The sequence below is a fragment of the Perna viridis genome, chromosome 1 (assembly GCF_037379345.1).
Source record: "Perna viridis isolate PV_CMFRI_1.1 ecotype Kerala chromosome 1, ASM3737934v1, whole genome shotgun sequence".
Classification (NCBI taxonomy): Eukaryota; Metazoa; Mollusca; class Bivalvia; order Mytilida; family Mytilidae; genus Perna; species Perna viridis.
In genome coordinates, this window is record NC_142445.1 from 67,399,046 (window position 1) to 67,452,699 (window position 53,654).

General features: G+C 30.9%; 1 protein-coding gene across 9 annotated transcripts; it reads left to right on the forward strand.

Annotated features, from left to right (window-relative positions):
- The first annotated feature begins 7,511 nt into the window (after window positions 1-7,511).
- LOC148630067 (voltage-dependent calcium channel subunit alpha-2/delta-2-like) lies at window positions 7,512-50,406 on the forward strand. Of its 9 annotated transcripts, none has more exons than XM_088560411.1 (39): window positions 7,512-7,668; window positions 13,959-14,040; window positions 14,481-14,600; window positions 16,093-16,152; window positions 16,577-16,712; window positions 17,307-17,438; window positions 17,751-17,811; window positions 19,047-19,097; window positions 19,825-19,924; window positions 20,821-20,889; window positions 21,321-21,410; window positions 21,752-21,868; window positions 22,426-22,510; window positions 22,921-22,970; window positions 23,656-23,742; window positions 25,816-25,890; window positions 28,543-28,608; window positions 29,038-29,115; window positions 29,665-29,739; window positions 30,194-30,262; window positions 31,090-31,110; window positions 33,055-33,126; window positions 33,501-33,562; window positions 34,719-34,786; window positions 35,353-35,410; window positions 35,905-35,999; window positions 37,509-37,596; window positions 37,935-37,991; window positions 38,369-38,478; window positions 38,935-39,170; window positions 40,364-40,437; window positions 40,603-40,678; window positions 41,046-41,107; window positions 41,447-41,473; window positions 41,963-41,991; window positions 42,980-43,091; window positions 44,507-44,634; window positions 44,885-44,961; window positions 45,876-50,406. In XM_088560411.1, exons 1-39 carry the CDS (start codon window positions 7,559-7,561, stop codon window positions 45,972-45,974), a joined length of 3,264 nt encoding a protein of 1,087 aa, XP_088416537.1. In that variant the 5' UTR covers window positions 7,512-7,558; the 3' UTR covers window positions 45,975-50,406. The 9 variants fall into 9 exon arrangements, with proteins under 9 accessions (XP_088416537.1, XP_088416546.1, XP_088416573.1 ...); XM_088560420.1 differs by lacking the exon at window positions 31,090-31,110 and adding an exon at window positions 31,933-31,950; XM_088560447.1 differs by lacking the exon at window positions 25,816-25,890.
- The last annotated feature ends 3,248 nt before the right edge of the window (window positions 50,407-53,654 follow it).

Genomic DNA, 53,654 nt, shown 5'->3' on the forward strand with positions numbered 1-53,654 from the left:
AGAACTTACTAAAATGTGATAATCTGTAATTCTGATTCAAGTCTGGTGCATACTTCGTTGACGGCAGTAAATTTTGATTTTATTCCATTCTTATCGAAGTTGCTACTTGACTATGATTTTACGAAAGTAAACTTGTTAATCAATATAATCATACATACTAGTAAGTATTATGTAGGCAGATTTGATGTAAGCCAGTGGATCACTTTTCAAGACACATGTGTTGGATTTGTGTACTACAATAGTCCATGGGCTGGGAGTGTTCACCGTGCAGCCATCCCCATTTATCAACTTCATGGTGATTTTTAAGTACCTTTATACCTCCCATTACCGAATCAATGTGTCGCCAAAGAATATTCTCGGATTCTTTTTCAGTATAAGCCTATATTTGTACCCCACTGGGTCAAAAAGCCAAGATTTTCGTGACTCAATTGTTTGAGCGTCTTAGCCTTTCTGGGATAGCATGTATAAACAAACTAAACAAATTTAGCAATAATCGTATAGCCCAATGTCTCAGCTTTACAATGGTACTAAGAAAATTGCAGTAACACTTACGGTTTTGTGGTAAAAAAGAAAAAATATACTCCTACCCCGCCGAAAAATCGCTTAAATTGACATATTTTTCAATGTCAAAACCCCTAGTGTATTAATGCTTCAATAAAAATGGCTCTTTTGCTAGTTTCTGCTTAGTATTATCACAATTTATACTTCTGGTGTTCTTTTGATGAATTTTGGCGATTTTCGTGGTCAAAATTAATTTAAAAAAATGTGAAAAATTGGATTTTCGATTTTTCGGTCAAAAGTCACATAAATTCAACTCTACAAGTTATTACTCAACTAAAACGTCTAAAATTTGGTATCATTCAATAATTAATTTAATTTTCTACATAAATGAACCACGAAAAACTAATTTTTAAGAAAGGATTTTCAAAAAGTGTTAAAAATAATACGCCTACCCCTAGAAAACTGGTCTCAGTATCAAACAGAATTCTCATTCACAGCATACTGATATTGTAGGCATATTTTAGGCATTCATGATTAAGGTAATGATGTACCTAGCTTATCTGGTCAATTTAGGCGCTTAGATTATCCTTTTGGAGTGACATTACTTTAAGGTCTGAAAAATGGGAATTTTCAGAACTTTCGAATTTTGTACTATATCACCCGATATTGTCTTTTTTTTCTTCAGAATACTGTAGTTTAAACAAGCTTTTGTGTAATACGGTTCATTAATATAGTGTCTCAACAAGGGGGGCCCAAATAATAAATATTTGAACTTTTCCAAGTTAAGCTAGGTGGGAAATTACCACCATAATCTATGATAAAAAATGCCTCAATATGAACTAAAATGTTGGTTTTTGGCACATAAACGGTACGCAATAGACATGTTTGGTACTATTGTTTTAATCATCGATGTATTCCACACATATCTTCTTATTTCAGGTGCATATTTTTTTCAGTTTCGGTGTGACAATTAGTTTTTCATAAAAGAGGAATTTTCAGAATTTCACATTTTCAATAATTCATCAATAATTGCCAACTTACAACAGAAGTTTTATTTTCAAGTCAAATTGGGACACACATATATTCACAAGTGACGGATCTAGACACATTTTAAGGTAGGGGTTATAGTGATTGCTTAGTGCCACCTTTAGGTCCCAGGGATGGCTTTAAGTTTATTTCAACAGTTCATTTAAAACTGATTTTTTTTAAATATACATCTGTTGACACTTGAGCAGGGACTAAAATAAGATGCAGCTTTTCGGTCAGTTGTGTTCGTCGTTCTCGAATATCCTTGTTTTTGAAGTTGACAGATTTCTTCAACTACAGTCTTGGATATAAAACAATATACAAAGAAGAGACTTTCCAGTACCTTGTAGGGTCAAGCTCACACCCATATGTTGTATTCAAAGGCTTTATAAAAGGCGAGACTATAGTTCGCCACGTTCAGAAACAGAACAAAAACAAGTATTAATTGTGTTGGACACCAACACAGATTCCTATTGTCACAGGAGATAATAAAATCACCTTTTTACGTCTCCAGGAATTCGTTAATTTGTTTTTTTTATATCAAGTCTCTACAATTTTTTTCTATCCATTTTTTATTATTCTTCACGTCTTTAAACGGTTTGAAATTCCAAAATGTTTGGGAATATTTATATATGGCCCCTATTTCTGTGCCAAGTTTGGTTTCAATTCATTCAGCAGTTTCAGACAAAAGTGACAGACTATGCCAAGTTAAGTTGGAACAAAAACAACTTGTTACCCCGCTACGCTCGGGGAGCATAATTAACCGTGTAGACATATTGGTGCATTCAGAAACTTTCAAAAGTAGATACCGAAATTCAGACATTTGAAAAATCATACTTGAAAACTTCTGAGACTTGTAAGTTAAAAGTAATGATGTATTACAGTGAAATTGTTAATAGAAAACAATAAGAACCTTTTACTGAATGCAGCTTTATAATATTTAAAGAGAGCGATAATGAAACACATTGGAACTTACTCCAATACATAATCAAAAATGTATTTTGGTCTTTTGTAGGCTTAAGTAAAAAGTTACAAGAAATTCTTATAGAAATATAAATTAAAATGAAATGCAGCTAGATACACCCGTAGAGGTAGTACCCTGAATGACAGACGGGCAAATATGGACGCACAAATATTTGTCTCAACACTCTGCTTTTTTGAGATGATAATTTGAGTTACGAGTTTAACTCATTGATTTTTAGTTATGTTCAAACGTTCATTGAAGCTACTAGGCGGTTTTTACGTGAGTAATATAATGTCGTTACATTCAGCTCGTAGAGTATATCGTGAACACTACATGTGTTTATTTTTATCATGTTCCACTGCAACATTGATGCATGTGTGTCTTGAAAAATTCAACTTATAATTTATTTAAACATAATAGAATCAATTTGTGTAAATATTTTTCGATATCCCTGTCTAATTTTATTCATGCTTAACCCCCAGTGCATGCATCTATGTTTATGGGTCACTACATATTTGTTTGTATCTATAGTAACTTCGTAAATAATACTATTTATTGTAAATGTCATAAGTATGTATCATTCAAATGTATATATTATGAGAAGGCATCGATAAGTTGTACAACTTGTGTCTAATCCAATTGTCTTTGACAATAAAATATGTTTAAATTCAAATATGGACACACAATTCAAGCTGAATACATGCAGCTTTGAATTTTTTATTAGTGTGAAAATATTACTCAATATTGTCCAACGCTGGAACTTTCTTGTAGGAAATCAATCTCTAAATAATATTCATGAGATGGAGGTGCATTCGACCAACCCGACTTAGATGATATTAACTGTGAAGCTACCTAAATGTATATAAATATTTTAATAGTGCATGGTCTGAAATAACCTCCGTGCACCCCACTAATTAACCAAAACATGATTCTCAGGAACCCTTGTACCTTTCATTAACAAATTATTTTATCGCCAAAAATTAAACTGAAGCATTTTGTTTTTGTATTTTGTGGGCAGTTTTTGTACCTCTTAGAGGCAAAAATCCAATGTTTTTGTTTTTTTGATTTTTCTACATGTAACTTCTATTTTACTTCAAATCGAAGTACATTTTGTCAGACAGCCAAATATATTAGCTTTCCATTGGTACCAAAAAGTTGCAGTTAAAAAAATACGTATCTCTACCCCATCGAAAAATCGCTTAAATTGACACATTTTTTTCAATGTTACAACCCCTAAAGTATTTATACTTCAGTAAAAAATGGCTTATTTAGTATTTTCTATTTAGTACTATCATAATCAATACTTCTGGGGTTCTTTTGATGACTTGTGTCGATTTTCTAAGTCAAAATTGATCAAAAATGGCAAAAAAATGGGATTTTCGATTTTTTAGACAATATATAACCTTCTAGCTATTTTTTACACCAGAGTCCCTTTCAGTTGTAAAGTGTTTTTATATCAAAATAAAGGTACTGAAAGCAACCCATATATTTCTAAAATATTTTTTTAAAATGGAAACGAATGTTAACCGTACAGAAAGGAAAGCGCTCTGAAAAAAAACCCCAGGTTTTAACAAAATTGCAGTTCGTTCCCAAATAGTTCGTTGACCAATTCAAGCACCTTAACGAACTGGCATGAAAATTTATCGAACTATACTGTTTTTTTAAGATTGTTTCAATATACAAATAAAAGAACACGCCAATAAATCAAAATGCTCATGTACTGAATCAATTTGTATCCATTGTTTAAATTTTACGCCTCAAATAATCGTCAGATTGTAAAAATATGGGATAATAGGAAAGTACATTGGTGGAATTCAAACGTATCTAACCACAAGATTACTGTTTTAAATGATTAATATTGAACTCTGGTATATTTTTGAATACACCATTCTGATTACAAAGGACATTACAAATAAAACACACACACACAAATTTATGATGCATGGTAGCAGTATACCAATTTGCGTGATATTCAGGTTCGATGTCGCGATGAAACAGGAAGCAGTCAATTAAGCGAGGATATAGGGTCCTCTATGCACTCAGAACCTCTGGGTTATTTGACACAAAAACCTGCTTTCTAGTTTATAATTTATAACAAAATGTTCAGGGTTGATATATTTCCTTAAGGTTTAATAGAGATTAGAATTTGTCACGTGACTGAGAATCAGCTGTTAGTCGATATCTATTACATAGCTTTCATAACCTTGTTATGAACTACGTTGGTGTCTAGTTTGCAAAAAAGTGGCAGGTGATATCGATTCTAGATGGTGAACATAACAATATCTCGTTACAGCACAGTAAGAACTGGTTAAAAATTGAGTTTAATCCTTGCATCAAAACGGAAATACAAGACCATCAGTTCTAATAAACATTTTAAACAAAACGCCAAGTTTACCACATATAAAATTGAAATCAAGGAAGCCGGGATTCGAACGGCGACTAAGAAACATCAAAGAGTGACAAGAAATGAAATAAAATATCCGCTTCCAAAAGTTTAACAGGATTCTTTTTTTTTCTTTTCTGATTTCTAAATAAATGTTGATGCGGTTGTCCCATTTAAAAAAAAAACCCTGTCACCACACTCCTTTTCAGGTAAATTTATCCATCAGAATGTAAGTGGGAAGGTAAGGTCATTTTATGTATAAACGTTAACCTTGAGTCTGATGCAAAATGTTTTTTGCGTACATTCTGACAGGATTCTAAGTGTATTGTCATGCTAAACACTGATAGAACATTTATAAACTTATGTATTACAAATGTATTGATGGAAAAAAAGCACCTAAATAAAGAACTTTTTTTCTCAGATTTTAATTCAATATACTTATTTTATTAACAATAATACTGACTGATTTCATGCTTTAAACCATGTCTAAGAGTAATTTATAGTATATAAGATAAAGTACACACTTTTTATTGCACATATAAAGGACATTAGCTTTATTGTATTTTTAAATGATAGGAAAAGGGTTTTTTTAATGAGAATAAGCATCACACCCATCCCAACAGCCGATAAATATTGACAGTTCCTTTTTTTTTCTCTCAGTCACATTCTCATTTTCCTTCATTTTTATTTGTGTTTGTGTTTGTTTTTGTTTTTTTTTTATCCTGTGATTTCCCCCACCCAAACGGAGTACTTCTTATTTGTTATTTATATAAATCGATTGAGTATCAAAATTCGAACGGATATATTACGGTAATTAAAGATCATTTTACTTCTAATCGGAAGTAAGGAATCACGGTATTCATCCTGGATGGAGAACCACCATTTTGAATGGGAAAGCGTGTAGAATTATTTGCAGTCGATGAAATGCACACGGTGAGTTAAGGAGGAGTTCCCATAACATAAGTGTTCTCTTGAAGTGGACAGGGTGCTGTAAATCTCACAAGAATCGTCCAACCTGGAAATTTGTATAGGAAATACATCTATTTATTTGCAATCGATTGATATGAAGTTTGAAAAAAAATCCTCTTACATACTGAACCGGTATATTTAAAAGAGGTCCGTCCCCTAACGGTCTTGAATGTTCCACCTGTCAATTGATATGCATTGTATCTATTTGCGTAACAATATCTTCGTATTGCATGTAATACATGAATTGCATCCAAGTAAAATTCACTTAACGGAAATGTTGGCGAAAGGTTGGATAGGCATATTTCTATTGATCAAGGGCACGTTATACCAAGAAATATATCGTTCAATTATCATGTGATCTTGTAAATCTTGCAAATTCTAGTTAGTTTTCTATTTTCACCACCCACGTGCACCACTAATTAAATTTTATCCAATAAATATGATCACTATATGGTTTTATCAGCCTACAGTCAATTAACGCCCAATAATTAATAGATACACTTAAACAGTAATATATATTGTAACAAGAGGCAAACATTATACATATTTTTATCCGAATATACAATACTAATTTATATACATGTAGATATATCATGACTGATTCAATAAAAAATGAATTGTGGAATTTACAAAATATTTTCTCGAAGTTATAAAAAAATGAGTCTTTTCGAAGTTTAGCAACTAAGAAAGTCTGCAGACTCAGAACTATAGTAATATCGAAACTGGTAGATAAGGAGGTATAGAAAGAAAGGGAAAAAAAACAGCAAAATAATCATTATATAAGAATACATTAATTTTTTTTAATTTCAGATGTCAACCAAAAAGCCATTTGTTCTTCATAACCTTTTTGATTGAATAATATTGAGAACTTTCCTCTTTTATCATATTATGTATCTACTTAATTTATCGGTTTGACAGTTACAGTAAAATAAGGTCATAGGGATGTTTCCTGGTTGCGGAACCTATCACTGAATTTAGACTTATGCAGAATCACTTTCCTATTAACTTATAACGACCTTTTTTATTGGTCAGTTTGATTATAACACGAATGAAAAAAGTATCGGCTTACGTATCAAAAGTATCGACTTTCTTTTCAAAAGTAAGCCGATACTTTTTTCTGTATGCATAAAGTTTTTCTATCGGCTTACTTTTGAAAAGTAAGCCGATAGAAATATCCCTACTATGACACGACACGAACTGCCACTGATATACATTCCCGGTTCTATATATACCTTTTCAATTAATGCTAGTATATTTCACTGAGATGTTAAGTGTGTAATGTTTTTAGGTCAGCTGCATCCTGTCCTGTGGTGTGAGGGCCCTGGGCTTTACTCTTACTATCAAATATGCAACCCCACTAGCAATATATAACCTAACTATCAAATATGCAGCCCCACTAGCATGTAACCTAACGGTCCTAACCTATCATATATATGCCAACAAGGCTGCATTTTGGATAGCAAGCCGTTGTGGTCATACTTTTCCTCCATAAGAAAACAGCAAGTGCGTAAATAAATCCATTGTTCAAAGAGAATAACGACAGTGACATATGTTCATGAATTATTTAATATTTTGACAAAGCGAATGGAAGCAACAGTTATCTAATTAACGTAATCGCGTTAATTATGTTAGATCACATGACCACCTTATTTGACATTTTCCGCGAAAGTCGGGGTGAAAATTGAATCGAAAACGAGGTTTGTATACAGAAATCAATGGCGGCCATGGGACTGTCAGGTGCCCGTTTCGTCTCTGGTTTAGCTATTTTCTTCTGTTTGGATTTAATATCTGGAACAATTTTGCAATGGAAAGACCCAAACTTATTGTAAGTTTTTGTTATTCATAACAGCTTTTCCGAGTGAAATTGATGTTGCACGAAATATACTATCGTTTAAAATCTCAGCTTCAGCAGCATGTACTGGGTCTGTGACTGTGGGAGATATAAAGGGGGATATAATATATATCGAGTAAACATTCGAGTTTTCATTACACCACACAATTTTCGTACTCTTGATCACCAAGACTTGATTTAATGTTTTTTAATTTCTATATTGATGGTTTCGAATTTCTGATTGCTGCACTAAACTCTGAAATATGCACGTGTACATGTACAATTTGTAGGGCTAATGTGCACCATGGCATAGACCAGAAATAAGAGATTATCAAGACATCGAAAGTTCCCTGTATGTCTGGTACAAAATTGAACTAAAAACATTTTAGGAACTACATGTAGCCTGAAATTTATACCGCTAACCCACACTACCACTCATATTTAGTGGGTTTTTACCCATTAAAAAATGAAAAGTTTTCTTTGAATTGAATGTTGCAGTCTTATAATTAGCGACAAGAAGTGATAAGCGTCAAGAAGTCTAGATAAATTGAAAAGAACCAGTGAAATAGCATGAAGAAGTGTTTTTTTTTTATTTAGTTGAAGTGAAAGTGAATGTAAAGATATTCCAATAAAGTGTCAAAAATATTGAACTCACTTTCTTGACACTGAGAAAGTGAGTTCAATATTTTGAATGGAAGAATTAAATATAAAGGAAAATAAAAATAAATGAAATATTGAAGGAAGATTTGAAGAAAAATGAATTGTGCAGAAAGGGGTGTTAAAATAGAAGTACATTTTATCAATTGAGAGTTATATTTGAAAAGAGATACATTTGTACATGTATAGGATCGTGTTAAAAAGTAAAAAAAAGATCAATAATAATATGGTAAAACTTTTGTTGAAAAGATTGATTTTTTTCCATGGTTTTACCTTGTATGGTGTAGTTTTATACAATTACTGCAGTTTAACAAGATCAATATGAGGTTTTATGGAGCTGAGTACAACAATATTGAACGAGGCTTAGTTATATTGGCAAATCTTCTTTCATTAGTTGTATAAGCAAATTTTCTTTTATTAGCTCCAGTACTGTTGGAGTTACCATCTATGCTTGGCACTGTCATGCAAACAACAATTGAGTTCCTATTAGCTTTCCATACAAATTTTTTTATTGGCTTGATTCATTTATTAGAAGCGATTTGATTGGCAATTACAATTTCATTGACAATGATGGCTCATGCCACATAATTTCATTCATAAATGTAGCTCGAGAGTGCAATATGATATTTAATTGCACAGAAACATCTTTTTGCTAATCAATTTGTTAGAAATAAATAATGACTTGAAAGCTAAAAGAAGAGGTCACAAGTTTCTGCTGTTGAAAAAAATTAGAATTTTGTTTAGGTAGGGTTCATTTCTCGGATCCTTGCCAGAGCAGAATTAAATCTATAGTACTCTATTCCGCCTGGAAACTAAATAAGAATGATTTCTGTCACCACCATTTTGATGTTAACCCGTTGTAATGACTACTTCCGGTTTCAGGACAAACAGAGGCCAAAAATTGAAAAAAAATCCTTATTTTTTTCACACGCATGACCTTTCAGGCTGTAGGATGAATGTGCTTTGGTTCCTGATTTGTTCCAGTTGAACCCTACAGATAGCAAATAATGACCAGAAATGGACAAAAATATCCATTTTCAAGTGACAGACCCATTTTCATGCATTAAATAAGTCAAATTTTAGTGACTGTGTTTGGTATTACAGCTAGTTGAAATTGACCAGTTTCAGTTTCAATACATATTTAGGTAGGCTAGTAATTTAAATAGCTCTCTAGGTACAAATCTGCCGTACATAATACCAATGTGTCCTACTTTACTACCACAGAACACTTGTGTGATCTTTTGGCATAATTGACAGCATTCAAACATAAAAGCCAGATTACTACCTAGATAGCCATTTGAATTACTCACTAGCCTAGCTAGTTATATCGATTTGTATTGAAATATGAACTGGCCTGTTTCAACTAGCTTTAAACATGGGTTCAGTTGAAAAGAATGCGAACTTCGTTGGTTTGATCCTCATATTTTGATATAAATAAAGTGCTATGTAATATTTAAAATAAATTAAAAAGAAAAAAGAAATGGTAAACTACTTTGCTGCATGCCCATGCCTTGTAGAGGATGGCTAATTAATCATGTATTTTGTTTATGTATGTTATTTTATTGTATACAGTGTGGGAAACCATTTTTTTTCCCAGTTCACCATTCTGGCTAGTGGAATATTGACCTTGCTAGCCAAATTTTTTTGGTTTTTTGTCTGTACTATCATTTGTTTTCTCTTGGATTTGACTATCCTCTGCCTTTCTTTTTCTTTCTTCAGCTATCTTTCCATTAGTTTTTAAATTTATCAAAAACTTTTCCATTTTCAAATATTCCTTCCCATTGAAGTTTTTCATGTACTTTACAGTAACAAAATAAGTACTCCATTTCTGAACTCATATTTTAAAAATAAAATTATATTTCAACAGATTCATCATTATGAAACAAGAAAATGTTTATCATTTGCTTCTTGTTGATTTTTATTTTGACAATAAACTAATTTGCAAGGTAATTCATATATCATAAATTACCAAGATAATTTCATTTGAATACTAATATGAGATTGGTACTGTGGCTAAGGTTTTGGCACATCCTGTTTACTGGAAATTAAAATGGCATATCGTAAACAGTACTTTACATGTCAATAAAATTATGCATTTCATGCCAAAATTCACTTCACATATTCAGGCTAAACTTCTTAAAATGTAGGGAACATATTTTTAATGTATGATGTTAAGGGATGTTTAACTAAATAACCTGTTGGCTGATTAACTTTCCTTGGAACTCACCAATCAAATGACGGTCGCCAAATTGACGAGTGTAAGCTAATGAGAACTCGCCAAATTACACATCTACTCATATTTGGCGAGCTGGTGCACGGTGGTTTCCCACACTGTGTGTAAAATGTAAAGAAAATAAGAAGGAAAAAAATGCTGACTATATTTTTGCAGCATGCTTAATTAGGTATGAATTAATGATAAATATTTTATTTAAGAATTGGCTATGATAAAAATTATGCCTATAGAAAAATAATATAGATTTTCCATGAGCATATTGTTTATTGTGCGAAGTGCAATGAACAAGATATGCACATGGAAAATTTATGTTATTTTTCAATAGACAAAATTTTGTTCATAGCCAATTCTTATAAATTAATTTTAAAACATATTTTTATCTTTAAACATGAGAAAAGTAGCTCTGAATTTAACTGAATAGGATGTGTCAATATTTTTTCTATCCATTGAGATATAACAAAATTATTTTAACCAATCTGATTACAGCATTTATCTCACATTAATTTATTACTAGATAATGGTAGGAACAATAAATAATGTTCAGACCTAAAGAACAACTGGGTACAGTTCAATTTATTTGGCAAGAAATTACCTCCAATGAATTTATGTATTTTCAAATTGTTAAGCAATTCGAAATTATAAACCCAAAAATTTAAAGCATGTGTATCACAGAAAACATCAAGTAAAGCATAAACCTGAAATAGTTTGGCATAAAGTGTTACTGAAGAGACTTCAATAGTCTAAATATAGGCTCTAAACCAAATTTATTTATATTTTTTAACTGTTCATTTGTTAATTCATAACAAATGATTTTTTATCATTTTTCTGGATTATAACACTTTTACCATTGATCATTAATAAATCTGGAATTCTTTTTTTTTTGCAACTTTATCAATTTTCTTTCTTTTTTTTTCTTTGAATAAAGAAGGTCATCTGAACACTAAAATTCAATTTATTTAATTTATTATCTTTTCATTGTAACATTTTCAAAAAAATATATTTTTCTCGTTTGAAAATATACTAATTTTTCAAAATCTTGAACTTAAGTTTTTCTTGCCACTTTATTAAAATATATTTACATTCATTTTATTTCGCAGTAAATTTAAAAAAAAACTTTTTTGATGCTATTTCACTGCTTTCTGTTGCTAATTTTTCTTCTTGTCGCTTCTTCTATACTTCTTGTCACTAATTAGTGAGGTCCTGAATACTGTTAAAATGTGTACATTTTCATTCTCATTGACCCAAGTACATGTAAATTCAATACATTTGTATTTCATGACCGATAACTTTAGTTTTGGTAATAAGAAGTGTACTTTCTTCAAAAAAGATACTTCAAACACAATAAATATTTCCACTTATACTGTCTAATTTTCAAATGTGTTAAAAAAAAATTCATATGATGGGGTTGTATCCCAAATGGGTCATTAATGTTGGGTAATTTGTTTAAAGGAGCACTGGTGGACATACTCTACAATTGTAGATATAAAACCTGAACTTCATTGTTGATTTTTTTTTACATGTTCCAAACATAAATGTTGGTATTTCTATACTTGTTTGATGGTACTGTTGTTCAGGACTTAATAGTCATGTTATATTTTTAAGTCACCCCTAAAGGGAAAACTTAGGACATTATCCTAATATTAAGGACCACTGGGGAAAAGAATAATGTTTTCATTGATGTGGAACTAATCATTGTCCATTTTCCTACATTTTGAGCTTCTGAACAAGTATGAATTAAAGAATTGAGTTTCCTTTTGGAGATAAAAAAAAACTGTTGACTGTGTTCATTTTCAGGAATGCAGTGAAAATGACACAATCTTTGATGAAACATTAAGTTAAATCACTGAGGTGTGCAGTACAGTACTGTACTCCCGCTTTTTGTATTTAAATTGAACATGTACATTTGTTTATTCAAGAGATAAAATTTCATGTACATGTGTCTATTGTTGCCTGTTCTTTTCTCTTCTATATAAGATATTTAAATAAAGCATTGAAAATGAAGCGTTTTTATTGTTTATTTCGTACATGTTTTACAACTTGACATCATTTACTTGTTTAACAAGTACAACTGGTAGCACAACTTAGTAAAACAGGTATTTATATTAAAAAGGGCCCTTCAATATTCTCTTATGTAAACTACATGTACATGTATGTTATTCAACAAACATTTTCAGTGCACAATGCTTTCAGCTACACTACAATAGTGCATCTTAAGATAATATGTTGGGATAGTCTCTTTATTTTGTCAATATAATACTCACAGAAACCACTCGGAAAAGAAAAAGATGATGCATACATATACATAATGTAACTTACTATCATTAATGTGATAGGTATTACTGTCATTAATTACTGTATATGTAATTCAATACCATTTCTTTTTTAATCATTTATGCCAATTAAGACAATGATCCCCCTCTTCATTAAAAAAACCAACAGCACTTACTATATTGTTTAAGTTTTTAAGTATGGATTCAGTAGACTTTCCCCAGTTTTCGGCTCTTACGACATGTAGTTGTAAACTGCCTCGTAATGACCAGTTATAATTAGCTAAGTTTCCTATTTATACTTTCTAATGGCTATAGCACAGTTTCTTCTGCTGACTTTCATATGGTATACACACTATGTAATTCTCATTGTGAACTTATACATGTACTCACTGTATAGTCCATTTTTTTAGATTATTTTAGAGATAAAAGGAATTAATTTGCATTATTATTTATTCATGATGTTATAAACTGTTATAACAATCTTAAATTAGGAACAATTTATGTACATGAAAGAAGAGAATGATTAATTATTCACACATCTGTTTGAAACCATGAAAAAAAAAACGCATGCATATACATGTATGTAAATGTAATTTTACCATATATCTGTTAACTAAAATGTAATACATGTATCAATTTAGGTTCTCTCTGAAATTCCACAATCTATGTACTCGCATTACTTTATTATTGTCATGGATTGTTATGATGTTAACAGAGCAAAAATTCTGTTGAATATCCATCATCTTTATAAAAAACTATCATATTTTATTGTTAGTATACAGAAATGTATTTATATGTATGTAAGTGAGTGATCAAGATTCAAATTAACTAAATTCTTATCATTATTTGAGGGAGTGTGATTTTGGTGAATCCTCTTTTATTATAGTGTTGGAATGTCGGAGTTGTCATACATGTATGGCTCAAAATTGTTCTATGGGAACTAATGTAAGATAATATGTATATATATGTTGAAAGTGATTGTTGAACTTTTATAGCAGGAACAGACTGGGTGTTTTTAGGAAGCCCTGCATATTCCTGTTGGTCCAGAGCACCTTAAGGACTAAAATCATATACACATGTATGTTAAAAAAAGTTCATGTCATTATGTAATTTTGTCATTGTAGAAGCCAAGCTGATAGTTGGTCAAAGAATATCAATGCTGAATTACAAACTTTGACCCAGGCACTGGTGAATAATATGAAAGCAGTAAGTACTCATCTTCTATGTATTAATACATGCACTTGTTAAATTCTTTTGTTCACTTCCTTCAAAGGAGTCCCTAAAAAAACAAAACTGGATCGCAAATTACAGATAACTATCTATCTAAATGCTAGATTGTCTGTATGGTTATGTTATGGATTTCATTCTTTCATCTATTGTTAACTTGCATGACATGAAACACAGTCTTCTAATTATAAAGTAATACTGTATGACATTTTTTAAACCAAGTTTAAAACCCATTGTAATTTGTATTGGCAAATTTAATGGTCTTCCACAAAAGCAAGTGAGATACTTGTATCCTATATCATAACTAAATTATAGATTCTGCTGCAACTGGTTGTAGAAAGAAATTATGTATCATTATATGCTCATGTTTGTTTTATTTATATACAATATAAAGCATATCTGATTTTTTTCTTTTTAAGGAATACAATAAAGATCTGCCATCTAGCATTAAAGTTCAAGACAACAATGGAAAGAAGTTGGTTGATGAAATGGCCATGAAACTTGAGAAGATGCTTGGGAATAAAATGATAGCATTAGAGGTTTGTATAGTTATATTACAGTGTAAATCTTGGTGTACATGTTTGCATGTAAAGTAAAGGATCCTACAAGGTTACAAGTACAAAAATGTAGTGTTTGCATACAATTGCAGTGTTATCCCCATAACTTTTAAATAGCTTAGTGCTTCCTGGCATAGCACAGCTCTTTGGCTTTCCTCCAAAATTATAGCATAGTGCATTCTTACTAAAATTAATGACTGATAGCACAGTGCTAAGAAATCATAGCGCTGCAAAGTATAGCACTATGATGGCCTGGGGAGAACACTGGTATATACTTGAAAAATACATGTATGAGGCTGCTGAGACAGATTAACTTGGAAGAGGATGAATCTATATGCAAGAGAGGTTTAATTGATGATATTACACATATCAGAGTTTGATGGTGTTTGGGTCCTCGTAGACTTTGAATGACTTCTCTTCAGGCTGAGTTGTTCCATATGTTAAACTTCCACTGAACACAATCCACGGAGCAGCAGTAATGTAACTTCCTGGAACAGTGATATATACAATGTAAACAGTGAATGAAGTAATGGCAGACTAAAAATTAGGCTCTCAGTGCTTCTACCTTAATTTAGTACTGATAACTGTTATTAGGAGGAAATAATTTACATACTATATGTACGCAGTGTACAGTAAACTAGAAATAATATTGAATGTTTCACCATTGAAATTGATCTGTTTATTTTCAGTAAGCACTTTTATTGACATATTGACTTAATGTTTTTATACTTGAATGAACTGTTCATGTTTAAATGATGTACATGTATAATGGTTTTTAATGACGGTATCACATACCAATGCCTTAAATAATCAACAATGTATATTCAAAAACATGAATTATATTACTGCTTCAGTAAATATGAATTGAAGTTTTATACTTCATCACAAAAATTTGGCCTTAATGGTATTAAATATAAATATTGATTGTTTCATTTTTAGTAGAAGTACTTGGAAGAATTTTTGTAGCATTTATATTATGTATAGTTAGTTTCTTTTTCAATTTCATTACTTGCAAGTGTAATACACATAATCATTTTATCACCTGCCAAATTCTCTGCAAACTCAGTTTTAAATGGTATAAAATGGACATACTTATTGATTAACCGAACATAAAATGGTTGTCAGCAGCAGGCTCATAAGTTATTGTCCCAGACTGATGACCTACATTCACATCAGTATTGTCAAAAGTGGGGTTATCAAAACTAAATATGTAATTAGTTGTTAAATGAAATCAAATTAAACATCAATAAAAATAATAAATTTGTAAATGATAGCCACATTTAAAAGGTAAAAAAGGAACCAAATACAAATAAAATATGAATAAAACGTAAAAACAAATTAATGAAAGAGAGCCGAAATTTGTTTTTTTTGTTTTATTCATATTTTATTTGTATTTAGTTCCTTTTTTTTTACCTTTTAAACGTGGCTATGTCATTCACAAATTTATTATACTGTTTTCAATATAACTTTTCAGAAACTAGTGAGAGCTGCAGAAAAAGCTGTCAATGTGAGTCGTTGGAATCAAGATTTAAAGGTATTTAATACAGATTTACATTTCTCTTCAATATGAGCTCCATACCATCAACAAAATCTTGCGATCAATTGCATAAATGATTCATTGGTTTTTTATCATGAAAGACTCTTCGTTGAGATTTGGATCCCCTCCCCTGACTTTGTAATAACACTGCTTTTTCTTACAAAAAAATGTTTATTGTGACTTTTAGCCAAAACAATGTCTGAAATCACTTTTGTCGTAAAATTATGGTATTAACCATTGAAAATTATTGGGCTTCATTTTACTAGTAAGTAACTTTGAAAAAAAAAAAAACTTTCATACATTATTCTTTAACATCAAGTATTACAACATTATAGAAAGGATGTGGTTGGTTTGAATGATAGTTAACATTTAATTAGAATGCAAAAAGATATTACTGTTGTACATCGTTTGTTTGTTTCAGATTGGTGATGTTCATTACTGGGATGCTAAAAACAAAACACAGCTGTCAGGTATACTGGATTACAATGACAGATTCCTGCAGCCAATTAATGAATCAGTATCTACTGTCCATATACCAGTGGAAATTTATAATGGAAGTAAGTCTGAAATACAGCATTAAATACTTGTGATATACCAATTTTTTCAAAAGAATGTTATATATCACAGTGTCTTCCTTCACTTTTCTGTTGCAAAAAAAGATCGTAAATTATGTTTAACTCTTTACTTCCTCTTAAGTTAAAAATATAGATGGTAAAACTGCTATTGTTAACTTTGGAGAAACATCTGGTATATAATGAATTTGTATACACTTTATCAATATTATGTAAATGTGGTCTGAAACCAATCTTTTGAGGAGATAAATATAACTTTGTTATATTTGAAATTCTAAATATCAGTCATGAATTTAATGGTCATTGGTTAATTGCTTCAGCAGAGCAAGATGTGTTTATTGACAGCTCTTTAATACAGTTATCCCAGTTTGAATACAACTGCTGTATATATATCTGTAAACATTGCAATTACGATTATTTTTAGTTCATGTGCTATGAAATTCAATACTTAGAGCATGTGATGAATTGAACATTTCAATTTACCTAGCCATATATTCACTTGCATATTATTGAAACCCTATTTTGCATGGTTTAGGACTTAGTTAAATATGTACATTGTTGATATTTATCTTTATATAGATATTGACATACTCAATGGATTGAAATGGTCTAATGCTTTGGATGAGGCTTTTAAGAAGAATTATGAGGAAGATGAAGATATATTATGGCAGTATTTTGGAAGTCAAACTGGATTTATGAGAACCTTTCCAGGTACATGTACTTAAAATTTTATGATTGTTAGAATGCATTCATTTTTGAGATTAGTGGGACTGAGTTGGCAATATTTTTTCTTGTTAAGGATCATATTGAAATTGTCATTTTATTAATATGATTCCAGGAGATTCTGTAGTTGACACTTTCATTATTTTGCCACCTGTCCTCAACAAACAAACATGTAATTTTCTGGTCCTAGCTGGTTCCCTCTATGACTAGAAGAAATACATTAAAAGAAGTAATTCTCTTAAAAAATGAAACTAAGTCTCCATTTATTGTTTATTCTATGTTTTGTTGCTTTGTTCATAGGAAGTCAATGGAGTACAGATGAAAATGAGGTTGATCTTTTTGATGTTAGGAGGCGGCCATGGTAAGATATAAGAAAAATAACAACCTCACCAAAAAAAAATGCAGAGATGTGTATTTATGTTAATTTTTGTCCTTTCAAATCACTAAATAAAAGTTGAACTAACTTAGTACATACATGTTTTAGAAAATCTGGAAGCAGATTAATTTTCATATGTTAAATGTCAAGGATATGATTACACTACATCCTTGTGATTACTCTAGAATCAAACTTAAGTACCCCACTGACTTAAGGAGAGGAAATCTGACTTTGTCCTATCCTTACTAGGGATGAAATGTTTGGTGTTTTTGTTATCAGTACCATAATGAGACCATGAACTTTGAAAAATGTCAGATTCAAACATAAAATGCTGTCATCAAAGTACGAACATGTTGAAATGTGCATTTTAAGTTAAAATTATTTCATTACCCTAACTATATTGTACTATATTGTACTATTTCAAAATACTATAATGAACCTACTGCTATACCAAACTTTTGTCTCTGTCCATAATTTTATATCTCTGGTGTGTGTGGTTTTATGATGGTCATGCAGTCTGTCCCTGTACACATTCTTCACCACACAATTTACAGTGTACAACTCCCAATTTAACATTTCCGTCTGAATGACTTTAGAGGTTTCCTATACAAAACATCTCTTAATGATTAGTTGACCAGGAGTACTGTTTTCTAATTGACAATTTGTCTAAAACAGCTGAATGAAATTTGATAAGAAATTCACAACAACTTAGAGTACTACAGACAAACCCTTTAAAGTGAAAGTACTGTGATAACTAGTATAGACATACTATAGTCAGTAAAAAAAATACTGGTTCTGTCTTTGTTAAATTATTGATATCAAATACTTTTTATTTTCGTTTACTTTTTATTTTGAAACCTGATAAAAACCCACAATAACATTATGAAATCTGGTAAAAAAAAATTACTTTGTTGAAAATAGTCATTTTAGTTTTTCCACTAGAGCATATTATACAAAAAGATATCTAGTTTTCAGATCTAGTTTTCACATAGAAAACTCAATTCAGGGCAAATATTAATGATTCAGTTTGGAACCTAATATCCCTAGTTACTCTTTGATATTAAAACATGAGACTTGAATATAACTTGGAGGATATTAATTGATTAGGGTCATAATTTGTTGCATGTTAAATTAATCAATTAAATATTTAACATGTTGACATAATTCAATGCAAAATGATAAATTGTTTTTAATAACGTCATTATTCAATATTTTTCTAGGTACACCCAGGGATCCAGTTCTCCTAAAACGATGCTGATATTGATAGATACGTGAGTAAATGATGCTGTATATTTAATAAACCCACTAATGGAAAGTAAAATGACATGAAAGTTAGAAAGTAATTGGATATTACACTTACAGTGTCTAAACACTGAAGATCTGTGTTAGATATATACAGGAACATTACATCATACAGCACATAAGAGAAATCTAACATTTTTTTCATATAAACATATGCAAAATTTATTAATTTACATTTTAAGTTTTTGTCAAACTTTTACTGGCACTCTGAATTCAGACCTGAGTGCCACAAAACCTTAAAAAAATCCTTGTCTGAGAATATTCTTAATTTTAATGGTGACTCATATCAAAGTTTTTGAAATTTATGATGTCACAAACTGTTAGGACTTTTCTCAGACTTGTATTTTTTAAAGTTTTTGTGGTGCTGGGGTCTGAGTGGTTTTAAGCTTGAATTGCATGTTCATACATGCCCAAAGTGTTGAGGATTTAATCTGTGGTCATATCAAGCTGGCATTGTTAGTATATAAGTTCAAATTTTAAGAATCCAGTGTTCAGGCATAATTTGAAAGTTATTTGAGGTTGAATAGCGTAACTCATTTCAATATTTTGCAATTTGTCCTGGTGAATTTTATTTTAATTTAGTGAGACAACAAGTGGTTTAACTTCCATTCAGAAAAAGTTTATTACATAGAAGTTAATATTTTTGGGATTTAGATAATGAAATGTTACATGGTATCTGTTTATTTTTGTTTTCAGGAGTGGCAGTGTTCATGGCCAAGCTTTGAGTCTGATTAAAGTAGCTGTAAAATCTATCCTAGATACACTCGGAGAGAATGATTTTGTTAACATTGCTAATGTAAGATTACCACAACATATCTGACTGTGATCAGTCTCTTATGTAGAGTTTGTCTTTACCTTATATTATAAAATATGTATAAAAATTTTATTGAATCTTTCTGAAAAATTCAGATTGAACTTCTGTAGTAGCTTTGTTTTTTTCGTTTTTTTTCTTCAAAATATAACAGTTTGTGGTAATTATTTGAAAAGAATTTCAAAATCTGAATTTTTATTCAAGTGTAACACTTTAATACCAAAAAATAATATTAGGTGTGTTTCCTATTGCACCTTTAAATAATAATAATAAAAAAAAATATGGTAGGTAGTCCATACTTCCTTCTGTTACAAAAGGGCATATGCATCTCTTATTCATTACTTCTACTACACCAGTGAATGGGATTTAACCATTATGCACCTATTTTTTATTGTGATCCTAATAAATTTGGAGGCCAAGAGGTGCATGTTATCGAATGGAGTGTATGGGGTATCATGTAATTGAGAATTGCTCCCAGTTTTACTTTGAAGGTGCTTATAGAAGAATGACAACAACACTTTAGGGTACACTATTTTTAGCTGAAAAATAGGGTGGGTAAGGAAATAGAAGCATATATTTTTATTTGGTCAAAGTTTAATAACCTTGAGTCATGGACTGAAAAGTGAAAGTAAAGTATGAAAAAAATACTTCCTTACTCTAAGTAAAATGTGCTTACAAGATGCTGAATCAATGATAATACAGAAAGTAAGAACATTTTTATTGTCACATTTTTAGCTACAAATGCAAATGAAATATGAAGTTTACATTTCCTGTAACAAATATGAGCTATTGATTGTGGAAGGAGGATAAAATACACAAGTCCTTGTAAAATATTTGCAATTTCAGTAATGATATACAATGTATGTTTTGTTGTATTTTAGTTTTCTAAGAATGTATCATTTGTAAGCTGCTTCAAGACCTTTGTACAAGCTAATTATAGAAACAAGAAGGTAACAATTCACACTCTTTGTGATAAAATTTGTAGGGATGTGTTCTGTGGACTTTTCAATTGTAATTGTTACTCTTGAATGATATTTTTTACTTTGTTGTATTAAACATTTTGCTTAAAACTTTAAACTTGTTTCACTAGTGCATTTAAGTGTACCGTAGATCTGAATTATAGTGAATACAGTAGAATTTTTACCAGACAAGAATTTTAGTTTAAACAGAATTAAAAAATAAAAAAGTTTTAATTACCATTGTGTGTGACATCCTTTTTATCATATTTCCCTGTTGAAGACCTCTTCTTGAAAATTTTGTATTAGAATTTGTCTAAGTATTTGTTTTAATTGTAAATTTGATGATAAATACCTTAAGACTTGGCTATCCTTTTCCTTGTATAACTTATCAGTATGTCGTTATCATTTTCTCCTTTTGACAGATTTTGCGAGAAGGTGTTGACAGAATTCAGGCTCTGTATATGGCAAATTTTGAAAAGGCACTGACTTTTGCTTTTGATGAGTTCGATAGGGTAAGTAAGACAGAGAGAAAGTAATAAGAAATATATCTCAGTGCTACAAAGAAACAAGTTGATTAAACTGGCTCAGTGGGTTTATGGTAGTACACATGAATGTAGTAGAATTGTGTGTATAAGATCTCATACTAAGGCATTCCAAAATTTCTGTGCCAAGTGTGTGTGAATGAATTATCTCATTTAGAGAAATCATTGGTCCAGGGGAGGGTCTTTCTAATTCATCAAATATTCTTATATTGAAATTATTTATTACCAATATTTGCAGGATAGTCATAGAATTCCCACTGCTTTGGAAAACTTTGCAGTGAATAATTGTTTCAATGTTTGTTACTTTCCAGTTTAATATGAGCGACCCAGGTGAGAAATGTAACAGGATGATAATGTTACTGACTGATGGAGGAACTGATGATGCTGAGTCTGTCTTCAAAGCAAGAAACTTTAATGCTGCTCCTAAGGTATAGTTTGATCTTCAATGAAACCAATAAATGATGGTGTAAAGGGGGTTCATGGTTAATAAGTCTAAGCTTTTTACCTGGCTCTGTTAAACAAGAGTAAACACTAAGGATGAGGACAACACTTTATTTTCTTTATGAGCAATTACTTTTCAATGTATTTCAAATTTGTTAATACTTTTCATGTATATATAAATCATAGCAAGGTTTCAGAAATAATTGGAAAATTTTTTGTCAATTTGAATTGTGTTGCTTTTTTTTCACTGTAATATTATTTTGGGATGTATAATATTAAACTACTTTTTAAAAATTACAAAAAGTTTGTATATTGTTATAAGGATTTTGTAAAATTAAAATTAGATAGTTTTTCAATAATATTAGTTTTCTCTGTACAGAATTTTCTTCAGACTAATATTGATATAAACTCTCTATGTTAAATTTTAGATATTATGATGCTAAAGCTTGCATGATGAAAATCTAAATTTCAAGTGGAGAAATAATGTAAACCAATCATGTATATATAAATGATTAGTTATGTTACACATAATGATTTTCCCTAGGATCAGATAAGAGTTTTTACATATGCTGTTGGACAAACAGCTAATCCAACAAGAGGTATCAAATGGATGGCATGTGCCAATAGAGGTAAGGACATTTCATGTTTTGACAATTTGAACTACCATCTTCTATACCTTTTTAAAATGTAGTATTATAGTGTACCTGATCAGTCATTGTGATATCAATGAAAAGTTTTTCATTTATAGTTCGATAATGTTATTTTGCTAAATTCATCAGGGCCTCGCCAAGAAAAGTGGCAGTTGCCCGATTGTGATCACTCTGTCAATCCATTACAAACTAGTGTAACTTTTTTGTCTTCTGATATGGCATGTGGGCAAATCACCTATATCCATTTCATATATATTATTTAATTGTCAATGCAGCCCACAAAGATGGATTCCATCTTTATGATTTCTAGTTTTTATGTGACATTAGATTTGAACAGTTAGAAATCATTATTAGTTTGTTTTTTTTTTGTTTTTGTTTTTTTTTTTCAGGAAAATTTGCAGAAATTCCAGCAATGGGTGCAATAAGAGCAAGAGTTCAGGTAAAAAAGTTTATTAATCACAACTTAATATAAAATGAAAAGTGTTTCAAAATTTGAATGGTATTTGAAAGTTCAATACTCTTTTCAATAAGAGACACATATTTTAAGAAGATATAATTTAAGTCAGAAATCTTGTAGTATTTAAAAATGTCAATCATATTCTTCATAAATTTGATGCTATGGACTTTGTTTTATTTTCAAGTTTAAATCTGGTAGTACTATTGCCCAATTTTTACAATGACACTTTTTAAATATTTATGACTGATTAAAGCTATTATGATGTTTGACCTTTACTAATGCTACAGGTTACAGTAGTTGAAAGTAGGTTTAATTTGAGATTTGTTTAACATGATTTTGGGCATTTAATCCTGTAAGAAAAGGATGGTATTTCTACTGAGAAGACTTATATCTACTCAAGTGATTATACATTTGTTTTTTTTTTAGGTATTTAATTCATTCTTTATGTTAAAGCATACAGTATACAACACCCATGTTTTTAAATACACCTTGATGACAAAATTTTGTTTTTTATACTTACATGTATGTAACAAATGAATGATCCAGTCGCTAAGGTTTTTTTATTGCCATATGGTCTATTTCTTTTAAAAGTAGAAATACTTGACTTTTGTGAAGGTATTTACTAACATTGATTATGTTCTAGTAAAGATTTTACTAAACTTTGCAGGAGCATGTTGCGGTCGTAGCTCGACCATTTGTTTTAGAAAAACGCCAAGATTTATTCAAATGGAATAGCGTCTATCCTGATGGATTGGTACTGCATAGTAATATTTTACCATTAGATGGTTCCATTTTTAGGGGACTAAGACTTAAATAAAGGGAAACTATTATAGTGAAGGAATTGGGATAATTTCATGTTTATTGGTCTGTTTCGGTTAGCAAATGAACTTCTTAATTTTTTGGTAATTTTTAGTAAGCATAACTCACCCTAAACTGAGTTTTGAAAAAAGAACAAAATAAAAAAACCATCTTAATTTTGGGGATTTGCATGTTTTCAGAAGTCAAACAGAAGTGTCCATTGTTTGGCCTGCTCACAATTTTTCTAGTTCCTAGTATTTTCATCAAAATGATTTTTCTTAAATCAAATGTTTCATTTTCAAGGAAATTAAGCAATGAACAAGAAAAAATATTTTAATTGATCATATAATGTTTCCCTTTACTTAGGGGTTCCCCTGTGAAGCACCATTCTTTGTTATATAGTCAAGGTTTTAGTCACTTGTAATTTTGTTAATTTTTTAATTACAAAAATTGAACTTTTGTAGAAAAGGTAATGATTTCAATGCCTAGATACATACATGTATGCAGATAGATTTGTAGAATTTACACAAGTTTTGTCAAACAGATGATCACTGTAGATGTGCATTTTTACACACAAGTAGTGCTGGATTCCATTTTTTCTTGTCACTGATGCAAGTTTTGTATTATTAGGAAAGTATTTGTTGATTTCATATTTTGTGTTAGTTTTGTTTTTTGATCACATTGTTTACAGGTGAACTTTATCCTTCAAAGAATGGATCTTATAAAATGGAATGATCATATATTTTTGCTTTCACAATAATAGTATGGGTGATGGAGGAGCAGTAACCAGATATTCTATTTTTTGTAGATATGTTCAATGTTTTTTTTCTACATAGAATTTATTACAGGGTTGGTAGCTTTATTGCACTGTAATGTCAAACAAAGAACATATAAGTAGATTGTATAAGGTCATTACACCATGTGATGACATACTCATAATTCTTATCAATATAAGATCATCATGAAATTCATGCAGCTGTTAAAGCAGATTACTATAGTCGGCGTCACATAAATAACATACTGTTAAAATTTGAATAAAAATATTTTCTACGACTTTATTGACACCTACCGTCGTTTAAATTGTCTTAAATGACTTGCTCATTCGTTTAGCCAAACGGCTTCTCCCTAAACATTGAATCGTTAAATTCCGGTCAGATTTTAATTCTAGGTGGCAATATTTACATTGTAAAAAGTCGGCCATGTTTACAGTGATCGGGTTGCTAGGAGATGTTGTGTACGTTTAAATGGTTTGTCCAAAAACCGAAGAACCCAGAATGCAATTCGGCGTTATTTCGGATATCTCGGATTTATTTTACGCGAACAACGTATAATACCGAGAAGTTGATCAAGCAGACGATTGTCACCGGAGTTCGACGGGAACTTACGCACTTCGTTTGTAAACAAATCGTCCCGTAGAAACCAACATGGCGGATATTAGTATGGGATTTTCCCGTAAGGATTTGTTACGCATGATTTAAGCTAATAAGCGACTTGTTTTTGAGAAGCTGTTTGGCTAAACGAATGAGCAAGTCATTTAAGACAATTTAAACGACGGTTGGTGTCAATAAAGTCGTAGAAAATATTTTTATTCAAATTTTAACAGTATGTTATTTATGTGACGCCGAGTATAGGTCATCTTTTAGACTTTTTACAATTTTTCAAAATGATCATGTGTTCTGATCTGATTTAGTAAGAATTATAAGATCAAAACGAGACTGCTTCGTTTTCCGTGGATTATCTTATAGTGTACTTATCTGTGTCTTTAATTTGACAAGAATACTATCTATATACATGTGTTTAGTGCTTTGTAAATATATTCCATTTTACAGGGATGGAAGCTTGAGATTTATATCAATAGCTGCATTTTGTTCTTTTTTTTTTACAAATGCCTTAAGGTTATACTACAAAGCAATAGTTTAATTTCATAAGAGGAACACATTAGTGAAAATAAATCCCATTGCATTGTTATGCTGGTAATTAACGGATTCCAATGTTAACTTGCAGGTTAAGACTTATTTTGTTTCTTCAGGAATACACCTTTATCCTGTCTGAAACATTTAGACCAGAACGCCCCTTATGGTCCAGAGTCTATTTTGACAAGACGGTATTACAAAAATCCCACATAGATTGGGACTAGGAAAAAATTAACCTGATGTACATTTGTAAACAGTCAATTAACAATGTATACCACATGTGCTGAAAGAAATTCTATCTGCATTGGCTTAGCATAGTTTATCAATGTATTATCTAATTTTCTTCAAATGATGTTTTTAAGATAGCTTTCTAATAATATCAGCTTTAGATATACACAAGCTTATATTTTTCAATCATTATAAGTTTTATTATCTGGTATGCACTATATGATATAAGGGTTGTGAATTGACTGTGAAGGTGGTAGCCCTGAATGTTTCTTTTCTTGATTGAGTTTAGGGATGTGCTTTTGACCTGGGTGTGTATTGTGGAATCAAAATATCAAGTTCAAATCTTATGAGAATACTGGAAACATTCTTTGGCTGTTTTTACGTTTGGAATTAAGCCACTGTAGAAGACGTTCTTAGGATTGACAATGACTGAAATTGGGCTTTTTGAAAGTTTTAGTGTATAGTTATAACATATACATTTCTAGAAGTATGACTAGCTGATTAATGATCTGTTGTTATTTGCTCATGAATGCTACAATTAGCTTGGTCTGTCAGTAGAATTTGAGTAAATGGAAAGGGGAAGGTCTTATTCAATGTATCCGAGATCTAAATAATTTGATCCTTTATTCATACTACTAACAGTAACTCAAACTTATCTGAAGCTTTGATTGAACCTTATAAGAGTAATCATTTGAATCATTCAGAATATTGAAGAACAAGTTTTATGGTCTGTATTTTGACAGGAATATATGCCTTTGATAATTGAAGAAAAGGCTGCACATGATGTCTCTGGATATCAGTGGAGTTACAAATTTGATCACTCTGCGGGGGTAAAGAAAAAGCATGGGAGTGTGCACAAGGAAGTTAGCCCCATCAAATGTACATGTTTAATTGAAATCTATGCAAACTTAACAGCATGTCCTGAAAGCAAAGCTCAGCTTGAAAATCATGATGATGCGGTTTTATCCCTTCAAATTGTGGTACATTTACTAGGTGTTCATTAAATGAACAATATATATGAGGCAGTGTGCAAATGAGAAATTATTTTCTTCATTTAAACTCCATGCTCATATTTTTTGTTGAAAAGCTCTCCCTAATTGACATGGCAGTAGGAAACAATAACAATGGAATGTAGAGTGTTCAGTCAGTAATTTTAGCTTTTTACCATTTCTTGATGATGAAATTCACCCATGTTAAACAATCCCAGTACTAAACCTGTACTAACCCCTCTTGTTTGAAGGAATACGTACCAGTTTTGGGTCATCCTTTGGCAATACAGAATGTACAGGAATACACCTGGTCAAACATCTACTCCGATTTGTTGGTTTATCCAGCCGACTGGACACGAAAACTCAGACAAAAATTAAGTACACAAATTGTTGTTGATTGTTATTTTTTATAATTTATTACCAGCCAAACAAAGAAAATTTTATTTCGTTGTCATATTAAATTTAATAGATAAAAAATCAATATTCAGTGTAAATAATGGATTGTTTGGTTGGTTAATGGTGTCATTTTAAATCTGTTATATCCTGATGTTGTACGTAATTCTTTCTCCATCAATTCCTTCTCCCAGTCATCCCTTTATGTGCACCTATTTTTTGAGCACTGTAACATTTTTTGAATTCTTATTTTATCTAACCCTTTTTCCCATTCCCTTTATCTGTTCCTCTAATTCAGAAATATTTTACCTACAAAGCTAACTGGTATGAATGCAACATCTGATTGTTTGTTATCACAGTCTCTCTTAAATTTAACCTATATATTGTTCCATTTAGTCACTATATGTATTATGTAACAAAACTCAATTCTACTTTTCATTCCAACAACCTTTTCATGATCCTCACGTTATTTCCATTTCCCTTTAAATGATACTTTAACAAGTAAGAAAGCTGAAATCTGATTGGTTCATATGAAAGGTACCTAATCTGAACAGAAAGTAGAATGGAGTGTTGTTAGATCCTACACGTAGTGACTGAATGGTGTAATTTGTAGGTCTAACTTTAAATTAGATCGATTTAAACTGCATGTATTTTCTAACTGTTGTGATCTCAGTATTCTAATCCATAAATATGTTTCCTTGTATTCATAGATGTGAGAAATGTTTATTGGTAATTACTAACAAGATTAATTAGTCAACTGAGATACAACATTCTTTGGATGTTTTCAGAATCTGAATAATGATACAATGAAGTTATAAACATATAACTGACAAACTAGCTGGAAACTGTTTTATTCAAAGTTCAGTATTATATATATATTGATTAAAGTTTAACAAGTTACATGTCTTCTATTATGTCTATACATGTGTTCAGTATGTTGTGCATTTTGTATCTTTACAGCTTGATACTTGTATCAGAATAATGTGAAATATTTTCCTGATTATCAAATATGTATTGTCTAGATTTATATGATTAATGTATTTGATTGATAAATGATAATCTTTGATGTTTGGAAGAATGGTGATTAATCATTTGATCAGATCTGCTTTGAAGATGTACTTCATTTTATTGTTAAAACTAAACATAGAAATATTATAAAGTTTGAAGATATTTATTATTCTTGGTGTAACATATCCAAGCTGACTGTTTATTTAATTATAAATGTAATTTTAGGGTTTAGGTATGATGACAACAGTCACACTGCCTGTTTATAACAGAACTGATGCCAATGATAGAAATGTATGTACTACAATGGATGTTAAATGGTTTAAAATGACCAGACCTTTGTCAGTGAAAAATCTAAGGAACTCAGTATTGTGATGGATTATACATTTTTCAGCAAATTCTAAACTTTATCTTCTACAACAGTGAGGTGTTTGACTACCATCACATGACTGCCACATGCTGCCGATAACTATATTTAGCAGCTGAGATATTATATAAAAATTGAATACTGCAAACTTTCAACATTATTTCATTTTCATATATTAACAAACTTATCATAGGCTTGCTAGCTGCTATTCTGAAGAGAATTACTTCTAAGTTTATAATTATTTAGGAAAGAATAATTAACCAAATCAAGTGCTTGTCACCGTATAGGAAAAACAATCTGAAATAAGTTTTTATTTATACTTGCATGTAAGTATTCTTCTTAAATTCATTTTTTAGTCTAACCAGACAATACTAGGAGTTATGGGTACTGATGTTACTACGGCACAGATGGAGAAGTTTTCACCATTCTGGAAGGTATAGTTTCTCTTTATAGAAATAACATCCTGAGACATTGCTTTATATAGGGACATCATTAGGCTTACTTCAACCTTCCTTTTAGTTATACTTGTATCTGCTAGTAACAAAGTTTTATTATGTACAGTATAGGTTTCAGTCTGTCTGTATGATATAACTTTGTTCACAATTCCTTCTTGTTCTCTCACAGGAAACTTGAGGAGTGATTATAGTTAACAGTACAGAGTTGTGCCTTTTGTCACCTTACTAATAACAAGTTACCTACTGTCTACAATACCTCCATTGTTACTTGCTGGATTTACATGAAACTGTTACAGATTGCAGTATTGAGATATGCATATTGTTTTTGTTCTGACAAGTTATCTGAAAAAATCTGGATTTTGGGGCTTCAGATTGTATCAGATTGAGTTTAGTGTTGAAATTTGAAACAAAAAACATAGAAAGAGATATAATAAATGAGATTGCTTTACAATTTAGATGTAAAATGAAAAACATAGAAAGAGATATAATATTTGAGATTGCTTTACAATTTAAATGCTTATGTTGTAGCTTGGACCAAATGGATATAGCTTTGCTATTAATGCCAATGGATATGTTATGTTTCATCCAAGACTGAGAGTACATGTAAGTGTTGAGAAAGAATGTTGAAACAGGTATACATTAATCTGTTCCACCCATATGATATTGAAAGCTGTTAAGATAAACTGTTATGCTGTAAATTTTTCACAAGGACTTTTTGATGCCTTTCAGAACTTACTGATTAGTTCATACACTTATATTGATACACATGTTTTCTTGTATTCCACTTTCATGAGCACTTTTATACCTAGTAGTAATTCTAACATTGGTCCTCTGTTCTGACGTTCAGTCTGATTGTCTGTCACACTGTTCTAATATATACGGTTTCCTAATACATGTACTACCACATGAATTGTTATGAAACTTTGTTGTATTGGAATTGTTATTTCTAATTGGCTTATTTCTTTAAGTCCCCCTTCTTTTTGATTGATAGGAAGAAAAAATGTAATTTTCATGTTAGTCTTAGTCATTATATTTGTATTTATATTTTCCCAAACAGGAAGACTTTAAAGACCCACCAAATATGGACTTTCTGGACATTGAAGTTGAAAATGAAGATAAAGTGCAGGTGAGCCTTGAAGAATTGTTTGCTTTAGTTCATCAATATTTATAGTATCTTTACATGGAAATCTTCACATTATATTACCAAAGTTACTTGGGTAAAAACATTGTGTCTTCTGAAATTTTTTGCAAAGAAAGTTATTACTGTAATTAACACTGGCATGTTAGATTTCTATTGCTAATTAGATGTTCCCATGTGTGTTATGATTTGAAAAACAGGAGGGTTTTTTTGTTTTTTTTTGGGGGGGGGGGCATTTGAAATATTTGTGTAGTGTTGCAACAATTTTGTAAAACGTGACTGAACTAGGTTGTTAATTTATCATGAATTTGACTGAACCAAATATTTTTACCCAACTTAAATGTATATTATGAAGACAGTTGAAATATATTGGGAAGATCAAAATCTCTATTTTTTAATTGAAATGAAAGCATGCATTCTCTTTATAATATGGGCTGAATATAATGGTGTGTTTCTGATCATGTCTTTTCCATAATTAGGGTAGGTTGAAAGGGGTTTTTAGAAAGAGATTTTGAGGTTTTACTTTCTGACTTCAATGAAGATACAAAGCTTTTGGCATTCTATTGTGGAAATCATGAACCATTTTAAAAAGTTTAGCAGGCAAAAATAAAGATTGTTAGGGTTATAACCAGAAACACAGTTACTTTAGGCCTAATAAAAAAAATTATGAAGAGTTAAGTTCTGTGTGTATGAATATAATAAGACATGCTACCCTATAGAATAATTTAACCAATAGTTCACCTAACCTGTAGTGAGTAATATCATAGTGTCTAATCATATATTCCTGTATGAATGAAACTGTTGTTATATTCAAGACTAATTCTGCAGGGAATAAGGTATATGTACTATTTGATCGTTAGATGAATCTGAAATTTGCATACATGTTAGCACTAACTTTCTATATAATGATTTGATTATAGAAATTGAATGAATTGTGTTTTTGTAAATAGAGCTTGACTATTGGCTTAGCTTGCATGAAAATTCCTTGGAAAATAAATACTGTTATAGAATGATAATTTAAATTGGGTTGTATTTAGTATAGAAAATTGATACTAAAAGTCAACAGCTTTGCCATACTTGTCTTAATATTTAGAGATAAAAATTCAGTTTTATTTACTGATAAATGTGGCTACAGATTGTACTCATTTTGATTAAAATGCATCAGTCAGAATTCATCTTAATTTTTATAGGTTAATTGTTTTAAAGAATCATTTCTCTGTTAGCTCTTCGAAATGTAAAATAGCTCTATTTTGAAAACACTTATCACATTTCAGGCTTGAAATGCACATCTCTTTGAGAGTCTGTCTTGCATTTGTCACTGTTCACTTACTTTCTGTGTGTATGATAAATGACTTGTTTTCTGTCTTTCTTTCTTTTGTTTTGTTACTGAGACTTTTTTCAACTTTGTACCAAAACAACTACAAGCTTTTTATTGGTAATAATGTGTAGGAAGGGGGATAACTCTTGCATTAATATTCGTCAGCTGCTTTGAATTTTTTTAGCATGTCTCAGATTTATGCTGTTTCTGATTAAAAAGAAACTGCAATTCAATTTATTTATGGTTTTTTTCACATATTTTAAGAATAAATATTTGGTTGTTGTAACAATTTTGAAATCATGATAGTCTGATATTGAATGAAGTTTAAATCTTTTTTTAGAGACAACCCTATTTGAAGGTGAACATAAGTAACATCAACATCATCATTTCATATATTTGCATGTAAATTTTCCTTCATACTGCATGATAAATAATCCAGAGTAGATATACATTCTGACACAAACTTGGGCTCTGTAAACTGGAAATGTTGTCAAATATAGTATGCTAACTGTTTTAAAGACAAAAATATCTGACTGTAAAATAATTATTATATATGGTAGATAAGTATGTAAATAGTGTTCCAGTTGTTGACAGTGCTCAATACTTTAACTACTGCTACAGTAACATTTATTTAGAATATCATATACTAAAATACTGAAATATACAAGTGATATTCTTATCACCATGTTAACTCAATTATTTAATGAAGCTTCATATTCAATGGTTTTTTTATAAAATGTCATGGTGTCATGATGTAGATAATTTTAATGGAGGGCTTCTAGTAGTAGAGGTATGCATTAGCGGTTCCTAAATTTCAATGACAAACTCATTGAGTAGTGTATGATCTTGAATATATTGAGGGGTAACCCATCCTCTGCCGTAGATTATCTGGTAAAGAGAAATGGGGGTAGATGGTTGATAAATAGTGGTAAATCATGTCCATTATGACTGGTGCTCCTGTATGATGTCAAAGCTTCAGTTTTGTTATTCATTGATTTACACATCCAATTTCTGAAGATAAAAACAAGTGATAATTTACTTAAATTAAATAACATCAGAATCTGACCTATTATACAGGGAGAAGTTAAATGAACCAGGTTCTGTTGATAAAATGTTCCTGTGTATAAAAGTAATCGAGTCCTTTACGTGTTGAAAATATTTTGTATTATGATAATGCAGTGAAAAAAATATTTTACCAATTTATTGATTCACATTTTCTAAACCTACAAAAAATTACTGTGGCTATGAAAAAAGGATTAAGTCCATAGGTCTTTTGTTGTGTGATAAAATGAGAGCTTTGTATACAAACAATGTATTGACAGTATTCTCATCTACATCTCATAATTTATATACAAATGTATAGTATGTACATGAATTTATCCTTTTTTGTGTAATAGAGTATACATAGTTATTGTTTTTCATGATATTGTACTTTTTTAACACTGTTCCATGATACTTGTAGCTGAGAATGGAAATGACTAATGGATCTTCAGGAAGCATCACCATGGATACCTATGTCATTAGTGCAGATAATGTAAGAAATTAAAATGGGCTTATTGTGATTGATACTTAACATTGATTTGGTTGGTTGTTACGTTATGGATGTAAAGTTATCATTTAGTTTGTTGTTTTTTTTTTTAATGGAGTTGAAAAACGATCTTCAATTTGACTGATTTGTTGTTACGTTATGGATGTAAAGTTATCATTTAGTTTGTTGTTTTTTTTTAATGGAGTTGAAAAACGATCTTCAATTTGACTGATTTGTTTATTTCAATTCATATTTGGCGATATTGAAACTTGTTTCTTCTCAAGATCATGGATATGTTCGTTTAATTCTACTGTTGCAAATATCAATTTGTTTACCCAGTTGTAAACTTGTTATAAATGATGTTTTCTTTTTTTTCACAGAACCATACAGACTTAGAAACAAGGCTTTACTTCTACACCAATGTGAAAAACACATCATTCAGGTACCATAATTATATAAATGTTTTGACATTATTTTTTTATTTATTTAAAAGGAAACTGGACGACTTTTTTTTAGCTCCCCTAGCCGAAGGCCATGTGAGCTATTGCCATCACTTGGCATCTGTCATCATTAATATTTTTCAAAACTCTTCTCAAAAACTACTGGAACAATTATAACCAGACATGGTATGAATGTTCTTTAAGATGTTGTGCATTGACTAGAAGTGCAAATGTTTTATCATTGACAAACATGGCTGTTGTTATAATAGAACTTAGGTGTCAGACAGAAGATTTTCACATGTAACTCCAAACCTGATAGGTTTAGCCCAATTCTGACATGGGCAAAAGTGTTAACAATGATAAAGTCTATCTCTAGTAGTCCTTGTCAAGTTTTTTTTTTGTTATTTTTTAATGCTGTTTCTTTTAAAAATCTTCTTCTCTAGAAACTACTTGACCAATTAGAACCAAACTTGGTATGAATATTCCTTAGGGTATTCTGCATAGATGTGGGGATTTTTGAAGAACATGGCTGCTAAGCCTACTAAAGTCTGCATTGGATCAAAGTTGTAGGACAACTCCTTCTTCGAGTTGTTGCCCTTGAAGGGTGAAAAATGACTTTTTCTGTACAGTTTTCAGCCAATATCTTAAAAACTATATAGATGGAAAGAAACTTTCAGTTGCTGTAATGATCCTAATGATAAAACCTACAAAAGTCTGCAGGGGGATCAAAGTTGTCAACGACTCCTGGCTAGAGTTATTGCTCTTTAAAGGTGAAAAAAGGATGTTTTCATCAGTTTCCAGCAAATATCTCTTGGCTTAAGTGTTATAAATTTGTTATCAAAGGTCACCTTATGGGTTTATTATAATAGAAACTGTTATGGTTCTCATTTAAGATTTTATTAAATTACTTTTAAGATAATGTATAAATATCCTTGCCCTCATGCTTAGATCTTTTTTATATTTCCCAGTCACAATTTTTACATTTTTCCCTGATTGCATGGTCCCTGGGTACCTTTCCCAAAACGGAAGGAAAATCACTGAATTTGTACTAACTTCAAGCTTTGTATTTCAAAATTTTACCCTCTCCTGTACTTTCTTGCATTAGGCTTGCAATGTATATCATATTATCATATTAATGTTTAGTCTATCATTTTTCAGTCTTGGTCTCAGCATGCCATCATACCAGAGTAAAGTTTTAATGTTCACAGATACACCAGGAAATCTCTGTAAGTTATGTTTAACCATGAGTTGTATAAGTTTTGCTTAAGTGTAAGTGTATATAAGAATCAGGTAAAATGGGAAAAATCAGAAACATGCATGTCAAAACCTCACCGATCTGATAATATAATGTCACTCGAGATATTTTTGACAGAGTTATATGCCCTTGAAGTGTTCATATTCAGTGCATTTCAATGAAATTGTAACTCGATGGTCCAGCATAATATGGAAAAATTTGTCTGTTTTCTTTGATTCTGATGGTGCAAGTATTCAAATTACAATATCAAAATGATAGGATTTTTTATACCATGTTTCACCAACTGCCAGATTCTTACAGGTACTGACACTTAATAAGGTTAACTATTTAGTAATTGTTATAAAAGATAACTATGTCATTTGAACCCCTGAAAGATGCATTGAAAATTATAGAATGTTTGTCAGTTTGATAGGAGAATGCTTATAAATAATATAAATAATAGTTGGTTAAGACATTCTTCTTTTATTCAGGGAAAGCTACAGTTTGATAAGTTAAGTTAACTTAGCAGATACTTTAATCTTTTAAAATATTTTATAGTAAAAAATGGATCTAAGTTCATAGACGATGGGAAGACTGCCATTTTGATTGCCCCATGGTAAGTTAATTACAGTCAGTTATCTAAACTTCCTTGCATAATTTCTTAGTAATAAGTTTAAATGAAAATGAAAAAAAATCAAGAAAAAACAATATCTTATTTTCCTAAAGACAGTAAAATAAAAACGATATCTTATTCTCCTAAAGACAGTAAAATAACAACAGTATCTTATTCTCCTAAAGACAGTAAAATAAAAACAATATCTTATTCTCATATAGACAGTTAAATAACAACAATATCTTATTCTCCTAAGACAGTAAAATGAAAACAATATCTTATTCTCCTAAAGACAGTTAAATAACAAAAGTCAGCTAACCTTTTCTGACAAGTAATGAGACAACCAATATTCCAGATGAGCTATCAACTTCAAAATAAACATACTTACTTCTGCATTCTCTTACTTGTGCTGCAGCACTGTTAGCTTTAAAGAAAACAATAATCATACATGTAATACATTCTTGGTTGAAAATTGTTTTTTTACTGTATTTTTGTAGGAAATATGTGAAGAATGGTGGTGCTGCAAGTAATTTGTCTGATGTCTATGATGCCTACAAAGAATGGGAAAATAAAGGCAGAAATGCTACTTATTGTAAGTATACAAACTAAGACAAGGAGTGGGACGATAAAGGCAGAAATGGTACTTATTGTAAGTATACAAACTAAGACAAGGAGTGGGACGATAAAGGCAGAAATGGTACTTATTGTAAGTATACAAACTAAGACAAGGTGTTGGACGATAAAGGCAGAAATGGTACTTATTGTAAGTATACAAACTAGGACAAGGAGTGGGACGATAAAGGCAGAAATGCTACTTATTGTAAGTATACAAACTAAGACAAGGAGTGGGACGATAAAGGCAGAAATGCTACTTATTGTAAGTATACAAACTAAGACAAGGTGTTGGACGATAAAGGCAGAAACGGTACTTATTGTAAGTATACAAACTAAGACAAGGAGTGGGACGATAAAGGCAGAAACGGTACGTATTGTAAGTATACAAACTAAGACAAGGAGTGGGACGATAAAGGCAGAAACGGTACGTATTGTAAGTATACAAACTAAGACAAGGAGTGGGACGATAAAGGCAGAAACGCTACTTATTGTAAGTATACAAACTAAGACGAGGAGTGGGACAATAAAGGCAGAAATGCTACTTATTGTAAGTATACAAACTAAGACGAGGAGTGGGACAATAAAGGCAGAAATGCTACTTATTGTAAGTATACAAACTAAGACAAGGTGTTGGACAATAAAGGCAGAAATGCTACATATTGTATGTATACAAACTAAGACAAGGTGTGGGACTATAAAGGTAGAAATGCTACGTATTGTATGTATACAAACTAAGACAAAAAATGGGATGATAAAGGCAGAAACGGTACGTATTGTAAGTATACAAACTCAGACAAGGAGTGAGACAGTAAAGGCAGAAACGCTACGTATTGTAAGTATACAAATATGTACCATTATTGTAGGAACTTAACGAGACATAACGAGATGCTATATAGTGTTCTTTATACAGTTGTAGATTTGGCTTTCTGTCAAGAATTTTCAAAAGAAGAATATATGCAAAATGAACTTAATAAAGCAAAGATATGTTTATATGGTGATGTATTAATTGGGGTAATATGGTATAGCACTGATTCACATTTGTTCATCTATCTAGTGTTAATTAATACATGTACTCACCTTGAGGAATTGTAATAAATGATTTCAAAAGGATACTTCTTTTCATTTTCATTGTTTTTTTGGTTTTTTTTTAGTGAAGGAATTGATATCGCATACAATGATGAAGTTCAGGGGATACAGTTTGTCTTTCTTTGATACGATGACAATTATCATATGAACTGCTTCAGGTAGTTGACTGGACAATTGACAAGGAGACTTTAAATACAATTCAAAAGATCATGATAGAAAGTTAGAATCGTTTCCCAAATTCTCCAGTTAATTGTTACTGATCATTGGAAGATCAGCTCTATTACCTGAACTTCATCATTGTAGTGAAACAGACCTGCAACTTTTTAGGAAAAGGTGATTATTTGTGTAATTACCTTTATACATGTATGATGCAATGATAAAAATAATTTTAATGTTGTAGGGGACAATGAAAAAATCTTGCATCTTCACTGGGATTTGACAAAAACTGGACATTTGAATGATCTTTACAGAATGTATCTTGTAAACAAGTAAGTATAAGTGCTTGTTATACCCCCACTAGTAGTGATCTTCATTTGTTTATACCTTTGTCTTCTGTTGTTGATGGACAATTAATAATAGTCTGATTTTAAATAAAATTTTAACACAATGTAATAGTCATAAAATACAAGTTAAGTTCAATTATTGCATAAATAATATTTACTGTTGAGGAGTTCTATCTAACTTTGACAGATTGTAACAAAAGGCTATATTTGACCATCAGATCAACCATCTCTGGCTCTGTTTTCCTGATCTAATACAAAATTTGTCAAATTTAATCTTGAGTTGATATTATATCTTTGTAATGATTACAATGTTATTTTTTTAGTACTGAGGCTATTTTTGTTGCTACCTATGGAGGACTAACAAGACTTTATCCATCAAAGTAAGAAACAGTGACCGTGTCTTGCATGATTATAATATTTCTGGGGACTCATTTGTTTCAGAACAATTTTCTTACAATAGCTAATAGCATGGTGCAACAGATACATGTATAAATTCCTGAAACCATAGGTCAAGGCTATTTTATAAAAATATCTTCCCTTTTAAGTTGACCCATTTACCATAGAATTGAATATACTCTTAACTGGGAAAGCACAAGAAAACTGAAGTATGATGTGGTTCAAACATTTTGTTTAAGATTGGATTTTGTCTGCAAACTTTCAAGGCTTAATTTCTCAAAGAAAGATTACACTATGACAATTCACAATGCAGCTCTATAAAAAGCTACATGGTATTGTATTATGTTATATGTACCTACAGTTCAAAGCACAGGCAGAGAATGGAAGCTGATAGAGATACATGGAAGGCAGCTTACTTCAGAAGAGCTTTGGACTTCGATGGCAATATATTTACAGCTCCTTACACACTCAGTAGGTTTATATATTGTATTAGATGGTTATCTTTATTTTTGTGCTTTATTGTCTATTGAAGTAAAATGTCATGACTGATTGAACTTTTGTCAACTGTCTATGAATTTTTATATGCCAATGAATAGAAAAAAGAATAATATTAGGATCAAACAGAAGATATTAAAATATCACAATTCTGTGTATTGGTTATTGTTTTATTTAAGTAGAATGGCTTTGCACATCTTTTATTTTTTAATTTTTTGAAGAAATATCATGTTTGATTCACGTAAGTAGTGCTCTACTTTTAAACTGATTTTTTCTCTAGAAATCAGACTAATACACTTATACAATCAATATTTTGTGTTACTGCCAGAATTGATGTCTTACAAAGGTGAACATTCAAACCATAAACAGACATTTAGAAAAAAAGACCATGAAATGTTTCCATATTTTTCACGGATGTTTTTCCTCCTCCAGATCCAAGATCAGAAAATGATAGTATACCAGAAATTATGATAACCAATAGTATCACCATGACCAAGAGTGGTGTCAAACCAGCTGTGGTTGGTGGATTTGTCAAGCATGAGAAGTTACTTGACATAATGGCTAGCCGTACTGGTCAGGCATGTCAAGAGGATTCTACCACACTATGTTACCTCTTGGATGATGGTGGATTTATTGTAGCCACTAACCAGAAGGATCAAATGCTTCAGGTAGATATAAGAATTTTTGGGTTGGGGAAACATTGATTTCACACGAGAAGTGTATTTTAAAGTCTGAAGTTTTCATATAGGTATATTTTTTAAAGTGTTCCATTTTATCATATTGACAATACAGTATAAATAGTGATTAGTTAAACACTATGTATTGTAGAAAATGATATAGAGGGCTCGCTTATTATATAGTATTAATGTATGGCCTTTACCATATTGGCCCTGTAACATACCTGAGGTATTAATAATGACCATTACAGCCATCCAAGGCCTTTATTAATACTGAGGGCATGTTATAGGACCAATATGGAAAAGGTCATGCATTGATACTTTTATTAACCAACTTTATTTCAGGACATAGTCAGAGTCTATTATTAATACATATGATTTCACCATAATTTAAAATCAGTTCATATCTCAATGAATCAAATATTTACCATCTTTCAGTGACTTTAAATATCCTAATCTAATTAATTGAATTATTAGGTCACTCTTTATCAATGTTGTCACTTATTGTAAGAAATGTACGCCAGTTTGATTTAGTCCATAATGGTCCGTAATTGATGCCCCATTTTAAAGTTCATAATGCATAGCTATGATTTCGTAATGATCAGCTGTAGGAATTTCCAGTTCGAAATGACCAGTTGTCGAAATTTTCGGTTCATAAGGTTTGTGCATTTCCATACATATTGTAGTAAGTTGGTTAATAATTAGTTGTAAAAAAAATTTCTATGCTTGAGAAACATTATCTGCTGGATATAAGTCATGCTTTATAAACAGCTAGGCCCTGATAAATATTTGGTATTCCAGTGCTATGTTGTTAAAATGATCAATACAGAGTACATTGTTCAATAAGACCTGTTTGTATCTTAAAAAGATTGCAGGTTTCCAAATAAAGTAAAGTGATTCTATGGGTCAGTATTCAAAATATATGAAAGGTAAAAGGAACAAAAAACAAACAAACAAAAAATATTTATCAACTAAAAGCAGTGGCTGATACTGAAGTTAATAAAGGGGGTCAAATTCTAAAATAAGGGGGTTCTCAGTTCTCAGGCAATTATTTATTCAGTTGCACACAAAAAAAAACAATATTTTAAAACATAAGGGGGATGTTCAACCCTCGCAGCCCCTTTCTTTGATCTGTTACTGTCATCTCAAAATAAAATAAATGTTTATGCTAATGGTTTTTTCAGGTTGGAAGATTTTTTGGAAGAACAGATCCAGTTCTGATGCATGAATTGTACAATAAAACAGAGGCTTACAAAAGGTTGGTGTTAACCTACTGTAAGAGTTCATGCTTGTATAATTTTACTTTTTTGTTCTGGGGGTTGTAATCATTGTTTTGGTAGAAAATCTGACGATTTTAATGGAGATTTACAATTAGGGAATTTAACTTTGTAAAATTGTGATTTTAAATTTCATAACTTTTCAGGGTGGAACATTTTGATTATCAAGCTACCTGTACCAAAAATGATAGTTCTACGAGTAGTGCCATTAGACTTAGAGTGGTGAGTTGATGTATATATTAAGTTAGCTAGCACAATCAATTAAATCCAGCTCTGTGTGAAAAAAAGCAGGGTCTGTTCGATTGGTCAATTATTCTTGTCCTGCAATGCATGAAATATTAGGGTGTTAAACAATGACCAGTTCATAAGTGTCTTTAATGTTTGACCCTGTATAATGTATTTTCCTACTTGTAAAGATTGTAACAGCTTAAGACTACGATTATTAACTTAATGATGGTCAACATAACTCTGCAACACAGACCAAGATTTAGCTTGGTTGAAGTGTTTTTCATTTGCCAAAAATTGATCTACAAACTGACTGTGTTAATTTTCTACTGTGATGTAATACATGTATTGTTTCTTGTTTCAGCCATCAATCAATCTGCTGTTTGAATTTTTAACATTTAACTGGTGGACCTCAGTATGGACATGGTAGGTATTCAGATGTATATGATTGTTTATTGTCAGTTTGAATCTTTACAAGTCCAGGGTACATGTACTTAGTTTATTGTCAGTTTCAACCTTTGTACAAGTGTACGGTGTATGCACTTTAAATCAGTAGAACAAAATGCAAGTAATGAAGTAAAATAAAATGTCTCACTTCAACAATTATTTTGATAATATTACAACTAAAAACTGCATCATTTCTGTATGACTTTCTCTTACTTGTTAATTAAGTGCATTTATGGTGGAACTAATTTTATGAATTTTTATCATGTTGGTACATATTTCTCTGTAAAAACTAAATAGAAGGTATTTTGTTATTTTCAGGTGGGTGTCCAATCTCAGTCTGTACAGGTGAGTACACATACCTGTCAATGACCCAGTTAGTCCTTTCATTATTTTAGATTTTTACAGTATTGCTACTCCACAAATTTTTTTAATATGGATGCAGAAAAACTCTTCATTTATTTCTGACTTACTTTTAAGAATACATACATGTGTGTGTGTGTGTGTATTATATATGTTTACATTAGATAGTCTAAGAAGATAATTTAATCATTTCAATTAAGTTATGGCTATGATGACAATGTCATTTTTATTGCCACATCAATACAGTAATAACAATTTTAAAAAAAAAAAACAACTTCCTTGTGATTTCCCCAGCCATAAACAATGAATGTAATGATTACTCTTATAAATGAGTTGGTCAATAAAGAGGTAAATATCCCCTCCTTCAAATGTTCTTATGAAGCAAGGAATTGAGTAAAAACTGTTGTAATCTTATGCCATTCTGTAGTAAGTTGTAGCTTTAGTAATAAGATTATGAATGGTTTTCTCTTTCAGTTGGATGAACTCTCCAGTTGTAGAAGCATGTAAGTTTCTATATGTAATCAAACATTTTGAGATGTATACATTTTTTGTTTGTTTTATATTAGTAATGATTTTGATGAGTTTTTATTTACAAGCTGAAAAATCATGTTTTAGGTGAATAAACCTTAACTATCAGGACTGTATAATATGAACCACTTGAGCTATGGCATTTATACTTGGAATGCAGTTGCATAGCATCACCACATTACTATTCTGTGTCTGTTTCATGCATATGCTCCAGCAGTCATGGTCTATTTACTTATAAATTTCAATTTTGTTAAGATCTTAATGCTTAAAGTTTTGAATATTATGATAAGTTTGATATGAATCACTTGTGTTAGGTCAATTAATTTGGTATGCAGTTGCAGTTGCATTTGCATCACTTCATCACAGTTAGGCCAAAATAAAAGATATCTTGGATTCTCATCCCCTCCTGACCCAATTTTTTTTACCCTCCCAGAAAAAATTAATTTTTGATATTTTTCCAAATTTAGGTGAATCTCTTTCAAATTGACAACATATCTCACTTAAATTGATAAAACAAATAAATTTGCCCACCCACCCCTAATTTCAAAAAAATGTTGTATGAGAATTTAGGAATTTTTTTCTGATGGCCTTACATATTTGTTTCATAAATATGCCTTTGTAATCACTGTATATTGACTTTGATATTTCTTTTTAAGGTGTAAAGTATTCAGGATAGGTCAAGTTAACATGTGTTACTCATGCTAGGTCAATGGTATATTGTGTATAGTTCCATTAACATCACTACATTACAATTCTGTATCTATTTTATTCATATGCCCCTACAGTCAATATCAAACATTGAATAGCAGTGGCCGTATGTAACATGTGAGACATATCTGTGATGACTGTTTATTAAGACCATAGAATCTGCTCTTTACATTTAGTTGTACTTTAACCATTTTGAGTGTAAAGTATAAAAACATGGAAACTATTTGATTTTGGTGTGGATTCCTTATTTTGTAGCTAATGGACCAGATTCACATAAGAATTGTATTAAGAAACAAGCCCAGTATTATTTTGACCCAGACTTTTCTGATGCCAAGGGAGAAGTAGACTGCTTAAATAATTGTACTAGGTAATATTAATCTTATTGTATCTCCATGGATAAAAAAAATATTTGCATTCTGCTCACCTACAACTGCTAGTATTGGGAGAACCAAGATACGCTCACCAACAACTTAACTATAGTAATATGTAAAATCTGCTCACAATATATGTCTGAGTATTTTGAAAATGTCATATTACATTTCCCCATTCAATAATATTCATTGAATTTGTAACTAATAATAACTTGTCAATATGGAAAATCTGAACTCAGTGATAGATTTGAAGAAGGCAATATATATACAGTGAAACCTGTCTAAACTGAACCCTGAATAATCAGAAAACCTGTCTAAACCAAACCCTGAATAAACCAAAAACCTGTCTAAACTGAACCCTAAATAATCAGAAAACATGTCTAAACCAAACCCTGTGTAATCCAAAAACCTGTCTAAACTGAACCCCTTTTGGACTTTTAAGGTAGGTTTGATTTAGGCAGGTTTTCAGTTTACTAAGGTTCAAAATTACAGTTAACAGGGTTCAGTTTAGACAAGTTTCACTGTAACAGAGGATTTTTTTAGACAATTTTATACATATTGAACTGCTGCAAACTACATGCTTTTGAATCCCAATTTGTTTCAAGCTGCAGAATTGATGGCTCGAGTTTGTGTAATTATTAGGCATCATCATAATAACAAGCACTGTAAAGCAGAAGAAGCTCTACAGCTATTATATGTATTTTTATATTTCTTAAAGTTCCCCAACTAAAACATAAGTCATGTTCCAGAAGTAACAAAAAAGTGACTGTCCTTATGAAGCAAATTTCACATTTTCTTTAGGCAAACAAATAAAAATGTTTGATTGAAGATGATGCTTCAGTAAAATTAATTTAATCTTTTCAGACAGTCATGAGGTCTTTTTCTAATTCTTTTTCTAATTAAAAGACAAAATGAATATGATTTAAAAAATTCGGGAAAAATGATGTATCCTTCTCAACATTGAGGCGGCTGTTTAGTTCCACTGGCTGTTCATGAACTAAACCTGCCTCAGAAAAAATACAGCTTTGATGGTATTAACCAAATTGAAGTATAGCTTTTCTAAGATAGGAAAGGCATTCAGTATCTTCTTGAAATTTGTCAGTTGTGTCAAAATCTTTGGTGTGTTTTCATTAACATCATAGTTAAATGTGTATGATACCCCCACCTTCCTCGCAGAACTGTTCTTGTTCTGGAATATGTACAAAGTATCAAACTATTATAAAAAGGATTATGCTAGAGCTGCTAATGATGGTATAATGACATTTCAAGTATGGTGAGATTCATAATCCTCGCTGTTATAGGCAATGCCTACTCCATATTAGGTTTTTACTTTTAATAAAACATTCTTGTGTCTTTCTCAATGAACTTTGAAGAAATGTTTTATTTAATGGTAATTATAATATTTTTACAGGAACTATGTTGCTGTAAAATTACAAAATACTAACTTGTTGTTTGTGTTGGCTAATGAGAAATGTTCTGGTTGTGTGGATGTATTTAAAGGAGATATGGATTTATTACAAGAACCACAAGAATTTCCAGGTATTTTATTATCTTTACATCTTTTCAATGTTATTTTTACTTCTTCTTGAACTTAATGTTTTATAATAGGAGTTGAATGAATAAATTTCAATTTAAATTTGGAAAGGTTGAAGAATGTTAAATGTAATCCTAGAAGAAATGGAACAACTTTAGAGAATTTAAGATATTATTTGACTTTATTGTGAGTTTATGCTACTTTTTCTTTATATACCTGTAAACAAAATCCTATGTCATATACTTATGTTTACAGATGAAACAGAACACTTTTGTAATATGAAGCCAAGATACAGAAGAGTTACAGAACCTTGTTATGATTACCATGAAAAGGTCTTTTTATAGTTTTTTTTCACAGTGTCCAGATTTAAAAAGGGGGAGGGTTCTGATAACGTCAAAGTACTTTATCCCACCACATTTTTGCACCTGTCCCAAATCAGGAATTTCTTACCTCTTTATGTTGCTGGAGTGTGTGGGGGCAACCATTTCGCCGTACCTTTGTATGATGTTGTTTTGGGGCCATCTGCAGCCTGCCCTGTGGTTTGAGGGTTTCCTTGTCGTTCATTTAAGACCCATGAGCACCCTTGAGCTGACATTTTTCATCCTGGTGGAGTTGTTGTCTCATTGACTTATTCACCATTTCCATTCTTATTTTATTTTATAGTTTAAAACTAAATAAATAAATTAAATATAATTAAAATTAATAAAAACACTGTATAGTTTGTACATGTATGTCTGAAGATAAAGTTTTCAGTGTTTTTATTTAGTATTCCTGTAGTCTGTCCCTTCTGTCTTTATCTTATTACCAATGAGTTAATATTTTTATGTTTTTAAATGTTTAAATGAATTTAACAAGTTGTCACAAAAAGATGATAAACTTCAAGATAAATATACCTTCCACTTTTGATAACCAAAATATTCATTTAATTTAAAATGATTATTATATTATGACGTCCTGTAAACATCAAACAATATATTACCCTATATATCTACCCCTGGGAGATTCAGATGCAGAAATAGTTCCTTTTTGTCACATTAGATTAGAAATAATTTGTGTTAAGTATGGTATTGTACAGGCTGGCCTTTATTTTTGTATTTTATACCTCACCAATGTTTGGTATAAAATAATTGAAATACCCAGCTCATTTATTAAAAAGTACACCACCATATTCTCCATGAATTATATCTTGATTTGAAAATAAGGCCTATTTACTGTAGAAAATGACATATTGACCTTGACATTTCAGGAGAAGGATGATTGTGGTGGACCAGTATCAACACCTGTATCTGTTGCTGTCATCGTCATAGCAACAATAATAACAATTGTATGTACATACATCAGATGATAGTGAACCCTCACATAGGTGAATCATTTTCCTGAAATACCGCTATACCACTACAGATTCCAGAGTCCTAGTGATCTAGTGTGTGTCGTGGTTCGATCATTGTCATGCCAAAACAATGCCGCTGTTATCATGTTATGCCATTTACATCTATATGCCAAGACCAGAGGGAGCATTACTTACTGTTGATCAATGTGAAATGTGTATGATTTTGTGTTTAACTATCAGTCAGGGTAGATTGTGTCTATTGCATGGGTGAAATGAATGGTGCAAGATATGTAGAAATGGTCTGAACAAGTTTATTACATAAGAATATTATGAAGTTATGTGGATCATTTTATCCTGACATGTTACCCATCACCTTTTTTTCAAACTGCCTACTTGGTAGTTTCATTTATCAATTCATTTCTATGTAAAATTAGCCAGTGCATATAATTTTATTCTGCAAAATTTGATGTTGTGTCAAAACTTTTTTATTAAATGTGATCTACCTGAATTCCTAAAATGAGTCAGTGTTGTTTTCTACATTGTTATAAGTTTGTTACTTATTGTTAGGGGTTTTATAGGGTTATGGTTACTTTTCATCATCTCAACATATCCTTCTCTTGTAGCCAGGTGTTTTTTACAGATCTGACATTTTTGGTGTTGATATTCAGTAGTGTTTTTGTGATATGACACTAGTATTATTATTTATTTTTACTCATTAAATGACAATTTGCATAATACTTTCAATACATTGAAAATTTACATACTGAATTCATTCGTATTCCTGCCATGAAATTTGTTTTTTCACATGCAAAGTTTATTTTCCTATAATAATGATCATATTGTAAATTTATAACAAGCAAGAAAAATGGAATAGCTTTTACTTTATATAGAGTGATTAAATTCACAAAAACTATTTTTCTTGCATGGTTGTGTTGCTTTCTTTGAATTATTAACCTTGATTTATAGTGGGTGTGTTGTTTACTTCTGGTTCCCTAACTTAGTCATAGAAATAAAAGGTAAACCAGTTGACTGGTTACATATCTGTTTCCTTTGCTCCAATGATACTGATCTCATTTGGAAATATATAAACAGGGATCGACACTAACAGTAGTCCGTTAGTCCTGTGCCACCCTAATTTTTTGAGAGGACTACTTGATAATTTGTAATGGTAGTCCTATTTTTCATAAGATCTAAGAACAGAACTGTCGTTACTGTTGGCGGACTACCTGTTTTACCTCTGAAGTAGTCCTGTTGACCACTAAAGAAATGATGTTATTGTCAAACTCGGATAATGCATCTGATATTGGGTCTTGTCTACTAAAGCTAAATATAAATAATAATTCATAGACTCTCTCTTAGTTCATTTGATGACACATCATAGCATCATGAAAATGAGGATAAACACTCTCTCCCTTATTGGTATGAACCAGGCAGTAAGGGATGTGTAAGGGGTTTTTAAGAAGTGGGTTATTTATTATACTAGTTATTCCTGTATGTGTTGTTTTATGAATGTGTACACAATTATTGTCCCTGTTAAGCCTTATTATATGTTTTTGAAAAATGTGATTATCAATCATATCAACAGGAGACATTTAAAAATATGAAAGAAATAAGTATATAATGGAGCTCTTTCAATTCTTTCATTTCCCACAATCATTGCACTTTCCTGTTTATTGTGGTTGGTTGGTAACTTATCATATTTGTTTTACTAGCGCACTTAAAAGTTACAGTTGAAAATTTTTGAAGTATGACTTCCTCATTTAAGGAAAATTTTCTAATATGTGTCCCTTTCATCCAAGAATTGTGTTTTGTCCTTGATAATTCCATTGAACATTCCCATAGAATAACTAATTGATTAATGTGTGAATTACATGTTGGTTTTTTTTATGAAATGTGTCTTTATTATTGTGTGTAATTATTATTTTGTATTTTATTCCTTTTGTTGAATGTCATTAATAGAAGGATATTTGTGTAGATAACATGTTTACACTGTTCACGTTTAGAAAAAGATTCTGGTCAGTTGATTAAATTTTATCATAAATTACTTTTAGTAAGTATGCCATTTTTAACTACCAATAATCTAGCATTGATATATTAAGTTTTCTATATGTTCACCAGGAATCAAAATAACAATAATAGTTTTACAAGTTATGCTGTAACTTAAGTGTTGTGGATAAAAGAGTTACCCATGTCCATTTTACAGTTTTCCTGACAATTTTCCAGGCAGTTTAAGTTATTAAACCAATATGACTCTACATTGATGACTTGCAGTTCATCTACCCACTTACTTATGGGAGAGTTAAGGCTCTTTAATTCAGTTCTTGCTTTGTGAGAATTAAAGAGTTGATGGACATACTTTACTGTTGATTTAGGGGTGGGGCAGCATCTATTTTTTTTATATGTGTTTCCTTGTGTTCAGGTTGATAATTACTTTTCTTTATACCAATTGGTACAATTTAAACAAAAATGATCCCAATTCCAACAAAATCTTTCCAGGCTGATAAATGATTTAAATAGTTCTGTTGAAGTAGCCACCTGCCCAACAATTAATTGCATGTACATTGTATTAGGTCAACTCATAAATAGCAGCTTTTCAAACTTTAAAGACATTGTCCAAAAGATAATTCTGGTGGGCAGATTTCTACCAAGAGAGCCATTAAATCACTCAGGAGTCCAGCTATATTGGTATTGAAATCTCTTTTTTTTTTTTCACATTTATAATTTTTGGGGAAATATATCACTGTGGTCAGAACAATTTATTATTAATTTTTCTGACAAAATATAAAATCTGAAACAGAGATGATTTTATACTTTTAAAATGTTGATTTATATGCAGCCTATAATCAAAATATAAAATATATGTATATTGTTTAAATCCTAATGATGTTATCAGTATTTGTGACTTTGTTTCTTATGGGTGTAGCAATATTTTTGTCTCCATTTTTGTTGCTTATTGTGCCTTAGATCTTGGTATATGGCCTAATAATTAAGTTCTTAAAAGTACAGACTATAGAAATCCCTTTTTTTAATAGAATTTGTCTTATTTTATCAGGTTTGAAATATATTAACATTGAATTAAAGGAATTCAGAAAGTGTTTGGTTTAGAAACGTTTTTATTTACTTTAGTATAGACAAGTTCCACAGTATATTGTTTTTGATTGTTTCATTTAACTCCTATCTCATTGTCCCTCTTAAAAAGAGTGAAAATCTTCCTTGTGTATTTTGAAGGTTAAAAACTAAGGTTTATGGTTGTGAGATTTTATTTCTCTATCTAATGTGTATGTAAAGTAACTGCTGATTTCTATCTCATTCATGACATTTAACTATTTGAACTGTGAACTAAGTTACCTGGATATTCCAGTATGAATGACCTATTTGTTATGAAATATATTAGATAGAAAAATGAAAGTAATTATTTATATTGTGATTCTAAAATTACATATTTAAGTGGCAAGGTATTATGTGATACTCTGTTCCCAGACCAATTCCAGAAGAATGGATCAATCAATTGTTTTGAAACTTTCTACATTTGTTTAGAACCATAAAATACAGGTTGAGTTTATTTTTTCAGCAAAATCCAAAATACAGTTTTTGAGTTTTGAAGATTTTGCCAACCCCATTTTTTCACCATTTAATACATGGCAGGGTATCCTAAAATGTTCTATTAATGCCCTATTTTTATGCTTTTTTATTTAAGTGCAATAATTTGTTTATAACAATCATTTCATCTTTTCTCTCTTTTTTACACTTCCTTTTGAAGGGCCTTTTTTGTTTTTGCTTTTGAATACAAGTTTTTTTTTAAACTTGTTATATTTTAAGTTAAGTCCCTTGTGTCAATTGCATGAATGTTTCATTAAACACAGTTATATGTATTAATTGTATTTAGAAATACCAGTAGTTTTTCCTAAATGCTCTGTGAATTTATATTTTATTATAAGCAAATTCTGGTTTAAAGAGAATTGTTTGTATTACAGCCCTTACATTGATGATGTTCAAGGAGTTCAGTTTGTATGCCTTTGATTGACTTAAATCACCTGATGAACTAATAGTCAACTGGACAAGTGAGAATGGAATTACTTAGATTCAAATACCTATGGAGTTAAACAACAGGTCAATTATCTGACCAAAATCTCCTCAATTGTCCAGTTACTGATAACTACCTACAGCAATTTATCATTTAATATTGGGAAAACAAACTTGATCCTCTGAAGAACATAATTGTGTGCTCTGTAACTGCTATTCTCTAATAGCCGTGTTGATAATATTTAACCTGTTTCTAATGATATTGTGTGATATTGCATAGAATCTCAAGTTTGTTAATAAGTTGTGTACAATTTTTGTTCTTATTTATTCTAGTCAGAGTGAAAGGGTTGTTTTGTTTCTATCTGTCAAATCATCTTTTTTTTTGTTTACTTTTTACTAATAAAAACCATGATTATCCATTGTATGAGAAGCTTATCAAACATATCCATGCACTTCTTTTTTAACATGGTGGGAATCATGAAGCATTGGAGAAAAATAAAAATGAAAAAAGCAAAAATGCACATTGAAGGAAATGGGCAGAGTTAAATGTCAAATATATACAGGAAAAAATAATGCATATATGAAGGACAAACGACATTAAAAAACAGTGAATGGATGCTATGCCTTGCAATTTCTTGTTGTTAATCAGAGAAATAAACCAAAGTAAAGAAATTTCTATAGATTTACAAATATAATGGTCATATCAGTTAAAAAGTTTTAAAAATATGATGAAATTGGAAAAGTCCTGAAATTTAATCTTTCATGCAGAGTTTAAAAAGAATTTTCAGTGAAGTACGTACCTATAGAAATAAACATATTAAGAACATTACAAGCCAGTGATACAATGCAATTACATGAAAGTCTAACATTGGAAGGTCTTGTGTTGAACTTGCCATCAGAAGACAATGACAGGTCCCCATCAATTTTATTGGTTTTCTCTATTTAAAGATTAAATGATGAATGCCCTATATTAGCCCCATTCCCTTCATTAGTTGCAGGTTATTAGTTATTTTCTTCCATTATAAGAATAATTTTGACATTCAATTTGAATTATAAATGTAATTTTTTTTTAAACAAAATGTAGTTAAATAAAATCAATACTGAAAATGTTGAAGAATCAATTGCAGTATTCTTATTGAATCAATATTACACTTGTTGGTTATGTAAAGAAGGACCAATTTGATTTTAAATGGACTGGAATTTCCTTACAGGCCTGATTATCAAATACAAGAAATACATTTTTTTTAAATCTACTGATTAAATTGAGTCAGTTTTTTTGTTTTTTTTAATTTTTAGTTAAAAAATCACAACCAGATTTTCGAAGCCCCCCAATAAATCCAAAGGTATATGCAAAAGGGGTGGAGTACATTTTGCATATTAAATAATCAAATTTGAAATATTGATAGCATATACACAGTGGTCATAAAATAAAATCTGTTAATACTTATTTTCAAGAAAGATGTGCTGGTGGTAAAAAATAAACATTTTTACAGTACAGTAAAACCAGTTTTACCAAAAAAAAACTGTATTAGTCAAAACGACATTTTTTACTGATAAAAAACTTTTAATATATTTTTTTTTGTAAATGAAATTGGTAAAGGTGTTGTTTTTTATGAGAGCAATCACCCTAGCATACACAAATTAAATCTTTAAGGCATCAGGATGTGTATGGTTTGAGTTCAAGTCAACAGACGTTGACACTGTTACTAAACTACGTAGTAAAATTAATATTAAGAAAGCTACAGGTGTTGATAATATCGGAGGAAACGACCAAAAATTTGCTTCGCCCCTATTCGCTACACTTCTCCATCGGATCAAATGGATACAGGGAAGATAATTTAAGTATATAAGGGTCGGAAAGAGTAATCAAGGGAACCAAGTTTATAGCGGTAATCAAAAGAATGTGACCAGACATGGAAAACAGGCATGCACAACAAAGAACATAAAGTAACTAAAATCATACATATAAAGTAACAAAAGCAAATGAGCAACTCGGACTCCACTAAAAACTGGGAACATGTACCAGGTGCAAGGTAGGGTAAGCGTCCTCTGCTTTTCTAGAAACACCCGCCGAATTGCTCATAAAAAGTCAAGTCCGGGGTAGACGAAAGAGGAAAGGAAAACTATGACACATTAAACAAATCAGTTTTCATGGCGCAGATGGATACACTGTAGCGATCCACGAGTTCATGATGATGACCATAAAACTTCTGTAGTGATGACTTCAATCTTGTAGCAACATAATCAGAAGCCTATTTATAGAAGTCTAGCGCGATACAAAAAGTCTGGATAGTTTCGGCAAGCTCTGGCATAACGTACGAGTTGTGATATGAACACTCCATACGCAGGTTCTGAATGGATGTTGCCACAGATGAAAGGAAAGTTGACAATTCTGAATGAAAAGTCATCACGTCTGTCGTAAAGTTAGGTCAATAATTTTCCTTTACCATCGATTTCTAAGTGTAGATCAAGATATGAGGCTGACCTAACAGTGTATGTAGTATCCTTTATCTCAAGTTCTTTGGGGTAGATGCGATGTATCAAATCCCCGAAATCCACCACCTGCACAAAGTCCAGAGCATTTTGCTTTAACGCTTTTGTATTGCTTTTTTCACCTCAATTTTAGTTTCTTTTCGTTCTAGTTTTTGTTATTTTGCTATGTTTGCCAGCTCTTATCGTATAATTTTATCTCCTGTATTGTCCATTAATTATTTGCATGCTTTGTTGTTATATTATGTCGGTCAAAAGCTCAATAGTTTATTATGTATTTAATGCCGACTCGGAATGAAACTTATTTATTTAATTTATTTATGTATCCCATGACAAAAAGGCCGGGATTAGCAATTAGGTACATATACATGAAAAGAATAGATATTAGAAGTACATGTGTGATGATTTTTATGAGGAGTATTCTACAATGCAAAGGTTCAAATAAAAATATTTCCTAAAAATATAAGGGCACAATAACTTAAGGCTCCATAGCTATTGGACTGAGGCGGATTGATACTACCAGTATAACCAAGGATTGACATAGTAAACTACCATCAAAAATTATTGGTATAAGATAAGATAGTCGTACGTATTCACAATCCCGGGTTATAGAGCGTTGTGTAGGAGGACTAAAAAACAAAGACTTTTGGCCCACCACCAAACCCTTCTTAACAAAGGTAGTTATTTTGAGAACAACATTATTTTATGTGACAATAATAATATTGCAAGTGATCAGTCAAAGGTTGCTAATATGTTTAATCATTTTTTTGTTAATGTAGCTATACAGACTGTACTGTAGATCAGAACCACCCTAGTATAAAAGCTATATATAATATTTGTAGAACTGAAGGTAACTTAATTTTTAAATGTATAGAAGAGAAATTTGTTGATAAACAAATAAACAAACTTGGTGTTAATAAGGCTACAGGTAAAGACGGGGTTATCCGTTAAAATATTGAAATTGGCAAAACCAACAGTTGTGACACCAATAACAAAATTAATAAACAAATCTATAGAGTACTCTGTATTTCCAGACAAACTAAAAGAGGCTCAAGTGGTGCCACTTTATAAGAAGAATAGTCAATTAGAAGTTGGTAACTATAGGCCAGTCAGTATTTCACCTGTTGTATCAAGGTTTTTCGAGATAGCCATCTTTCGACAGCTAGTTGATTGTTTTCAAAA

Bases quoted from the DNA above. Each gene is read 5' to 3' on its own strand.
- LOC148630067 (XM_088560411.1), top strand. From the start codon at position 7,559: ATGGCGGCCATGGGACTGTCAGGTGCCCGTTTCGTCTCTGGTTTAGCT. The intron at 19,098-19,824 runs GTGAGTAAATGA...TTTTGTTTTCAG, and splicing joins ATGCTGATATTGATAGATAC to GAGTGGCAGTGTTCATGGCC. The intron at 34,787-35,352 runs GTAAGTTATGTT...AATATTTTATAG, and splicing joins AGATACACCAGGAAATCTCT to TAAAAAATGGATCTAAGTTC.